The sequence below is a fragment of the Xenopus laevis genome, chromosome 8L (assembly GCF_017654675.1).
Source record: "Xenopus laevis strain J_2021 chromosome 8L, Xenopus_laevis_v10.1, whole genome shotgun sequence".
Classification (NCBI taxonomy): domain Eukaryota; kingdom Metazoa; phylum Chordata; class Amphibia; order Anura; family Pipidae; genus Xenopus; species Xenopus laevis.
The window spans coordinates 8,893,324-8,965,412 of NC_054385.1; the positions used below are offsets into that span (position 1 = coordinate 8,893,324).

At 41.0% G+C, this 72,089-nt stretch overlaps 1 protein-coding gene across 1 annotated transcript; it reads right to left on the bottom strand.

Moving 5' to 3' along the window:
* Window positions 1-8,959: 8,959 nt before the first annotated feature.
* fubp3.L (far upstream element binding protein 3 L homeolog) lies at window positions 8,960-54,235 on the bottom strand. Its single transcript, XM_041572459.1, has 18 exons — window positions 54,003-54,235; window positions 43,707-43,812; window positions 35,282-35,315; window positions 30,469-30,518; window positions 29,921-29,992; window positions 29,447-29,504; window positions 26,715-26,877; window positions 25,189-25,287; window positions 23,935-24,039; window positions 23,684-23,786; window positions 23,073-23,173; window positions 22,252-22,393; window positions 17,965-18,125; window positions 17,730-17,803; window positions 15,730-15,806; window positions 12,737-12,808; window positions 12,470-12,597; window positions 8,960-10,639 (listed from the first exon to the last, which is right to left on the bottom strand). The coding sequence occupies exons 1-18, from the start codon at window positions 54,087-54,089 to the stop codon at window positions 10,631-10,633; spliced, it is 1,641 nt and encodes a 546-aa protein (XP_041428393.1). The 5' UTR covers window positions 54,090-54,235; the 3' UTR covers window positions 8,960-10,630.
* Window positions 54,236-72,089: the final 17,854 nt, after the last annotated feature.

Sequence of the window (72,089 nt, forward strand, 5' to 3'; positions counted from 1 at the left end):
AACACACAGCAGATAAATACAGTGACAATTCCATGTATAATACCCAGAAACACACAGCAGATAAATACAGTGCCAATTCCATGTATAATACCCCAGAACACACAGCAGGATAAATACAGTGCCAATTCCATGTATAATACCCCAGAACACACAGCAGATAAATACAGTGCCAATTCCATGTATAATACCCCAGAACAGACAGCAGAATAAATACAGTACCAATTCCATATATAATACCCCAGAACACACTACAGGATAAATACAGGGCCAATTCCATGTATAATACCCCAGAACACACAGCAGGATAAATACAGAGCCAATTCCATGTATAATACCCCAGAACACACAGCAGGATAAATACAGTGCCAATTCCATGTATAATACCCCAGAACACACAGCAGATAAATACAATCAAAACCGAATTAACATCCTCCAAAGCTTTAACAGCTAACAAGTTTTTTTAATACCGGTCATGATGTTGGGGAAAGGGGGTTAACACATTTTGCCCAACAAAGGTGAGTCTAACATCACAAAGACTGAAATTGCCTGTCATATGGGTTTCAATGAACAGGCAGTACTGTAGAACATTAACGAGTATATATACGTACATTCCCTTTGCAACCATTTGTTCATCTATACTGGGAACAAGTGACAGAGGGAAAGTGACAGGGGTCCGTTGTACTCTCTAATACATAAAGGGGCTAGCGCTGGGAACCACTTCATATGACTTAAGAAGCATGACATTAAAATGATTCCTAATGGAGCTGTGTAACTCAGGCCTGCTGTGTATAATTCTCCCTCATGCCCCGTTCTGTCACATCCCAGGCTGAGCTACCCCCCCCCCCCCGTAGCAGAATAAGGCCTTTTGTTAATCCTAGAAAATACAATTTTAGTAGAGATGGGTCTCTCTCTCCCTTCTCTTTGAACTTTGAAAGAAAGTCTCCAATATCCTCACCCCATGTAAGAAGAAGGGCTTCGCTTCCCCTTTAAACATCTGCTTAGGAAATCCACCCTCCAGGGCAAATTCTGTAAACACAGCAAGTCATTAAAAAGATATTAGTTGAACTGGGAAGGTCCATCAGACTGTATTGATCAGGGCTAGGCAGAGAGAGAGAGTCTGTGCAGGACAACGCAGAAGAAGATTTGGGAGCGGCGCAGTTTAGTGCTAATTAAATAGAAAACGCAGCAATTTATTCAAATGATGATGGATTTGGAAGGCCGACAATCCAAACAAGGTCAATTATTGTGTTTGTTTTTAAAAATAGATTTGCATGTGCTGTTTATGGACACGCATCAACAATTGTGGAAAGGGGCCGCGCATGGGCAATTTATAAGAAGGATTTGGAAATGATTGGAGTCTATAAAAATGAATCGCCAATGCTGTCCTCTCTAGTTGGGATCCATAAAACTAGGGGATGCACTATTTCGGATCCTTCATGAAAAGATTCAACCAAACACTGAATCCGGATGGGAAGGGAAAAAGGGAAAAAACATTTTTTATTTCCTTTTTTTTTGACAAAAACTTGTGCAATTTTGCTTCCCATCCCTAATTTGCATATGTAAATTAGGATTCAGATTCGGTTGAGATGAATCCTAATCCTGCTGGAAAAGTCTAAATCCCAAACCGAATCCTGGATTCAGTGAATCCCTACATAAAACAGTCCAGCAGAAAGAGGCGGCCGATCCTCTACCTTCGTGCACCAGGTGTCGTTACTCTAATTTACTAAGGGTGTGCGAGAGCCATAGTTGAACTATCCCTACATAAAACACACATTTATTAGGAACCCCTATTTCACCTTGTTCAGAGAGGAGATCTGAGAACAAATTTGATCTATATAAAATGAATCTCTAACCCAACTTATGGTCCTGCATGGTATAGGACCTTTTTTTTTTTACCCGTGAGTAACATTCAAATAGGAATAAAAGTTGGAGCCCAACACAAGCTGTAACTGACTATTGGTAGCCCCTATATGGACAGCCAGTCTACAATTGGCTCTGTTTAGCAGTACAGATGTTTTTTTTTATGTAACCAAACTTGACCTCAAACCAGGAATTCAAATTTAAGCACCTGCTTTGAAGCCATCAAAGGGGATGGTGAGTCTTTGGTTGGGGACCACTGCATCTACAGTACATGGGATCCATCAAACATTTAGTTATCTTGAATTAATTATATACGGATCCATAAAAAAACTCATTTTAAGAATGTCATGCAAGTCAGACACAGGTTAAGGTGGCCATACACGGGCAGATAAAGCTGCCGATATCGGTCGTTTGGACCGATTTGACAGCTTATCTGCCCGTGTATGGGGGCTTCCGACGGGTCTTCCCGATCGATATCTGGCCACGATATAGATCCGGAAGGTTGGATTTTTACCCGACCGACCCGTCGGAGCCGCTTGGTGCATCGTAATTCGATCGTTCGGCCATACGTCCGAACGTTCGAATTACCCCCGATATAGCCATGCCGTTAGTGGCATATCGGGGAAAGATCCGCTCGTTTGGCGATGTCGCCAAACGAGCGGATCTTTGAGTCTATGGCCACCTTTAGGCTGGCAAAACACCTTTTCCCAGTGGGGGGTGAGCCAGACCCTGCCTATGGCCATTCCCGCCCTTCACATCGGCGCACAGCAACTTCTATATTCCTCTGGCCACCTGCCGCCATTCATTTACTTGCACTTTCCCTCTGTTGACATCAAACATGGCGGGTCAGGCAATGCTATACACGTAATGATCGAAGAATTTGGCGGCACACTAGCAGTCGCAATCAAGGTGAAAAATGTATTTAGCCCTCCAAAATGTAAGGCAGGCGATGTTTGGGACCCCTTTTTTAATACACGTAATGATGACGCGGCGGATTAGGCTTGAGGGTCTTCTTGTTGACCAGTGCCTCACTACAACTACTACTACATCGTTCTGTTCGGTGAACATATAGAGTCCATAAAAAAATGAATACAGCATCCTGATATTGTCCAGTTTGGTGGAAGATGCATCTAGTTGGGATCCATCAAATCTATATTAATCAGGTACCCCTATATTGCCCTGTTCATTGAGGGATCCATCTATTAGACAGGAAACCACAAAGTGTCCAGTTTAGAGTTAGATCCATCTAGTACAAATTAGACAGCAATCTAAACGAGATCAAAAAAGGAATTAAAAACGAGATCCCTAGAAGTGTCCAATATACCGTTGGATCCATCTAGAACAAATTAGATCCCAACTAGATCCCAAACGTTGTTTGGTAAAGGATCTATGCTAGGTTGAAATTCAAGCTTCAAATATTTTACTTATATTTAAAAAACAACAACAAAAAAAGTCTTTCTTGCATTAGTAGAAGCCATAAAGAAGCAAGATATTAGTGTAGTGTTAAATGTTTAGCCCCAATGTGTCCGTTCCGAGCTCCAGCATTGGCTCACTAGTACAAAAGGAAAAAGGTAATGTTGATGAGGCTTTTCTAATGGAAAAAAGGGACTTAGGAGAGCCCCCCCCAACCCATCCGAGACAAAAGATCTGCAAATGTTTTCAATGGATTTACTCAATGAAGGGTACATTTTCCAAAGTCTTTTAAAAAAAAAAAAAATCTAAGAGTAAATGCTGAATGTTTGGCTGAAAAGCGGAGCTGGGGAAAATGAGGGTTTGTTTGCTGGGATCAAATTTAATTAGCTTAGTACAACCCTTAGAAGACAAAGGAGTCTCAATCTGTACCCAATCTAAAGCTCGTTTTGTAAGGCAGGCCTTCTGCAAAAAGTCAAAAGAGGGACATGGAAAGAAAGGGGGAAAAAAAAGATACTCAGGATCCAAGGGAGAAGGGCGGGGGGCTGCAGGTGACTGGCACGCGTGAAAACAAGAGTCTCCTATTTGGCACAAGGCTCTATTGAAAGAAAAATTGAAACAAATGGAGTTTCCCTCAGGTTCTCCCTATTTAAAGCATCTGATGGAGAATGGGTTGAAGAGGCTGAAAAGGGGGAAACGCACTGATAAAGCAAACAGAAGCCATTAAGAAGGCACGGGAGCAAAAGGCTGGAACACTGCTGGGGCAGGATTTGCTTATGGGATTGTGCCCAAATGGTACCTGAAAAAGCAAGGGAGATCTCATATATTGTTATAGAGGCTCCAGAATGCTCTAAATATGATGTAGAGCTTCTAATTGCTACACTGATCACACTATAATCTTAAATCGAATATAAGCTTTCATATTGCAGACATACAGATGGACGGAAATCCTTATCAAGCGAGAGACGGGGCTGTTTCTTCTTCTTCTTACAGATGCTGCCACCAGACTTTATGGGAATTTTCTAACTATATATGTATGAAATCTATTTGTTTCCGCCCCCCCAACGACATGACAATTAGGCATTATTACGCCGTCTTTAGACACAGTTCATTATGCCTTTATAGTACATTGCAAGGCTATGTATATCAATGAAAGGGAAACTCTTTCATCCCAGGGCTAAAGTCCCTGCTAATGATTAGTTCACCATCTGAAAGCACAAGCAAAAGATTTAATGGGCCATAAACGATAAATTAGCTCCGTACAATAGAGAATATTGCAACATACTGTTCCTCATCTCTACAGCTGTTACAGTAGCACTGACAACTGTTTCCATGAAGGCCACAAAAAGTTGAACCAAAAAAACAAAACAACTCCCTCTGCTATGAAAATATTGCCAGACCTATGTAATGATATAAGATGTTATTTCCGCATGTAGTTTGTGACCAGCCTTGGTGTCCAAAATATATACAATGTAGTGTGCTTGCTGGTAGGCACCACATCTTTTTTTTAATTTTGGGCTCCCTTGACCATTTATGGAGCCTTGGCCTCATCGAACTACTATCTTGGGCTCTACTATGATCCCATTAGCTTGGACAGAACCATTGGGCCATGAAACATTTTTGATATGGCTTCACTAAACTGGGGAATGAGCAACGTTTCTCTTAATTAACAAATTTATATAGGAGCTTGACCATTGAGAAGGTTGAGGTTGAGGAGTAAAACACGCATAAGACAGAAGGAGAACGCCAAAGGGAAGTAGAAGAAACAACCATATTCTCCTGGTTTTTGGTTTCAGACAGTCCAAGACATATTGTAACTGGTCTGATGGAGTGAAATCTAAACTAAAGGGTGATCTCATAACAGCCTGACTTTGGGTCACTCCCTGTAGGGTTTAGGCATTGTTTTGGTGATTACGATGACGACGATGATACACTCACGTGTGCACAGTCCCCACATGTCCAGGCTCTGGTGCACAGAAGCTTAATATCTCTAAATGAATGGGAGCTACAAGGAACCCTGCAGATCCCAGTGTATCCAGCAGTGCCCCTGACAAGTGACTTGACAATCAGGACAAAAGGAAGGGACGAAATAATCTTCTGAGGGCAGACACCTGCAGTATGGCACAGCTTGGATTAAACAGAGTTCGACAATGGACTAATCACAAGGGCTCCTCTAATGAGAGTCCAATAGGATTTCCATCCAGGGTCTTAGAGAGAAAACTACAGCTAAGATTCAAGTAGAATCTACATGAAAGAGCTTGAAAGGGAACCCAACCCTATGTCAACAAGCAAGCTTTGTGGGGTGTAACTAGAGGTCAATGTCCTAGGCCGTACGGTGGAGTTGCAGCAGGTAGAATGGGGAAAGAAGCAACTTCAGATATCAGGGGGGTTGGATGTAATTATAAAGAGTAAACATGATAGTGTGTATTGCCCAACTAAAGACAACCATGTCATTATAAAATAATGAAAAAACATATATAAGGTTGTACAACACTTTACGATGGTGACGCCTTTTCCCTTCACGTTAGGCACAACGGCTCTGGGAAGCATCTAATGCTAGCGCCACGGAGGCGCCAAATGCCATTCTAATGGCTGCAAGTAGATATAAGTAAAGCATACTGGGGTTTAGTAACATCCAGTCTCCACCCCGCCCTTTGATAAAAGCTCGAGTCCTAATAAGTGATTTCTATAATTCATAGTATGGGAATACCACAGGGGAAACATTGCTTAACTGTACTTACAGATATATTTAAGAGATTGCATCCGCCTGCATATTCTTAGGCATTTATGACTTTGGCACAATTTGCAATGCTCAGTCTTCAATTACAGGACACCTCAGAGTTCATTATCGCTCAATTACTCCCTCTCAACCATGCCAAATGTGATTCTGGCACAGAGCTTGGAAGATAAATTAGAAGCAAAAGCTTGCTGTAATTCTCCACTCTCAATTCCCATTCCAATACTCCGCATTAAAGGCCTGTCTCAGCAACTCCAGTCTGTCAGGGGCTCTCTCGTCATCCAGCACTCGCCTTAGAGACGGGTATCGCCTATGTTGTTTTTATTCTTTAATATCCAGATATCAATCAGAGTCTGGTCCTACAACCTGCAAGATAATGATATGATTAGATAATGTCTAAATATCGCGCTCAAATTGATTTCCGATAATAAAGATAATGGACAATAATGAAGGCCTCGTGTCAGGCCTTTTTCCCCCGAATAAGCTTTGGAAGGTGCTTTTTTAAAGACAAGAAAACCCAAACAAGAGGAGGGGAGGGGGTTTTGGCTTATTGTAGAAGTGATTCAAAGGACGTAGACTTCTGCAAGAAATAAATACAGGTGAAAGAGTTGGCTTAGAAGAATAGGTGGTCAACTCTTGGCTTGCTTAGAGTGGTCTCAAAAGCTTACACCAACAAGTCATGTTTTCTCAATATCGACCAAGCAGCACATGAAGTTAATGATAATATTAGGCCATTGCTATTGTTATCAATCAACTTACTCACCGACTGTTGGCGAGGAACCACTACGTTGACTCTTGTAGTCCGTAGAACATTCCCGAGCCTATAGAGCTCAAACTGAAATGTAGAACTACTGAAAATCTCCCCAGAGTCTACTGACTAATGACAGAGGACAGCCATGGATCCCAAGTGATTAATGAATTAAAAAGGTGACATCATAGCTGCGGCCTATGATCTCATTCCAATTACCAAAAATTAAAGTCATTAGCAAACACAGGCCAAGAGATTAAGTAGATCCTTTGCACCGACGGCTTTTTATACGTTTCCAAGCTCAACGTTTTCAACGTCAAAGAGGCCAACGACTGCAGGGGGGACCAGTACATGTGAAGTGACACCAATCAAGCAGAGTAAGGATTGGAAAGCATATGTAGCCAGCTTTAATAGCGGACGTAGAGTCCCCCTTTACTTACCTGGAGTCCTGGTACATGGAATACAGGACAACCCACAACCAACCGCCGAATATGGCAAAATATACTGCTAACATGGGTCCTTGCTGGATTAAAGTGGACCTGGAACCCAGACATAAAAAGCTGTATAATAAAAATCCTTTTCAAATTGAACATGAAATCCACATTATTTTTTTCACTAAAACATCTATACCTGTTATAAACGCATTTAAAAAAAATCTCAGCTGTCCATCAAATATTGCCTCTATGCCTTAGGCATAAATGTGGGGCCAGTAATTACTTTCCCTTCTGCACTTTATAGATGTCACTACACTCCCCAACATTCCCCCTCCTTCCTGAACATCTAATTTTGTAGCCAATGCATGTGCATCAGGTCCTCCATTCTGGTGCATAAAAAAGATTTTGGGAAAAAATGCGAAGTTTTCTTTAATAGGTGTTTACAAAATAGCTGCTGCCTGCTTGCTGTGATTGTGAATTCCAAAACTCAAAGAAACAAGATTAAAATAATTTATATAGTGTAAGCAAAGTTTATTTGGCTCGACTAACATCATATTATAGGATTTGGAATTATTTCTGAGGATGAGAGGTCCCCTTTAATGATTAGGTATCTGCTCAATGTTCCCCTTCTGAAGATATGGAGGAACACACAAACAGAATGGGAATTCCTGCTACGGAAATGTAGTGTGCTGGACACTGGGACCGAGCCAAACTTGGGTCCAGATGAGGGGCGCCATATATGAAAAGCTGGCCACACTTTCAGCCCCTTTAGCAGCGTATCTGCCCATGTATGAGCCCTCCCTGACTTATATCTGGCCAAGAATACATTAGATTAGAAAGCTGATGTAGCCTTCTCCCGATGGCCTGTATTGCGATCGTTGGCGCAAAGGAAAAATTACCAGATCAGCACAATATGGCCCAGTATATAAGGGAGAAAGGCAAAGAACTGCTCAATTGGAGACCTTGTTATCGGGTGTCTGATGACCTCAACAAGTGAGCAGATCTTTAGGTTTATGGCCAGCTTAAAGGGATACAGTCATGGGAATTTTTTTTTTTTTTTTTCCCAAAACGCATCAGTTAATAGTGCTACTCTAGCAGAATTCACATGACTTGGGGCAGCTGGGAAATTGACAATATGTCTAGCCCCATGTCAGATTTCAAATTTGAATATAAAAATATCTGTTTGCTCTTTTGAGAAATGGATTTCAGTGCAAAATTCTGCTGGAGCAGCACTATTAACGGATTCATTTTGGAAAAAAAAATTTTTTCCCATGACAGTATCCCTTTTCAAGAAAATCTTCAAATTGCACTCAGGGGCCCAGCTCAGTTGCTGTTGGCTCCTTCCCCTCTATTGCGTACGTCTCAAACCTTTTTTTTTATACCACTGTGCCACATTCAAACGTGAAAAGAGTTGGGGAGCAACACAAGCATGAAAAAAGTTCCAGGGCCGGTACAAATTAATGGCTGTGATTGGCTACTGGTAGCCCCTATGTGGACAGGCAGCCTACAGTAGACTGTTTGGCTGTACATCTGTTTTTTATGCAACCAAAACTTGCCTCCAAGTCTGGAATTCAAAAATAAGCCCCTGCTTTGAGGATATTGGGAGCAAAATCCAAGGGGTTGGTGAGCAATATGTTAAAGAGCCACTGGTTGGGGGCCACTGCTCTATTGCTTTGCCCTCGGTGTGGCTAAATATAGCAGCTTAGATGCGCCTGTAAGGAAACTTTTAAAAAAAAAAAAAAAAAAAATGGAGAATTCAGACTAGGGAGATTTTGATCCACAAGAAGTCTTGCAGCATTTTTATTATATAGAGTGTAAAATGCAATTGTCAGATGAACAATATCTCTCTGTAACATACTCAATATCATCCAATCGTGATTTTAATAGTTAAACATTTTTTAGGCATAGAAGAAAATAATAAGTCATAATTTTCCCTCCCACCCCCGAAAAAAAGAACAAACAATATGGAGAGGAAAACCCCCCCCCCCCCAAAAAACGGAATGTTCCCGTGGATTAAATTTAAAAACACTCAAAAAATTAGCTTGAATTCCGTTTCTCATTAAAAAAAAAAAAATCTGTACAAGGAAAAAAAAACTACAAACATTCAAAATCATTTCCCTTTTATTAAATCAAAAAAAAACTTTTTTTTAGCACATACTGCGGTTAATAGCTTTTATTTATCATCTATGGTAAATCTGACAATTAGATAAGAAAATATTTAAAACAAAGACAAAAAGGAAAAAAAACAAAAACAAAACCCTGGAGTTAAAAAATAGTTATTACGATTCTTTTTTTTTTTTTAAACTTCATACTGTTAAATGTTCCACAGTGTTTGCATTAAAGATTCTAACAGTTTGATTTATTCATATTAAAAATAATAGTATTTATATTTCTGACAGCACAAAAAAAAAAAAAAAATTTCGTTTTTCCTGTTATTATATAGCTTGGATGTCTGATATACAGAGGCAACAGAATAACTGATAAACATCGCTTTATAAAATGCACCCAATGCCCTGCCAGAGAGAGATCTGACGCACTCCGCAATGGGTTAATCGCCTCTCTGGCAGGTAAAGGGTTAACAATCATTGTTTTTTTTATATTAACCCTTCAAAACCCTAGGTATTATACAAAGCCTACAAAATATCACCCTGCTCCCCGTCCCATTTTTATCCCCCCACCCGACACAATACTTGTCTCAAGAAATAGTTTCAAATATTCGTATGAAACAGGATTTGTTAACACGGATTTTCGTTGAAAAAAAAAAAAAAAAAAAAATGCAATAAAATCAAATACAGTCATAATACCAGAAAAAAAAATTAGACGTAAAACACTTAATGAATTTACAGTTAAGAATATTTAAATACACTTTTTTAAAAAAAAATTTTTTAGGAGCTGTGTACATAATTCTTTAAATTAATTTTTATCATTGTGATAAGACCTCCAAACTGTATTGTCCAAGAAGACAAAAATGCTACACAAAATAATATAAGCCCAGAAAAAAAAACAAAAAAAAACTTGAGACAAATATGTTGCAATATCAGCACCGTGGGGGAAGCAGGGGGTTACGAAGTGAAGATTTTTTTTCTATTTTTTTTTTTTTTAAATTAATTCCGTTTCAAAAAAAAAAAAAAAAAAAAAAAAGAATTCATGTTAACACTTTTTTTCAAGGGTAGGAAAAACAAAAAAACAAAAAATTATCCCAAAATAAAAGACGCCGAGTACAATGATCTCTTTAGTATATTATAGAATCCTGATGCTTAGCAAAGTTCAGTAAAGATTTAACCCTAGGACTAGTGTTTTATAAACATACGTCTTCGTCAAAACATCTAGAGACCTGTTACAAATTAAGGTTCTTCTTCTGCATTGATTCCGAGGAAAACGAAGGAAAAATTTTTTTTAAAAAAACAACCAAAAAATCTTGCAATCAACTGGACAATTGTTCTACTGCTCCTGAAACAAAAAAGGAATTTGGTTAATGGAGTGGCCAAGAAACAGAAACTGGAGGGTCATGCAAATTGCCAATATCAAACTGCCATTCGGTAAAATATCTCTGCACCAAAACTGCTCAGTGTGTTCCATAAACACGGGGAGGCCTATTTATTAAAGGGATACTGTCATGGGAAAAATTTTTTTCCAAAATGAATCAGTTAATAGTGCTGCTCCAGCAGAATTCTGCACTGAAATCCATTTCTCAAAAGAGCAAACAGATTTTTTTATATTCAATTTTGAAATCTGACATGGGGCTAGACATATTGTAGATTTCCCAGCTGCCCCAAGTCATGTGACTTGTGCTCTGATAAACTTCAATCACTCTTTACTGCTGTACTGCAAGTTGGAGTGATATCACCCCCCTCCCTTTCCCCCCCAGCAGCCAAACAAAAGAACAATGGGAAGGTAACCAGATAGCTCCCTAACACAAGATAACAGCTCTCAATAGTAAAAATCCATGTCCCACTGAGACACACTGTTACATTGAGAAGGAAAAACAGCAGCCTGCCAGAAAGCATTTCTCTCCTAAAGTGCAGGCACAAGTCACATGACTTGGGGCAACTGGGAAATTGACAAAATGTCTAGCCCCATGTCAGATTTCAAAATTGAATATAAAAAAATCTGTTTGCTCTTTTGAGAAATGGATTTCAGTGCAGAATTCTGCTGGAGCAATACTATTAACTGATTCATTTTGAAAAAAATTTTTTCCCATGACAGTATCCCTTTAAGGTCGACTTTTAAATTCATGTGAATTATTTTTTTTTAATTCGAATATACTCACAATTCGACTGGAAGGTTATTTCTGAAAAAATTAGAATGTCTAATATTCGAATGTTTCCGACCAGAAAATTTGATTCGTATGAAAGTTTTTCTCCAGAGAAAAAAAACCTCGAATGTCAGGAAGGCTATTAACATCTCCAAATGCTCAACGAACCTTTGACTTGTACATGAACTTGGCAGGCAAATTTGAATTTGGACTTTTTCCCATGGTCGAGGTGTGTTAAATTTACATTCGAACAGGGGGATTAAAATTAGAATGCGTGAATTTTGAAACTCGAAAATTCAAATTCGAATTTAGTATTCGACCCTTGATTAAATCTGCCCCTGAAAGTTCGGCAGTTATAAAAATCAGAACTGAAATGCTATGGAAACAGTTCTGAATCCGAGGTTTCACCGAGGTTCAACAATCTTGCTCGGTTACTTAAAAATGCGAGAAAACCCCTTTATAGCCTTCATTTTTAGGGAATCTATTAAAAAAAAAAAAAAAAAAAAAAGAAGAAAATCGAAAACGCAACATTTCTGATCTTACCAGGCTTTAGATACCAAACTGGAGTTGGTTTTCAGTTTCAGAAACCTGAATTGAATTTATTTGCCCCACGAATCTTAAATTATGGCAAAAAGTCAAATTTGAATGATGGTAAATCTGCCCTAAGTGAATGGAAAGGCTACACAAGAACATCATAACGTGGGGAACTTTTTCCCCCTACCAATTATTTGGAATATCTGTAAGTAAATGTGTTCATTGATACCCATTTCCCCCATTTGGAGTAACATCAGTCAGGATTATAGTCTAAGTATGGAGTAGAAATTTCTGGGAAATAGAAAAGCCTGGTAAAATTCTTCAGAAATTAGCAGACCGATCCAAAATAAGCATTTTTTTGGAAAGATTTTTAAAGTCCTAGTAATGGGCTGTAAATATAGTTTGACAAGATCGGAGGGGTGAACGATAAGAAGAAGAGAGATGGAAGTAACGTGTCCCCCTTTAGACGCCCAACCTTAAAGCTCACTCACCTGGTTGTGGGATTGAGTCTGCCCCAGTGACTGGCCATAATAAGCGGCCTGTTGCCTATAATACTCCGCCCATGCCATTGTATAGTCTGGTTGTGAACTTGCCTGGGAAGGGGCGTTGGCAGCCTGGTCTGAAGAAGGCAGGAAAGAACCGTTATTCACAAGTAACCCCACAACTTGGCGCTAAGTAAGGTGCATCTGACAAAGAGAAGTGGGCAAAACCTTGGCTATGGACTAGCAATAGCCGTGCAACTTGATAGTAAGACTTACTCTGCTTCTTGTAATACTCTTCCCAGGCCTTGCTGTAATCGGGCTGTGCATTTTGCTGCTGGCTTTGCTGACCTGCCAATAGAAAGATAGTTTTACCCCAACAGCTTGGCCCAGTTCCTCAAACATGGATATTTTGGTAAGCTGGAATGAATAAAGGGGCTGGTGTTTACTGGCCTTCTTGGGGTAGTCGGTAAGGGCAGGGACCTGATGTGGGCTGTGCCTTCTGATGTTCCCTAACTAGTGGGTCTGAATGGTGCACAAGTTCGGGTGTGTGTGTAGAACATCTCATGCTTCCTCCAAACCAATCTGATTGCTTTCAGTGTTCCACCTGCAACCGGCTGAAAAAAAGCTAATCGCTGATTGGTTGCTGCCCAGGTGCAAATCTGCCCAATGTTTATAAATGAGCCCCAGTGTTCTGCGCTGTAAATGACCCCTACAATGACATGGTGCTGACCCAGAGTCACTGCCACTACCTATAACTTATTGATATTACTAATTTAACATACAAAACTAGTTTCGCAGAGTTTTTAATGTTTAATAAAGGACGTCTGTGTTCAAAAGTTACTGCTTGGTTAAGCCAAACAATATTCAACCATGCTTTATTCAAACTGAAGCAGCAGTCCCTGATAAAGGACAGCCCAGTCACGTGACTCAATTATTTTGGACATTAAGGGTCAGGGGGTACACAGGCAGATTCGGGGAGATTAGTCGCCTGGTGACAAATCTGCTCTTCTTCGGGGCAACTAATCTCCTCGAACTGCCTTCGGCCGGCTAGAATCTAAATCACCGGTGGGATGGCACTCCGTGGGCTTTGTTTTCCCGAAGTCGCCTGAAGTATCCTAGTGAGGCAACTTCGGAAAATGAACCGCCATCCCACTGGCGATTTAGATTCTAGCCTGTGGGGAGGCAGTTTGGGGAGATAAGTCGCCCCGAAGAAGAGGAGATTTGTCACCGGGTGACTAAATCTCCCCGAATCTACCTGTGTGCCCTGATTCGGCCATGATTTTTATGATGTAGTTTTTATTTCTAAATGACACTGTTTACACTGCAAATAATTCACTCTACAATATAAAAATTCCTTCATGAACCATTGTTCTGTTGTTAGGCTGCTGGGGGGGAGGGAGGGGCGATATCACAGTACAGCAGTAAAGAGTGATTGAAGTTTATCAGAGCACAAGTCACATGACTTGGGGCAGCTGGGAAACTGACAATATGTCTAGCCCCATGTCAGATTTCAAAATGAAATATAAAAAAATCTGTTTGCTCTTTTGAGAAACGGATTTCAGTGCAGAATTCTGCTGGAGCAGCACTATTAACTGATGCGTTTGGGAAAAAAAAAAAAACTTTTCCCATGACAGTATCCCTAAATGTTAAGCGGCTCAGCAGAACCCAAAGAGCTAAGAGTTAAAAGGACCAGTAACAGCACAAAACAATCCTTTAGTATGCTACGAAAAAAAGACGCCAGCGCGTATTAAAAATGTAAAAATCGTTAAGTCTCTTAAGAAATAACTAAGCGAAACTCCTCTTCAGAAACCGTGACGATCCATCGTGCGGCGCTCGATTTCTCCTCCCTGGCTATCTCCTATAAGGAAGGCAGTGAGGAGAAATGGAGCGCCGCACGATCGATCGCCTTTTCTGAAGTCTTGATAAAGACTTAGCGACGTTAAAATTGAATATGTGTTGGTGTTTTTTTTTTCGTAGCATACGAAAGAATTTTAAAAATTTATTTTTTGCCGTTACTGGTCCCTTAAGCATGCTGATAAGGAATGACGGCTGGATAGGGCGCGCCAGGACTTGACCAATGCACCCAGTCAGACCGCTGTCCCCTTAGTGAATAGCTGTAGGGTCACACAAAGTGCCCACCTGCTAATTCACACAAAGGAAAAAAACAGACCTACATGAATGGCCTTTCTTCTGAGAGTCATTGAGGGACACGCCAATTAATGGACTGCAAGCCGGCATGTTTTACCTCATTGGACACTTTATTTAGGCGCTGAAAGGGAGGGAGGTGTAGAGGAGGCAATAAAATCAAAATGTTTAGATCACTCATTATGATGGGAGTGGGCGGAGGATGGATTCGCTGAATTTGTTTCCCATTTGGCCTGCGAGTGCTTACAGACACTCTTTCTTTCGCTGGTTGCATACAATTAGATCTATTTAACAATAATGAGGGGGACTGCATTGTGCCTTTCACTGCAAGCCAAGAAAAAGGCACCTAGTCCCTCACAAAGACCATATGTCTCTAACCTGGGCCATTATATCCTTTTCATTCTAGGACAGTGATATATAACCTCTGTGATCTAACTACAACTCCCAGTAACCACCCAAAGCCCAGGGAGAGGTGTAGTCCATTTAAAGTCGGTTACATAAAAAAAAAATAAAATAAAAAAATATTTCTAACTTATAGAGGCACATTTATCAAGGGTCGAATTTCGAATTCGCATGAATTAGGTTTTAACCAAAATTCTAAGATTTATTAAAAAATGGAATAGGTAAAATTGGGATGAATTTTACCGACCTGAAAACTCGAATCAAGTTTTCAGAAAGAAACTCTGTCAGGAAGGCTGCAAAACTGGTCGCTGAACCTCCCCCATTGACTTAAACATGAATTCGGCAGGTTTCAAGTGGCGAATAGTTGAATTCGAATTCTTACAGGGACAGACTTTGAGAAATCTCAAAAATCTAATTCGATTTTTTTTTTTTTTTTTTTTTTTTTTTTTTTTTAAAAGATTTGATTTTGGATAATTTCTAGACGAATGACAGTTCTGACTATAAAAGAAAAAAATGTGAATTTTCAATCAGACCCTTAATATATCTGCCCCATAATTTTAGTATCTGCCCTCAATAAAGGGGTAGGCTGCAATATTGTTCATTACCTTAGATTAGGATCAATTAAATGGACCAAAGATTGAGAGCAGTACAGGGAAATGGCTTGAAAAAGCCAGCAGGGCCATTTATACTTTTAATGAAAAAAGAAAGTGTTTTCTACTCACCTTGGAGCTGCTGTGCAGTTTGCTGCCATGCCTGGTAAGTGCTACCCCAACCCGGTGTTACAAAAGCTTGAGGACCACTGTATAAGGAGAGGGAAAGAAATCAGTCAGAACTGGTAACTGCAACGTGAGTCTCTTGAACTTCTTTTCAGCGCCCATGAGGCGACTGGAAAACAACTAGGGATGCACCGAATCCACTATTTTGGATTTGCCCGAATCCTTCGCAAAAGATTCGGCTGAATACCAAACCAAATTCGAATTTGTATATGCAAATTAGGGGTGGGAAGGGGAAAACATTTTACGTCCTTGTTTTGTGACAAAGTCATGGGGTTTCCCTCCCCACGCTTAATTTGCATATGCAAATTAGGATTCGGTTGGGCAGAAGGATTTGGGTGAATCCAAATCCTGTTGAAAAAGGCCGAATCCCAAACCAAATCCTGTATTCGGTGCATCCCTAAGAATGACCAACAATGTGTGAGATGCATCTTACCTACACTACCAGGTGAGTTCCAACAGTGGGGCAGATTCACTAAAGGGCGAATTTGCACCAGCGACCGCTTCGTGCCACTGTGCCAGGCACAAATTTATTACCACTACGCTAATTCACTGAAGTTTTGTCTCAGCAGCCGAACACTGGTGAATTCTCGCTAGCATCACTTCGGCTGTGCGAGCATTTCACAGCAAATTTTCTTTAGCATTCATCTGTGCCTAGCGAAACGTCTTAAGGTGGCCATACACGGGCCGATAAAAGCTGCCGACAGACCAAGTCGGCAGCTTATTGGCCCGTGTATGGGGGGCCCCCGACGGGCTTCCCCGATCGAGATCTGGCCGAAAGTCGGCCAGATCTCGATCGGATGGGGTTAAAATCCCGTCGGATCGCGGCCGCATCTGTTCGTTGATGCGGTCCCGCGATCCGACCGCCCGTTTGGCGAACGCTAGGATCCGATCGTTGGGCCCTAGGGCCCACGATCGGATCAGCCCGATATTGCCCACCTCAAGGTGGGCATATCGGAGGGAGATCCGCTCGTTTGGCGACATCGCCAAACGAGCGGATCTATCCGTGTATGGCCACCTTTACTCTTAGGTTAATTTGAATAGGGCGGGTACCCAAAAGTCGTAAGGACGTCTTTATTAGTAATGTTAGTGCAAATGTTTGAAGTGGCCACTTTTTCCAAACATGTCCAGTGAGTCATAATAAAGACAGAAGAGATCCGCTAATGCCTTAAGCTGGCCATAGACCCAAAGATCCGATCATACGAATACTCGATTCGTATATTTTTCAGACCATGTGTGGAGTGTCCTGACATTTTTCTTTCCACGTAGATCGGTCGATCGGCCAGGTTAAAATATTTGTTAGCTACGGATAAGATCTCTGTATGTATTGCCGATATGATTATTTTCAGTGGGAGACTGTTAGCAGCTTTGTTGGACATAACTTACGTACGATTGCGGTCAGGGGCAGAACATCGAACATAGTTTGGACTTTTGAAGGCAATGCCGCTTTAAAAAGAAAAGTTGCCAGTGTTTTTTTTAGAACTTTAATGCATTTTGAGCAGACATGATATGATGTCACCGACGTAAGATTGAGGAGGATGTAGCTTTGTTTTATCATTTCTCCTGGTCTGTGGTGGTGAAGTAAACTCTGGCGAAAGAGGTTATGTTCTGTAAAATTTGCGGAGTTACGAATGGCGATACAGTGCTAAGGAACGCCAACGTCGGTCTCTCTCACCTGTTAGTAAATTGGCCATGTCCCTGCAGATGGGATTTCTGGCGGATTTTCCATGCGTCAGCCACTTCGCCCCTTAGTGAATCTGCACCAATATTCCAGTTGCAACTTCCAGCTCTATCAGGTCTTTCCCCAACAATAATTCTGCCTAGCTTGTATGCAATAATGTTCCACTTGTTAGCCATAATGTTACTGTTCTGTTTAAATATGATTTATGTTTACCCCGAGACGTTGCAAAGCAATAAACACGTTCTATGATGAGACGAGAACAACTTACTTTTGATGAGGTGTAGCATGAGCCTGACTGAAAGCACTCTGACCGAAGCTGCTGGGGCCACCTATTGTAGGACCCTAGGGGAAAAAAAACAAAACAAAAAAATAAGTCTCCCATAGCAACCGACAAGCAGATAACATATAATGATCACCTTGGTTGCCACAGGTTACTAGACCCGGGGCAAATTTTGTAACATATTCAATGGAAACCAGAATTCCCAACCCCCCGAATAACTTACCCCAACTTTCTCATCAATGAGATGCCTAGCCAGCTCGATCTGTTGGGGGACACCCCGGATGGTAAATATCCGGACACCCGGGTCTGTGATGGGAGGGGGGTTTCTCTGCAGCTCCACGTGAGCCCCTGACTGCTGGTTTATATTTTTGATATTTTCACCGCCTGTTGGACAAGGGGAAGGAAGAGCGCGAGTGAGAATCTTCGGGCAAGGTTAGTAAGCAGAGAAAATATTGAAGTGCAGACTAATACACGAGATGTGACATACAGAGGTCAATGTAAACAGCAATTAGTAGAGTTCATAGCAAGAATAATTGATTTGAGCGTGACCTCTCGTCAATACCTCTTCTCCTCCCACCGTAGCACAAAACAACAAGGCCCAACACTGGGAGATACTATAGGGATGAAACAGCAGGGGGCAGATTCTTATGTAGGAAATCAAGGGCCCCTGCTTCCTAACCAACATGTCTTAATAGGCACAATGCTATTAGCTGTACAGGTATGGGACCTATTATCCAGAAAGCTTGGGACCTGGGGTTTTCCAGATAATGTATCTTTCCATAATTTGGAACTGTATACCTTAAGTCTACTAGAAAATCCATATCCAAAGAAAATCCAACATTAAATAAACCCAATAGGCTGGTTTTGCTTCCAGTTAGGATTAATTTTATCTTAGTTTGGATCAAGTACAAGCTACTGTTTTATTATTACAGGAATGAGACCCGTTATCCAGAATGTTCAGGAGCTGGGGTCTTCCAGATAATGGATCTTTCCATAATTTGGAACTTTATACCTTAAATCTACTAGAAAATCCATATAAACATTAAATAAACCCAATAGGCTGATTTTGCTTTCAGTTAGAATTAATTATATCTTAGTTTGGATCAACTACAAGCTACTGTTTTATTATTACAGAGGGAAAAAAATTAATCATTTTTAAAAATTTTAATTATTTCGTGGGAGACATCCTTTCCGTAATACAGAGCTTTCAGGAAAACGGGTTTCCGAATAACGGGATCCCTGTACTGGGTTGTATTTAGTTCCTACTAAATGAGCTTTTTATTGGTCCTATTAAGCGATAAACGACACAAAAGTGCTAGCTATCGTTTACTTATAAATTAACTTTTAGTAGGATGTAGAGAGGGATATTCTGAGACAATTTGCAATTGGTTTTCATTTTTTATTATTTGTGGTTTTTGACTTATTTAGCTTTTTGTTCAGCAGCTCTGCAGTTTGCAGTGTCAGCAGTCTGGTTGCTATGGTCCAAATAGGTTGCCAACTTTTCTGGATAATAATACTATATTCTTGTAACATACCAGCCATGTGGCAACCTTAGGTCCAAATTAATTACCCTAGCAACCATGCATTGATTTGAATGAGAATATGTAATATTTATAGGGGAGGATCGGAACAGAAAAATGAGTAATAAAAAGTAACAACAACAATAAATTTGTAGCTTTTGTTTTAAGAGGGGGTCAGTGACCCCCTTTTGAAAGTTAGAAAGAGTCAGGAGGAGAAGGCAAATAATTCATAAACTATAAATAATGAAGACCAATTGAAAAGTTGCTTAGAATTGGCCATTCTATAACATACTAAAAGTTAACCTGAAGGAGAACCTCTTCCCGAGCAATGTCCTGCAGAAAAGAGAAACAACGACAGGAAAAAAAAAAAATTTAATTGGCTAATTTTAGCTACAAAACCTGGGAAAGTCTATTATCTAAGCCCCTTGGTGTTTTATCATTGCATCATAGTGGACTCATATGCAATATTATCCAGTAAGATTTCAGTTTTCATTATTTTAACTGCTGATTGGTTGCGGTTATCCTACACTATCCGCAGAAAGGAAAGCAATGTTCAACTTCTGCTCATCCTGTGACCATCAATTCTGAGCGGCACAAAAGAGCTCGGCCGCAGCTACTCCAGCCAATTAAAGGAGAACGGCACACAGCGGGGGGGGACCATGTCCTTACAAAAGAGCCTCTAATTACTTGCCCTATTCACTGCCAAATGGACCTGCAAAGCAATTGACTGAAAAATTCCATGTCAGTTCAGCTCGGGGAGTAAAACAGATATTAAAACGGTTTATAAGGGTGATCAAAGCTGAAGGGCTGTCTGAAGTTGCCAGTGGAGAGATCTTAAAGGATTGGGCATGAATTAAAGAATGTAAAGCAGAGACAAGTTAAAGGTATCTTATTTAGTGAAGAGAGTCTATAACAATCCCCCATTTGTGTTATTATTTCAGACGCCGAATAATGGGGTGGTTAGGGGTAAAATTGCCTCCTCCCCGTTATTCCCCCTGCCAAGAACAATTGTGGATACCATGGGCCCCCCAGCTGGGTGGCAAATCGTAAAGCAATTAATCAAAGCAGCTAAAAGGCAGATTGGACAGGCAGGGACATTGAACCCCCATCTGACAGTGACAACACTGTTTATCATGGAAATGTGAATGGGAAAGGGAAAGGTGACAGGGGGAGGGGTCGCTCCAGAGCAAGCCTGGCTCAAAAACTCTTGCTAACCTAGCCGCTTCAGGGTTAACCTCGTTTTAAGGCTGAACGAGTAATAATAAGTACCATGTGAAAAGCTGGCTGCCACAGCACTAGTGCCTCCGTCATGGTTTGAAGATGCAAAGAGTTTGTTTTCCTGTTATTGGGGGCTGTCAAAAGACTTTACAGGGCTGTTCCATGCATGTACACTAGAGGCATCCTTAAAGGAAAACGATTGTGAAAATGAATTTAATATCAGCTTCATCATACTGAAATAAGACACTTTCTAAATACAATCAATAAAATAGTCTGCATTGTTTCTGCAATATTCAAGTTTATCTTCACTGTCTTTTCTCTTCATTCTCTCTGCATGCAGCAGTTGGGTGTCACATAATCATTGACAGTTATGGTAAGGAAGGACACACAGGCAGATTCAGGGAGATTAGTCGCCCGGCGACAAATCTCTTCTTCGGGGGGACTAATCTCCCCCAACTGCCTGCTGGCGGGAAGGCATGATTAGTTTTCTGAAGTCGCCCAAAGTTTCCGCATGAGGCAACTTCGGAAAACGAATCACGCCGAGTGCCTTCCCGCCGGCGGTTTACATTTTAGCTGGCAGAAAGGCAGTTCGGGGAAATTAGTCGCCCCGAAGAAGAGGAGATTTGTCGCCGGGCGAATAAACTCCCTGAATCAGCCGGTGTGCCCTGACCCTTAGACCCAATATATCTTAAAGGGGGGCACCTTTTGCCTAGAAGACAAATTAGAGCTCACTCTATTAAAATCAACAAACCTGTCTCTCTACATGCCGGATTTGTGCGAGAGGCAGTTATTTTGTTAGATTTTGTTTATACTGGAATCAGTTATTTGAGTGAGCTCTAATACATCTGCTAGGAAAGGGAACCCCTCCTATAAGATATATTGGATCATTCATCTGACACCCAACTGCTGCATGAAGACACAATGAAGAGAAACAGATTCTGAGAGAGGAATAGTGAAGATAAACTTGATTATTTCAGAAACAGAATATTTAATTCTATTTAGAAAGTTTCTTATTTCACTATGCTGAAGCTTATATGAAATGTTCATTTTCGCGATCGTTCCCCTTTAATTCCTTGTTGCTGTACAATGGAAAAGGAAGTCCTTCCAGTCTTTTGCAATGCTCCTAGGCATGACATGGACTATGGCGGTGAACAAGATTCATTAAAGGGGTGGTTAACTTTTAAGGTAACCTTTATTAGGTTATAGAACGGTCAATTCAAAGCAACTTCTCAATTGGTCTCCATTATTTATTTATTATAGTTTTATAGTTATTTGGCTTTTTCTTCTGACTCTTTGCAGATTTCAAATGGGCATCGCTGACTCCCTTCTAAAAAACAAATGCTCTGTAAGGCTACAAATGTATTGTTAGTTACTTGTTATTCTTGATCCTTCTATTCAGGACCTCTCCTATTCATATTGCAGTCTCTTATTCAAATCAATGCATGGTTGCTAGGGGACTTTGGATCCTAGCAACAAGATGGCTGAAATAAAACTAGAGAGCTGCTAAATAAACAGCTAAATAACTCAAAAACCCCAAATAGTAGAGAATGAAAACCAATTGCAAATTGTCTCAGAATCTCACTCTCTACATAATACTAAAAGTTATCTTAAAGGTGAACAACCCCTTTAAGAATACCTAGCATATGGCACATATTGGGTATATAATTAATAGTAAAAGAAATCCAGCAATTACACTGAGCATAGGTTGACAGAAAAAGGGGTGCAGTGAGAATAGCTCAGGATTAATACATCAATGCCCAAAGTGCTCTAACCTTTGCCAATCACCAGTCCGCATTTGTCAGCTGGCACAGTGTATGTGATTTCTTGCATGCTTCCTGGCGTACTGATGCTCCAATCACCGCGACTCCGCCCCCTTCCCCGTGCCAGTGAGAGACCTCCAAATCCGTCACGTTCCTGCAGCATGAGAAGATAAGACAATTCTGATCCAATACTTCATTTGGGAACCCCCCAAGTAAATGGATTATGAATGGCAAACTGGACCAACTTAAAGTGAGTTAAATATCAGAATTTATGGCCTGTGTTTTAAAGGGATAATGTCATGGGAAAATATGTTTTGTTTTTTTTTTAAATAGTGCTGCTCCAACTGCAGTGAAATCTGTTTCTCAAAATAATTTATTTTTTTATATTTAATTTTGAAATCAGACATGGGGCTAGACATATTGTCAATTTCACAGCTGCCCCTAGTAATGTGACTTGTGCTCTGATAAACTTCAGTCACTCTTTACTGCAAGTTGGAGTGATATCAGCCCCCTCCCCCCCAGCAGCCTAACAGCAGAACAATGGGAAGTTAACGAGATAGCATCTCCCTAACACAAGATAACAGCTGCCTGGTAGATCTGATAACAGCAATAGTAAAATCCAGGTCCCACTGAGACACATTCAGTTACATTGAGTAGGAGAAACAACAGCCTGCCAGAAAGCAGTTCCATCCTAAAGCACATGACCAGGCAAAATGACCTGAGATTTCCAATCTGGGTGAAATGCGTCACAAATAGGTAAAGGGTCATTGTCATTAAGAATCAGTGGTATGGATAGTTCTATAGAGATACTGATTGCTACTATGGATACTCACCTGTGCTGTAAGAATAAGTTCGTTGATGATATGAGCAGCATGCTGACACCGGTCAGGGAGGCCCATTATCTGTGCCGCTCGCTCAGGGCTGATCCCATCATCTGCAAGAGGAAAAACACAGGGCATATCATCTAAATGTTTAAGCATGAGAGCAAAGACTACCACAGGCCAAGATACACAAGAAGAGCAACCACCAAATCATATCTGACGCAGACATGGTATTCCTGGCGTTCTAGTATATACGTTATAATAAAGAGGAATCATTCAGGGTGAAAACCTCTCCTTATATAAAGTAAGTTGCTGTCTGGAATAATATTTGCAGATATTGGATAAACACATATGATTAAAGGAGAACTAAAGCAGTAGCTAGAAATGCTGTACATTATGTTTTGTGCTACTGGGGCATCTTTGGAGACACAGATCTTTACTGCTAAAGGGATGTGGTTGCCTTAGGCTGGTACAGAAGCACAAAACAACATTTCTAGCTACTACTTTAGTTTTACTTTCCTTGTCCTTTAATAAGGTGTTTAGGAAACAACAGCTGTCCAGATGTCATGGAAGGGATTGATATGGCATGACAGATAAACGGCAGATAAGTGAAGGCCACGAACCTGGCTTGAACTGAATCCTCACTCCAGCGTCATTCTGAATCTTTTTGATCATTTCACCATTTCTTCCGATTATGATTCCCACAGCGAACCTAGGCACAGACACCTGTTGGAAAACACAAACTGCGCTTAAAGGGGAAGCTTCCTGAAAACAGAACCGATAGTTTCCTTGCAAACTAGAGAGACAGTTTTTTATCACTAGTGTCACCGTTTTACTCCTGTCTGTGGAAGAGAAGGGGATGCAAGTAACCTACCTCTACGCTACCTCCACCAATCCTCGAGCTGAAATCGCTGCGGATGCCTCTGAAGTCAGCCTGGTCTTTTTCTCGGATGATCTCCAGGACCAGATCTCTTGCTTGCTGGAGGAGAAAACAACAGAAAGTGTACTTTAAAAAGGTATAGTGGCACAATAACATTAAAGTGATACGGTCAAGGGAAAACTGGTTTTTTTTTTGTTTTTTTTTTTAATGTAGTTAATAGTAGTTAATAGTGCTGCTGGAGCCTAATTCTGCATTGAAATCAGTTTTTAAAAAAGCAAACAGATTTTTTTCTATTTAATTTTGAAATCGGACATGGGGCTAGACTGGTAGATCTAAGAACAACACTTAATAGTAAAATCCAGGTCCCACTGAGACACATTCAATTACATTGAGTAGGAGAAACAGCCTGCCAGAAAGCAGTTCCATCAGAAAGCACATGACCAGGCAAAATAACCTGAGATGCACCAACACACCAATATTACAACTAAAAAAAAAAAACTTAGTTTCAGGAATGACATTTTATATTGTAGAGTGAATTATTTGCAGTGTAAACAGTGTCATTTAGAAATTAAAATCATGACACAATCCCTTTAATCCTGGAGACAGGAGCGTAAAATGGGTCATGTGTTCTCAAAGAATGTTAAAGGGGTTGTTCACCTTTAAAGTAACTTTTTGTATGACGTAGAGAGTGATATTTGTGGTTTTTGAATTATTTAGCTTTTTATTCAGCAGCTCTCTAGTTTGCAGCAATACGGGTCCAAATTACCAGGCACTGATTTGAATAAGAGACTGGAATATGAATAGACATGAGTAATAAAAAGTAGCACTAACAATACATTTTTAGCCTTTCAGAGCTTTTGTTTTCTAGATGGGGTCAGTGACATCCATTTAAAAGAGTCAGCAGAAGAAGGCAAATAATTCAAAAAGAAAAAACAAAGACCAATTTAAAAGTTGCTTATAATTGGCCATTCTATAGCATACTAAAAGCTAACAATGGTTAACTACCCCCTTTAAGGCTCATTTCCCAGTGAGTGGATCCTCCACTTCCACTTGCCATTTAAATTAAAGGCAAACCATCACTTCCGGTGTAAATGGGGCAGATTTTGGGCTGAAGATGCACACAAGCATGTATTCAGTGTGCACAGGGGACAGATGCTATGGGTTCATATCAAGCCCCCCAGCAGCTGTGGTGTCTACTCCCCCTACTAATACACTCATATTAATCACGAAAAGGCTGAGCCTTCTTACCTGCACTTTGAAAGGGTCACCCGTTATCCTCAGAGGCTTGTCTGCTCCCGTTGGTAAAGGCCCATCTTGGATCATGATCATTTTAACCCCAGTCCTCTCCTGTAAATAACAACATTGCAATAATGCAGAATCGTCTTGCCCACATAGAAAAATCCACTTCTGTAGTTCAATGTCAGATAATAGCTGCAAAATCTGGTGGTGAAGATGGGGGGGGGGGTGCATGTGGAGATGGAATCCAATCAGCACATGTTCAACAGTCGATGCACACTAAAGGGGCAGATTTATCAAGGGTCGGATTGAAAATTCAAATTTGCATTTACCAGTTTTATGGTCAAAACGGTCGAATTCGACTATGGAGTTATTCAAAAAATTTGAATTCAATCTTTGAGATTTATCCTACACTGGCACTTTAAGAACTCAAAGTCAACTATTTGCCACCTAAAACCTGCCAAATTGCTGTTCAATTCAATGGGAGACGTCCAGGGATCAATTTTGAGTTGTTTGCAGCCTTCCTGACATTCGAGTTTTTAAAATCCGAGTTTCGATTCGAGTTTTGGTGTCTATTCTATTCACCAAAGTCTATTCCTGGTGGAAGATTGCCTTCTCTTCAAATACTTGGTTTGAACCGCTCCCTTGCTGAAGACTTGGTGAGTTACTATTTTATGTTGGACTACAACATGTTGTATATTAGTCTATGCACACTTGTCAATTGGATTGGAGAGGGATTGCTTAACTCTAAACCTGAGTCTGGCTTAAGCTCTATGGTAGCAGGTCAGGTATTTGTGCACCCACTGCACTTTAAGATCTGTAATATACATGCGCATAGTACAGGAAACCTGCACCAGGTAAAAAAAAAAAACATCTATTTTGTAGAGCATTCTATAGGTTTTCCCACCTGCTGTGTGGGTATTTTCGGTGTACTCTGGGTTCCCTCCATACTCCAAATTCGATTTAACTGGCCCTAGGGTGCTCGGCTCGAGCAGAGACCAATGTGAATGAGGGATAACCTCTGTAAAGTGCTGCTGTATAATGCTATGTTATATAAAGAACAATAAATGTTTTTTTTTTTTTTAAGAGCACAGACTAATGAAACCGTAATGCACCAAGGCCAGACATTTAAAACATGGAGGTTGCATATTAGCTAAGCATGCTTATCTGACAAACCCACATCCTGAGCAAACTTTGAACTCATTTACTACCTTTCACTTTCTACTGCAGAAAAATACAAAGAAGAAAAAAAAAGTTACAATTAAATTAAAAAGTGCTTAAAATAAGAAAGAAAAACACAGTGGAGTTGAAAGAATTAAGTGCTAATTATAAGCAGCTCAAACTCTGGAAATTAACATCCTACAAAGCCTGCGGCACACTGAGCGTAATTACACGCTACTACCTGCTGCAGAGCAAAACTATTAGCAAAATGAAGTGGATGGGGCTGGCGGGGCGGAAAAGGGGCAGAGATGATGGGCCAGACTTAGATATAAAAGCCCTTGGGTTTAACTCCTTCAGAGACGTAGGAATGAACGTACCTGCAGCTGCTTGATGGTTTCCCCTCCTTTGCCGATGACCAGGCCCACTTTTGAAGCAGGGATGAGGATCTCTTGGACTGTGCTGTTGCTGTCCATGTCATTGTGAAACCCTGGCCCATTCCGACAACGATCCACAATCTGACCCAGGAGCCTCTTCGCCTGACTGCAGAGAGTTATTCAGAATTACCAACTATATCAGAATTATAAGTAATATATAGACAGTGCTGCTTATTGTGTGCCCAGGACATTCCTGTATATTGCAGCAGCCTCTTATGCATAAATATAAACATGCAGAGAAGGAATGTTCTAGGCCCACAATCAGCTATACTCTCATACTGTACTGTCTAAGGGAATCAATATGGCACCTCCTCCCATATGTATAAATACAAATATACAGAGAAGGAATGTTCTGGGCACACAATAAGCTATACTCTCATACTGTACTGTCTAAGGGAATCAATATGGCACCTCCTCCCATATGTATAAATACAAATATACAGAGAAGGAATGTTCTGGGCACACAATAAGCTATACCCTCATACTGTACTGTCTAAGGGAATCAATATGGCACCTCCTCCCATATGTATAAATACAAATATACAGAGAAGGAATGTTCTGGGCACACAATAAGCTATACCCTCATAATGTACTGTCTAAGGGAATCAATATGGCACCTCCTCCCATATGTATAAATACAAATATACAGAGAAGGAATGTTCTGGGCACACAATAAGCTATACCCTCATACTGTACTGTCTAAGGGAATCAATATGGCACCTCCTCCTCCCATATGTATAAATACAAATATACAGAGAAGGAATGTTCTGGGCACACAATAAGCTATACCCTCATACTGTACTGTCTAAGGGAATCAATATGGCATCTCCCTCCTCCCATATGTATAAATACAAATATACCGAGAAGGAATGTTCTGGGCACACAATAAGCTATACCCTCATACTGTACTGTCTAATGGAATCAATATGGCACCTTCTCCCATATGTATAAATACAAATATACAGAGAAGGAATGTTCTGGGCACACAATAAGCTATACCCTCATACTGTACTGTCTAAGGGAAACAATATGGCACCTCCTCCTCCCATATGTATAAATACAAATATACAGAGAAGGAATGTTCTGGGCACACAATAAGCTATACCCTCATACTGTACTGTCTAAGGGAATCAATATGGCACCTCCTCCTCCCATATGTATAAATACAAATATACAGAGAAGGAATGTTCTGGGCACACAATAAGCTATACCCTCATACTGTACTGTCTAAGGGAATCAATATGGCACCTCCTCCCATATGTATGAATACAAATATACAGAGAAGGAATGTTCTGGGCACACAATAAGCTATACCCTCATACTGTACTGTCTAAGGGAATCAATATGGCACCTCCTCCCATATGTATGAATACAAATATACAGAGAAGGAATGTTCTGGGCACACAATAAGCTATACCCTCATACTGTACTGTCTAAGGGAAACAATATGGCACCTCCCTCTTACCATATTTATACATATACAGAGACTTCTCTGGGCACACAAATAGCTTTACATATACTCTACTGTCTAAGGGGATTTATAAGAGTTCTCCAACTAAATATACAAATATAAATAGACAATCTGCATACATATTGCCTCATATTGTCCTAGTTATAAAGAGAACATGAACACTTTCAGCCTAAGATCTGCTTTCCTACCACTAAACATCCCTGCAGATTGCTCTTGAGCAGCAGCAAGAAAGCCGGGCTAATGGATATATATAGAAAACAAAACAGAAACCCTATGGCTTTAATGTAATATGCAGTTGCCAATAAAATGTTTTCCATCTCAGTGCTCACAGCAGCTCTGCCTAAGTGAGGGGGGCTCCGGAACTCCTTAACAGCTACAGAGACTGGCTAGAGTGCAGCAAAACCATCTTCAGGCAGAGAGGGGACTAGGAGGCTGGCCGGCCAATACCAGCTCCTGCCAGAAAGCGTTTGATGAGGGTGATGGTAAAACTGCCTCCCTCTCTGCATGCTGCGATACCTTCATGGACTTTTGTGGTCGATCACAGAGCGAAAACATGCAGTCATTTTTAAAAGAGGCGGGGAAGAAACCATGGGAACAGGGGGCTGATTTGAGTAAGATTAAACTTAGCACCATTCACTTTACCATATAAAATTTCATTCCTAACCCAAGTAGTATATTTTTTTAGATGTAATATTGGTGTGTAGGTGCATCTCAGGTCGTTTTGCCTGGTCATGTGCTTTCAGAAAAAGCCAGTGCTGCACTATGGAACTGTTTGACAGACTATTGTTTCTCCTACTAAATGTAACTGAAGTCGCAGTGAGACATGGATTTTTACTATTGACTGCTGTTCTTCGAACTACCAGGGAGCGGTTATCTGGTTAGCTTCCCATTGTTTTGCTGATTGGGGGAAAGGGAGAAAGGTGATGTCACTCCAACTTGCAGTGCAGCAGTAAAGAGTGACTGAAGTTTATCAGAGTACAAGTCACATGACTTGGGGCAGCTGGGAAACTAACAATATGTCCAGCCCCATGTCAGATTTCAAAATTAAATATAAAAAAAATGTGCTTGCTCTTTTAAAAAAATGGATTTCAGCGCAGAAGTCTGCTGGTGGAGCACAAAAAAAAAACATGTTTTCCCATGACAGTGTCCCTTTAAGAATGGCGACGGGTGGAGAATGTTTTCTCTGCATATATGTAGAACTTACTCTATGCTTTCCGGTGTCCCGGTCAGGACACAAGGTCTGTCTGGCATACCTCCGCTGTCTGGAAGGCAGGAGAAAATAAAAAAAACGTAAGGACAACATTAAGTTGCAGCTCATGACTGAAGTGTTTAATAAATTAGAATAATAGATTGAAAGTTGTTGCACTACTTGGGGGCAGACTGTGAAGGAGTGGTCAAAATGTATTGGTATTGCTTCCAACAAAAGCATTGTAGACATGTTTTATAATACTGATCCTTCCCCCAATTTGATTGTTCTCCACAAATATCTAAGCCAATGGGCATAGACGGGAATATACTGAAATAATTGGGGGGCCAAGGCATATACCAACAGGCACTCCACTGGGGGACTTGCCTAAGCCAATGGGCATTTACTCCCAGTGGGGAAATGGCCTATTAAATAGTCAGGAAACATAAAATTAACAGGAACCACCATTTATAAAATTGTTTTCCTGCCTACCTGGAGCTATCTGTATCTTGCAACCAGATTCTGTCTGGATCCGCGAGATCTGCTCTCCACCTCGTCCAATAACTGGAAGAAAACAAACAACATTTTAATCCGTTCATTACTGGTACATATGAACCCTGGGGAAAAGGAAACACTTCCTAGAGCTATCCTATTGCCCACTGCAATATATGGGTCAGAAAGACAGATACCATAAAAGCTAATGAAGAGTAGCAACAACAAATCTAGGGCTTGTTTCAAGTCAGTCCAATAGAAGTACCTTTTGCAGGATCTGGCTGAATCAAACCTAAACACTTATCAGGCGACTTTAAACTTTACAATATTTTGGTCAGAGATGATGGAATATTTCATAGAATGCAAAACTACATTCAATTGGTATATAGTATAATTGAAATAGATGAATATATGAATAAAGCATCTACAGGGAAAGGAAGCCTCTACTGTTACAAGCAGTGAGATAGACCCTATAACTTCTGTTAAAAGTACCAGTTAACATTGATTTAAGTCTTTTAGTCTGGGGCTGGAAACCAAAAGGAACTTACTGAATCCCACCATCTTGTCAGGCACTTTATATTCTTCGGTCATCACAGCCCTAGAGAAAAGAAAAAAAAGAATACTTAAAACAAATCCATAAGGTATAAAAACTAAATCACGCTTTCAGGCTAACAGGCCCATAGGTCCTTTCAGCTTTGTAAACTATAGATCCTGGGGTACCTAGGGCACAAATAAGGACTCGCCCCAAATCTCCCCCTAACTGGCCTTCAGACTGGGCCCCCTTAGCTCATAACAAGGTTACAGATATATAGAAACATTGGGGTAACAGTCACCCTGCTATAGTTCCAGGTGTACCCAGGACACAAATAAGCACTCACCCCAAATCTCCCCCTAACTGACCTTCAGCTGGGCCCCCTTAGCTCATAACAAGGTTACAGATATATAGAAACATTGGGGTAACAGTCACCCTGCTATAGTTCCAGGGGTACCCAGGGTACAAATAAGCACTCACCCCAAATCTCCCCCTAACTGACCTTCAGACTGGGCCCCCTTAGCTCATAACAAGGTTACAGATATATAGAAACATTGGGGTAACAGTCACCCTGCTATAGTTCCAGGGGTACCCAGGGTACAAATAAGCACTCACCCCAAATCTCCCCCTAACTGACCTTCAGACTGGGCCCCCTTAGCTCATAACAAGGTTACAGATATATAGAAACATTGGGGTAACAGTCACCCTGCTATAGTTCCAGGGGTACCCAGGGTACAAATAAGCACTCACCCCAAATCTCCCCCTAACTGACCTTCAGACTGGGCCCCCTTAGCTCATAACAAGGTTACAGATATATAGAAACATTGGGGTAACAGTCACCCTGCTATAGTTCCAGGGGTACCCAGGGTACAAATAAGCACTCACCCCAAATCTCCCCCTAACTGACCTTCAGCTGGGCCCCCTTAGCTCATAACAAGGTTACAGATATATAGAAACATTGGGGTAACAGTCACCCTGCTATAGTTCCAGGGGTACCCAGGACACAAATAAACACTCACCCCAAATCTCCCCTAACTGACCTTCAGACTGGGCTCCCTTAGCTCATAACAAGGTTACAGATATATAGAAACATTGGGGTAACAGTCACCCTGCTATAGTTCAGGGATACCTTTAAACGAACATTGCACCCGAGGCATTTAATCTTAATTTTGTATGATTTTAAAAAGATTTAGCTTTTTGTTCCAGCTTGGGATTTCATTAGTTATCTGGTTGCCAAGTACCAATTAAAACTAGCAACCAGGCAGTGGTATAAATGGCAGCCTAAAAGAAACAGTTGTAATAATTAACTGGAAGAGGAACTATGCCTTTAATTTACTTAACGACTCTTTTTCACCGTTGTCCCTCTGACACACCCGAGGGGGAAAACACTGGTATAAAGTAAAAACAGACCATTTCCTATTAAAACACAATAACTGTGCTACAGTACTATTCTACAGCAGCTGATCTGGTTACCTTCACCCTCAAGGGATTATACAAACTCTATTTTAGGAGTAGAAAAGCATCTGGTCTCAGGAACTCCTGACATCCTAACAATGTGCTGCCTGGGAGCCACGGGGATCTACAGTATGTGATGCAAATTTGCACCAAAACATTAGTTGTGCCAGTGCTTACGTGTAGTTTTCTGCAATAAATCAGAATCATGGACCAGATCCCTCCAGCTCTCCGGTGTAATAGGAATGTGTAACTAAAGCTGGTCATAGATACAAAGAGAAGGTCGTACGAATCTTGGTTTGGTACCATTTTCGTACGATTGCAGTCTTTGAATTAATGGGCACAACATCCAATGGGTGACGGTCACTACTATTTGTCGGATAAATCTTGTTTACGATTCTAGTTTTTGAATTAATGGGCACAACATCCAATGGGAGACTGTCACTACTATTTGTCGCATAAATCTTTTGTACGATTGTAGTTTTTGAATTAATGGGCACAACATCCAATGGGTGACAGCCACTACTATTTGTCGGATAAATCTTATTTACGATTGTAGTTTTTGAATTAATGGGCACAACATCCAATCGGTGACAGCCACTACTATTTGTCGGATAAATCTTGTTTATGACTCTAGTTTTTGAATTAATGGGCACAACATCCAATGGGAGACTGTCACTACTATTTGTCGGCTATATCTTTCATACGATTGTAGTCTTTGAATTAATGGGCACAACATCCAATGGGTGACGTGACAGTCACTACTATTTGTCGGACAAATCTTGTTTACGATTGTAGTTTTTGAATTAATGGGCACAACATCCAATGGGAGACTGTCACTACTATTTGTTGGATAAATCTTGTTTACGATTGTAGTTTTTGAATTAATGGGCACAACATCCAATGGGAGACTGTGACTACTATTTGTCGGATATATCTTTCTTACGATTGTAGTCGTTAAATTAATGGCCACTACATTGCCCGATTTTTTCTTTTTACAACTTTATTTAATCTGAATGGTTAGTGGTAGGTTGGAAGATTGCAAGGATTGAGGGTTTGTGGGACATAAGGAAATATCTGCACATCTATGGCCAGCTGAAGTCTGTTTTATAGTATAGGGTCACTTATGAGAGTCAAAGTTCTGTACAAACTGTGGCGTGCCCTGTGCAAAGTGCTTTTAGACCTTGCAGGACATTGGCAACCACTCAAACTGATTTTGGACAAAAGCCTTTGTTCCAACTGGGTTTGTAGGAATACAGCAGTTCATGGAATCCACCAAACAGCCACACTGTATTTCGGGTAGTGAACCCCTTCTATACACACCACCAGGTTGACTCCTCGTGGCACTGAATGTGCAGGGTCACCTTTGCATAATGATTAGGTCATTATTTTGATATTGGATATTAACAGTCCCTTGTAAACTGCCCATTGTGTTTAAAGAAAATGACTATTACATCAGGCCCAACGTGGCCTTTTGATCTCATCTGGGACATATAAAATGCCCTTAATAAATCACGTTATTGACCAATCTCCACTTGTTCTAATTTCTCCAAGGCTTTTACTCAGCCTCCAAGGCATTTACTCAGTGCCTCCTACCCCTTCAACAGGAGGGGTCCAGCCTAAAAAGCAACTAGGGTGTAATTTGGGGAGAATACTTGCACTTCTGTACACTCCTGAAAGCTTAACATGAAGGTTAAACAGAGTGGGACTAGGTGGTAACTAACTGGTTTGCTGTTCTATAAACTGTTTAAGTTATGGTTGATACAGCGATGTTTTCCTGCATCTGTAACATAGTTTATGACCTAAGAGGGCCCCAAACCGTTTCACCTCCAAGGGGGACTTGTACTGAAAAAGTCTGACGACATCTACAGGGATGGGGCCCCTTACCAGAATGCTCGGGAGCTGGGGTCTTCAGGGATAATAGATCTTTCCACAATTTGGATCTTCACACCTCGTCTACTTGAAAATCATTTAAACATCAAATAAACCCAATATGCTGATTTTGCTTCCAATAATTATATCTTCGTTTGGATCAAGTATAAGCTACTGTTCTATTAGAGAGAAAATTTTTAATTATTTAGATAAAACAGTCTATGGGAGACCATAATTCATAATTCTGAGATTTCTGGATTACAGGTTAGCGGATAACCAATCCCATACCTGTACTATTTTATTACTAACGAGGAAAAGGGAAATCATTTTCTTCTTAAACTTGGATTATTTGTATAGAATAGAGTTTATGGGAGAAGGCCTTTCCATAATTCAGAAGTTTTCTGGATAACAGATCATAAACCTGCACTTCTGTAGACAGAGACAATATGACCTGTGTTTATTATTATGTGCTTTTATTATCCTGCCTCTCGCTACAGTGATCTGATTGGCTGCCACTCTAAATGAAATAAATCTGTAACGTTTGGATTTCAACAGATACTGAATACTTCACAAAGGTTGTGTCCAAATCCCGTGAGACTAATATGCATTTTAAATTTTTTTTTCAAAAAGCCTTAAAGACACAAACGTTTAAGGTAGTCTCTGCATTGACTGGTAGTCTGCAAGTAGCCCGACTACATCTCGGAGTAAAGTGCAGGCTGTAATCTGGGTGGGGGACTTAAAAAGTGAACACCAATAGCAGGGTCAGGTAGTAGGTTTGGGGTGAAGCTGGTAGGGTTCAGTGCATTCCTAGTATAGGTACAGGACCTGTTATATGGAAACCCATTATCCAGAAAGCACCAAATTATGGAAAAGGCCTCTCCTCTAGACTCCATTTTATCCAAATTCTTAAAAACTATTTCCTTTTTCTCTGTTATAATAAAACAGTCGCTTGTACTTGATCCCAACTAAAATATAATTAATCCTTATTGGAAGCAAAACCAGCCTATTGGGTTTATTTAATGTGCGCATGATTTTCTAGTAGACTTATGGTACAAATTATGGAAAATTCATTATCCGGAAAACCAGGTCCCGAGCATTCTGGATAACAGGTCCTGTAAGCAAGCAAACAGCAGACCTATTGAGAGGCCATTGTGGTAAATTGCCCATCGAGGCCCTCTCCTATTCATGTGTATAGCTCTTCATTCAATCCACTGCCTGGTTGCTATGGCCAGCAAGACCCTAGGAACCAGATGTTAAAATAATAAAATGAAGCAGAGAAAAAGAAAAAGTTAATTTCAAATACACAAAACTGCTACCAAATTAGATATTTTGAAAGAGAACGTCTCCTTTAAAAGGACACAAACAACAACCCCAAAGAAAAATGGCACATGCTCGGAGTTTCAGACCTGGACATGCCTCATACTAGTCATACAAGAGTACAGATGGCAGATCAATAAACAATTAGATTGCGATCAATACATAATAAAACGAGGCATGCCGCTTACCTTTGATGTACAAGGGCCCCTAACTGGTTACCAACTGTGGAAGAGAAGGGAAAAAAAAATGAAAAGTATTATTTTTGGATAAAGCAACTTGCTGGAAAAACACATTTTCCATTTAAAGGGTAGCGGGTAAGGGGGGGGTTGAGACGTTTAGGATCACTGGCTGAAATAAATGTTCTACGGGATATGGACACTTTGTGATCAGTATTCTATAAACTGCACAGAGCAGCTGGGAGAAAGCAGTGACATTGATCGCATGCTCTCATGCAAGGGAAGGGGGGGGACCTACATCTACAGTGACCCTTCCATCCTGAATCCTGGCCTATTTGGGAATATATAAAAAACAGAGGAAAATCTTTAAATCCTCCCCACTGGCCACCAAATTAAACATGATGTAAAGATGAAGCAGATTGCTGTACACATTAATAGAGGCAGGCAGTAACGCTGAAGACATATGTCGGCTTTCACATCGCCGATCGATCGGCCCGGGACGCAATTTGCTTTTCCAAATAAAGAGGCTGAGACGCGTCCTCTGAGAGTTTGTTTGGAGTATTTCTGGTCACGCCGGGGGGTGGAAACGTGGCCCTTATTTATAGGGCTGGAAAACGATTTGCAGTCGTGCCGTTATATATGCTTGATAAACTCAAACAGGTGCCAGTGAACTCTCACACTTATGTATTGCTCATAAGCAAGATGCTTCCAACCAGGAAAACATTAAATCTTCAGAATCGAGAGCATTTCCTATGTAGTCATGTGACTTATTCAATTAAGTCAACTTTTAGTTAGAGTAGGACTACACGGACATTTTCGGCGCGATCCAACAAAACCCTGCGACAAATCGAATACGACAAGAATAAGGTAAGCGAAAGCATTGGCGGATGAAGTTGCAGCGTTGATCCGACGCAACACGACTGTCGGACGCAGCGACTTCATCCGACTATGCATTCCCTTATCTTATTTTTGTAGCAGCGCGTCGGATCACACCGAAAACTTCCGTATACTCCTACCCTTATGTTATAAAATGGCTAATTCTAAGCAACCTTCCAATAGGCCTTCATTTTTTTTTTTTAATTATTTGCCTTCTTTGGAGTCTTACCAAATTTCAAATGGGGGTCACTGACCCAATCTGAAATACAAACACTCTGTAAGTGTGGATATTAGTACTTTTAAAGTACTCGTTGCTCTATATAGGCCCTAAGTTAATTAAAGGGTAAACAACCCTTTAAAGGGTAAGTGAACCACCTAGTGAATATAATGGTGAACCTTAGGACCCCTGGAGATCACAATGAACATGCTCACTCCAAAGGACAGTGCATTTTTTAGAGAAGCACAAGGCAGGGGTTCAAATGTTAGGGATTATATATAATGGTTGGACGCCTCCAGTAATTCCCCCCTTCCATTATGGCAAAAACAACAGCCCTGTCTTGCTTAGCATATATATTTTGGACTAGGATTACAGCTATTACAGCTATAGCCTCTATATCTTTAATTAAAAAAAAAGTTTAGGAAAAGTTTAGAAAAGACAAGTGGAAAAAAAATATACTGTACATGCAAAGTGTAGCCGGATTAATTGTCAATACACAACATAATTACAGCAACGCTGCAAATACGTATATATGCGTAATCCATCTCAAAAAACGTTTGCCCGCCATATTGAAAGCAAACTGCGTATTTCAGCGTAGTGTATTTCCAAGCCTACAGATCTCAGAGTTCAATAATACGGCGTATTGGCGTTTCTGCTCAAATACTGGTGTTGCATGGTGGATGTTGGCTTGCAAGATTTGCAATAGTGTTTCAATAAGGCTTCATTTTGTGTGTATTTCAATAATTACTTAAGATTCAGCAAGTAAAAGGGTTGTTTTTTTTAGTGTCGCAGGCTGGTTGAACATCCTAATAACATGGATTACATTAATCCTGTGCTCCCTGAATAGGATTATTTTATTATCTCAAATTCTATAGCCCGACATCTTGAAAATCCATTTAAACGCTGGTTACAATACTACAAAAATAATATATTATTCATTAGGGATGAACCAAAACCAGGATTCGGTTTGGGAATCCTTCTGCTCAGCTGAACCGAATCTGAATCCTAATTAGCATATGCAAATTAGGGCTGGGGAGGGAAATCACGTGACTTTTTGACACAAAACAAGGAAGTAAAAAAAAAAAAGAAGATTTTCTTTTCCCTTCCCATCCCATAATTTGCATATGCAAATTAGGATTCAGATTCGGCCGAATCTTTCACCAAGGATTCGGGGGATCGGCCGAATCCAAAATAGTGGATTCGCTGCATCCCTATTATTCATTGAATAGGTCTCCCCCCCCCCCCCCCCAAAAAAGTCAGTTTAAAGTTATAGCCCAGGGCTCACTGGACAAACCAGAATTTGTGATTAGAGGAGAACTAAAAAATTTCAACAAAGAATTAAGCTATAAATGTGAAATCGTGTGTGTTGGGCTTCCGTGCCAGCCTAAAGGCCCCCATACACGTGCCGATAAAAGCCGAGACAGAGCGATTTGGCAGTTTATTGGCCCGTGTGTTGGGCCATCCGATGGGCTTCCCCAATCGATATCTGGCCAATGTTGGTCGGATCACGGACTGACTCCCAATATTCTGTATATAAAACATATAACATTTATAATGTAGGACTGATGAATAGACAATTCCCGATGCAGACTGCACTGGTTTCCCTGCTGCAATGTAACCAGTCTTCTTCGGGGCGTCTAATCTCCCCAAACTGCCTTCCCGCCGGCTAAAATGTAAATCGCCGACGGGAAGACACTCGGCGTGATTCGTTTTCCGAAGTTGCCTCATGAGAAAACTTCGGGCCATCCCACGGGCGATTTACATTTTAACCGGCGGGAAGGCAGGGGAGATAAGTTGCTCCGAAGAAGAGATTTGTCGCTGGGCGACTAATTTTCCCGAATCTGCCTGTGTGCCCTGACCCTAAACCGTTACAATTGTGCAACATTTAGTGGATACATTTGTCAGCAGTATCGATGGAATATCAGCAACTATTGTATCAGTTCTATCAGCTGCCTGTAATGAAACTCAGAGATTCTGCTCAGCAGGGACAAACATAAGAAATGTAACAACTAAATGTATCCATTTAGAACAGTCAGGGGTGTAACTATATAGGAGGTACAGGAGGCCCCATAAGGCCATAAATAATGAGCAATTTCAACATATATTGGTAAAAAAGGGCAACCTCTGGATTTGGTAGGGGCCTTGTAATATCAAGTTACACCACTGGCAACAGTCACGGGGTCTGCGACCCCCCTCCCAGAGCTGCTTCAGAAGGACAAGAGGTGAAAAATGAAAAAATAAATAAAAAATATTATAAAAACATTCACAAATAGAAAATGATTAAAAACCCTTCTTTATGATCTTGATAAAGGCCCCAGCGAGGGCAGAAACATTCATCATGAGCACAATCTATTTATAGCTATATATTTTATTATCAGGGGTGCGCTGAATCCACTATTTTGGGTTCGGCTGCATACCTGAATCCTTCATGAAAGATTCAGCCGAATACCGTACTGAATCCGAATGGCGTTCGCCATCCTAATTTGAATACGCAAATGAGGATCTCGATTGCGAGATCCTGATTAAATCTTGATTTATTCCTGTTGAATGCGGTACTATATCACTTTATTTACAAGCACCCGGCTATATATATATATATATATCTATATCTATTTATTTGCCAGCACTCTGGAAAAAAGGAATTAATTTGCCTGGGTGCAGAAACAACAAAATCTCTCCAACAACTGTAGAAAGATCCGCACTCACAGGTCTTTTAGAGAAAAATAAAAAAATGTATAAGTTACACAGGACTGACGTTTTGGCCTCACCAAGGCCTTTCTTAAAGTGCTGTTTTTTTGACGTGCACCCGTGAACTTTATTAGATATAGATAGATGGATAGATAGAGATATTTTACACAGTGAGCTACTATAAAAGCAGAGGCAAGCACCAAGGCAGATCCCTCCTACTTATATATGTCTAGTTCCTGAAGAATGTATTTTGCTTTAGACAGCGGAAGCGGCTCACAATCAGGCCATACTTTGCCTTAAAACGTGCGAGGGGTTGGGACAAGCAACCAACACGGCCGAATGGAAGTGCTTCGTGCAAACTACATCTCCCAGGCATCTGTCTGCTTACCACCCAATCAGAAGCATGCAGAGGACACACAACACAGACAACGAGACCAGGAGCAAGTTTTGTTTTTCTTTCCAGCTACAGACCAGGTTGCATAGGTGCAACATGCAGAAGTCAAACCGCGGACATACACCTGCACGGGATGTGGTGTAAAGTTACTTACGATCATTCACAGGTGCCAATTATTTTTAAAAATCCGGCTGGTCTGTTAGATGGAGAAGAAAAGAAGAGAAGGGAACACACAGTGCTCTTATTTATAGTGAATCAGTGAGGCATGCGGAACCAGCACACAAGACTAGAGTCAGACTGGGCCTGTCGCATGCTCTATCCTCAGCTTGCCTGATTAAGTACAGTTCTGTAGAGGAAAGGGGATTTGCAATAATTGGGGTCACGCTTCTAAACCCTATAAAAACATGGCGCGCAAGTAGAAGTGCCACCCGGATACACCCAAAGAGGATGAGAATGTGAACTGGTGAGAAATCCATTGAGCTTCCATCATCACTGCCATGTCTACATCTCCCAAAACAAGGCCCAACCTAAAGGTGGCCATAGATATCCGCTTGTTTGGCGATGTAGTCAAACGAGCGGATCTCTCCCTGTTATGCCCACATTGAAGTGGACGATATTGGGCTGATCCGATCGTGGGCTCTAGGGTGCAACGATCGAATCATAATGGATCCGATATGGGCGGTTGGATTGTGGAACCGCATACACGCACCGATGCGGCCACTATCCAACAGGATTTTTTAACCTGCCCGATATCGATTGGGGAAGCCAGTCAGATGGCCCCACACACGGGCCAATAAGCTGCCGACTCGGTCTGTCAGCAACTTTTATCGGCCTGTGTATGGGGGACTTTAGGGCACATCATTGGATCATAAAAGATTTGGCTACATATAGGAATATTCACCCATATGGCCTACAAGCTGGACAGTGGCACTGCTTGAGGTGTTGACCCATATTTCAAGAATAAAAGCTAATTGTCTACATGTGCAGATCATGGTCAACAGCAATCACATCTAGAGTGGTGACGTTCAAGTTATTATGGAGGGAAGAAGACTTCCTTCCTTCGGGCCACCAAAGGTTCCTGTAGTGGAAAGGCAAAGACTCTTTAAAAGAGAACTAAACCTCTCACAATAAGAAGAGCCCCTTCTACCCCTCCATGCTTCCCTCAGCATAGTTCATTAGCCCTGAATGTGTCCTGAATACATTGCTCACGTATCAGTGCAGCGTAAGCACAGCAGAGCTCATGGGCGACATCTTCGGATCCTCATCTGTAAGGGAGCGACATATTGGCAAATGCAGAGTCGGAGAAGTCTTCCAGTTTGTAGCAACTGCGCATGCGGCAAAAGTGCAGTGAACTGTCGAATGAAAAGAAAGAGTACCCGAGGAAGACCGAAGATTCGGAAGATCAACGATACGTGAGCACTGTATTCGGGACACTTTCACGGCTAATGAACAATGTGTGTGTGTGTGGGGGGGGGGGGTATCAAGGGTAGTAGGTAGGAGCTTTTCTTATTGGGGTTTAGTTCTCCTTTAAATCTACGGAAGATCAAACGATAAAGCAGCTGGTATTTATAAATTTAGCTACTAGTAGTGCTAGGCATGTTAAAAGGGACTGAAAACAACTGCGTTCAACAGGAGTCTGTCTATATTGCCACTTATCTCTGGTCAGTACAGAGGGTTAGCTAGCTACTAGGGGGGCCCCTATAGGAAACAACTGGCCGGTAGTGAAGCATCACTTTAAGGGCATCAAAAAAAGTTTCCAACTGACATGCAATTGGAGATTTCAGCCAATATGGCCATTCTCTTTCCTACACATACATGCAAATATGTTCTCTCTTAAGGCATGCAAACACACACGTTGACACACAAAGCTTTGTATGTGGACAACTCCGTATTGGTCTGGACACGTGGATCATTTGTGGTCTCCACTTTTCACTGAACCAGTCCATAGGATATTGCAGCTGAGAATGGATGGCTCTCAAACACATGCAAATATGTTTTTATTGACTGTGAGCTTTAGATGAAGCGCCCAGCTCCTGGTCAACCAATGGACAGACTCTGCAAGCCACTTTTATAAGGAAGCAACATGTTATCTAGGACAACTGGAGAGAAGAGGAAACCAAGAAATGTATGGCACACTGCAGAACTGTTTTGGGGTGAGCCTGGTGATTATATTAACTTTTAGCATGGTGTAAACAGTGACTAGTAATGGGTCCACTATTTCATATAATGTCAAACTTCTCATCTGGTCTTTTATTTTTTTAATATAGTTTTTACATTATCTGCCTTCCTCTTCTGCCTCTTTCCAGCCAGATGCCGATCAGCTCTGACCCGATCGTTGGGCCCTAGGGCCCACTATCGGATCAGCTCAAAATATCGCTCGTTTGGCGAGTGGATCTCCCAGTTTATGGCTACCTTAAGCGCTTAGTAATGGTTTAAACTGTCTACAGTTACAGGTTATTTCCATTATACATAATGTAAAGCTGGCCATACATGATGAGATATGCTCGTCTGGTGACATCACCAAACGAGCGGGTCTTTCATCGATATGCCCAACGGCAGGGCTATATTGGGGTAATCCGAACATTCAGCCATAGGGCCGAACAATCAGATTACAACGAGGAACAAGGAACAGGCAGATAAATTGACAAATTGATCTAAAGGACCGATATCGGCAGCTTTATCTGCCCATGTATGGCCACCTTAAGAATACCTGCAGATAAAACAGACTTCAAATAATGTTACTTGTGTTACAACGGAATATAGGAAACGGAAGGCAACTCTTTATGGCACATTACAACAATGCAGTATAAGGTTAATATTTCAGAGAGTGTGAAACACTTCTGCTGCCTGTAATAAGTAACTAGGCTTTTTTTCCCCAAAGAAAAATCTATAATTGTGGTTTGGACAGTGTACCTGCTTAGAAGGCTGTACTTTGACTTGGAAGCATGCATAATGTCTACTGTTGTACCAGTAATACTCAGAAGTAAGAGGACAACATTATTGGACCAATCTTACAGCCCATAACAAACCAGATAGTTTGGCTATGTACCTTTATCAAGAGAAAACCAGAAACAAGAATGGCTAAAATACAGCCAGGAGTGAGACTCCATGTTACCGTGAGTTTATCTCGTCTGCCTCATGGAAGAACCTGATTTTTGGGTAACCATAGACAAGAACAAATGCATTTTATGGGTTCTGGTTTCAACAAATAGAGAACCCTACCATAAGCTGGTTACACATGGACAGATATAACCCAAGCTCATCTAAAATCAAGGATAGCAAGGCTTGCATACTTAGTACCTAAGCCCTGTAACAGGAATATTATTCAGCCACCCCTTCATAAGGCATAAAAATGGCTTTATAGTGGGTTCAAAAGCAGTTTAAAATACTGCATGGAGAAAAAAAAGGCAGTTGGGAACAAGTGATTTATGCAGAATCTGCGCATGGCAAAGGCAAGCCAAATTTCAAAATTAGACATCTTTAAATGAACAGTTCAGTGTAAAAATAACAACTGGGTAAATAGATAGATTGTTCAAAATAAGAAATGTTTCTAATATAGTTAGTTAGCCAAAAATGTAATGTATAAAGGCTGGAGTGACTGTGTGTGTAACATAATAGCCAGAACACTACTTCCTGCTTTTCAGCTCTCTTGCTTTACACTGACTGGTTACCAGGCAGTAACCAATCAGAGACTTGAGGGGGGGGGGCACACGGGTCATTAGTCAGTGACTATAAGGGGGGCCACATGGGACATAACTGTTCAGTGACTTTGCAATTGATCCTCAGCATTCAGCTCAGATCCAAAAGCAACAGATACGACCCATGTGCCCCCTGTCAAGTCACTGATTGGTTACTGGCTGGTAACCAATCAGTGGAAACCAAGAGAGCTGCAAAGCAGGAAGTAGTGTTTTAGCTATTATGTTAGACATCCAATCACTCCAGCCTTTATACATTACATTTTTGGCTAAATAACTATATTGAAGACTTTTTTTTATTTTACAATTTCTATCTTTACACTTAATTCCTTTAAAGCTTACTGGAAAATACAAAGGAGGAGAAGGAAGCATCTTTCTACACAATTCAAAGCATGAACAAAATCCCATTGCTGTGATCAAGCTGTATGGTTTCTCCCTAGATTCTATGTGGGTTTCTCCCTAGATTCTATGTGGATGCTCCCCGACTTTAATGCTCAGATTTAACCCCTTTAAACAGAGGGCTTAGTTAGAAGAGAAAATGTACTGCAACGTCTCTGTTGTACTTACCAGGATCATCCATGGGTCTCTTTTGGACTCCATAACCATACAAAGATGCGTCCACTAAGGGTCCGGAATTATTCAAGTGAGGGATTCCATCAATTTTAGCAGCTATCTGTAAAAGGCATAGTAAAAAAAAAATAAAAGTTGAGTTGCTACCACAAAATGATTATAAGGTTAAAGTAAAAACACTGCTGGGAAATTATAGCAATGCAGCATTTAAAGGGACACAGTCCATTCAAGGAAGGGGAAATAAATGAGTAGATAGCAGCAGGTAACAGTTCTTTGGGATTTAATGGTGCAGCAAATGTAGCCCCTTGCCAACAGCCTCTTTGCTTTAAAGTGAAACAAAAGCTTAAAGGAACAGTAACAAAAGTCTATTAGAGCAATGAAAATATAATGTACTGGTGTGCTGAACTGGTAAAACTGGTGTGTTTGCTTCTGAAACTCTACAAAAGTTTACATAAACAAACTGCAGTGTAGCCATGGTAGCCGCCATTCAAATTAGAAAAAGGAGAAAAGACACGGGATATACAGCAGATAACAGATAAGCTCTGTAGTATACAATGGGATTCTTCAGAACTTATTCATATAAACTATAGTAGTGCTTATCTGTTTTCTTCTGTGTATCCTGTGCTTGAATGGCTGCCCCCTTGGCTACACAGCAGCTTGTTTATATAAACTATAGTAGTACTTATCTGTTATCTACTGTGTATCCTGTGCTTGAATGGCTGCCCCCATGGTTACACAGCAGCTTGTTTATATAAACTATAGTAGTACTTATCTGCTATCTACTGTGTATCCTGTGCTTGAATGGCTGCCCCCATGGCTACACAGCAGCTTGTTTATATAAACTATAGTAGTACTTAGCTGTTATCTACTGTGTATCCTGTGCTTGAATGGCTGCCCCCATGGCTACACAGCAGCTTGTTTATATAAACTGTAGTAGTACTTAGCTGTTATCTACTGTGTATCCTGTGCTTGAATGGCTGTCCCCATGGCTACACAGCAGCTTGTTTATATAAACTATAGTAGTACTTATCTGTTATCTACTGTGTATCCTGTGCTTGAATGGCTGCCCCCATGGCTACACAGCAGCTTGTTTATATAAACTATAGTAGTACAAAAAATAAAAAATGAAAACCAATTATAAATTACCCTAGAATATCACTCTCTAAAGGTGTGGGACCTGTGTTGAAGTGGGTGATATTGGGCTGATCCGATAGTGGGCCCTAGGGCCCAACGATTGGATTATAATACATCCAATATGTGTGGTTGGATCGCGGGACCGAATACATGCACAGATGCGGCCGTGATCCGGCAGGATTTTTTAAATTTCCCAATCGAGATCTGGCCAGATATCGATCAGGGAAGTTGTCGGATGGCCCCACACACGAGCCAATGAGCTTCTAAGGCTTTGGGGGGCCTTAACACTTGATATTTAGGACATCATCTACGTCATTGGTAAATGTATTACAGTTTTTATTCGGCTTAAGCTGTGACCTGTTGGCAGCACTGATCAAATAGCCAAATGCTGACTAAGAAGAAGGGGGGCCCCGAGCAGAAACAGTTCAGCTGCTTAAGCCCTGGCTGGCTGCAATACATGACAAATAACTCCCATTATGACTCAACTGAACATTGCTACAAGTTGCCAGCAGACATTGAAGGTTTGGATCTCTGCCTGCATTTATTGTGTTAGTGCATCAGCTGTTAGCTTCATGGGACAGGCCATTCAGGAGTCGGAATTCAGACAGGAAACGGATTGAGACTGATAAATGCGGCATAAGGAGTTCCGACTCTAAATAAAAGTGAAAACTACCCCCGGCCCACGTGCTTAGAAGCCAGAGCCAACAGTTCACTGACTTGATGTACGCAAGAAGATAAAAGTCAATGTGACACGGGGATATTAGCTGCAGCGCTCAGCTCTCCCCGCGTTAATCTGAGTGTGACCTTCAGGGCCAATACAGGCCACTGTTTCTCAACCAGCCATCTAGATTATCCTCCAGATGAATTAATTCAAGCACAGATGTAATCTTATCCAAAACAATATTTAAAGGGCAACCTAACATTCAGCCACAAAGCAGATCAAATTGAAAGTATCTGCTCGGGCTTTCAGTTTGTCATTTAACGCAGGTAACTAGGACCTTAGCAAACAGATCATTTCAATTCCAAGTCTGTGAAATAAGGAACAAAACATTAATGAAGTATAATAAATTGCATAATGTCTACAATACCACTGCCCAGAGGACATAGAAAGTTTAAGAGCGAGTTTCCGCTTTTATTTTCACACAGTCTTAAGGCCCACACTAGAAACAAGATAAGCATTTCTCTCCTAAAGTGCAGGCACAAGTCACATGACTTGGGGCAGCTGGGAAATTGACAATATGTCTAGCCCCATGTCAGATTTCAAAATTGAATATAAAAAAATCTGTCTGCTCTTTTGAGAAATGGATTTGAGTGCAGAATTCTGCTGGAGCAGCACTATTAACGGATTCATATTTTTCCCATGACAGTATAGCATTAAGGTTTTAAAGACACTTTGATCGGTTTCATAAAATGTAAAAAAAAAAAAAAAAAAGCATTTTTGGGCTGCGGGAAAAAAGCTAGAAACAAGAAGGGAGCACAATTATTTCTTGTATACAAAGCAGTGAAAATAACTGAAACCTAGCACTGGTATAAATATGAGAATGAAGAATAATATTTATAATGCACAATATGCCGGCACTATATAAATAAAGGTCACAAGAGACAATAGCATACGTATATAACAAACACCGATTAATACGATGTGTTTCCGTTGGCAACGGTCCATAATACCAGCATATAAAAAAAAAAAAAATCAAATCAAAAGCTGTATACAAATCTTTGCACCTAAGACTTCAAAGTGGTTACGGAAATGATTGTATTAACACAATAAGTGCTGTCACATCTAATTGCCCATTCTTTGCTCTTAGGCAGGAATAATTAGCAGCCTTGGCAAATTGTTGCATTTACAGAAGTTCTTGGGCATAGGAGCTCGGAGTCACTGTTATGGGATTTGACATCTGAAAGCCAAAGCTCAAAACAGAAATGGAATTTGAAAAAAATAATAATAATAATCCTGGTTCAGACGATTTTCAGCAATAGCTTTTCAATGCATAGTGGTATTAACAGTGTGTGAATGAAAACCAGGCATAGAATCTTTGCCACTGACAAAATGCTCTGCTATAAAATAACTAGAGTCTCAGCCATAAAGCAGGACAGGACTGCTGCTTACAATGGGGATCAGATAAGATCTGTGCAGCCACTGGGACAGAATATTCTGTTATTCAGATAGCTAGAATCTCAGCTGCCATAAAGCAGAGCAGGACTGCTGCTTACAATCAGATACACAGTAGCAAAGGCACCACGGGGGGTTGCGGTTGATAATTAGTCTATGAAAAACATCTAAGCTGAGCAAAGAGCTATGGTACCATCTACTGATCTATATAAATGCACAGAGCAGGTGAATTCTGCTCTAATTAAGCAATGCTCACAGGCGTTCAGCACAAAAAGGAGGAATGTACAGAACAAGATAGCCAACATCTGGGCCTTTCATACACAACACTGATAACATTTTGTGCTGACTCTCACTTTGGTGGGAGAGATCATGCAGGGTTGCTCTATTTGATGCTCTTTAAAGTTTAACCTTTTCAGGCTGGTGCTCAGTAATCAATATGATCTTGGCTGAGGCGGGTGATTTAGTCTACACGAAAAACAAATAGATCTCAAGCCAACAATCGCAACAGGACAAAACAAGAACCTATTTATTAGTGTGGAATTAATGGATCCTGGCTGGAACACTGCAGCTGATTTGGACAGACAAGTACAAATAAACAAAAGTGTCTACGTGTGATAATATCTGATGTGTGAAGTAGCTATAGAAAAAGACAAATTAAGTTTTACATATGTTAGCATAATAGATATATAGATATATAGATCTGTCTCTCTCTGTCTCTCTCTGTCTCTCTCTGTCTCTCTCTGTCTCTCTCTGTCTCTCTCTGTCTCTCTCTGTCTCTCTCTGTCTCTCTCTGTCTCTCTCTGTCTCTCTCTATATAGCAAAACAAAAAAGTCTTCTACTATCTCTGTAGAGGCTATAGACTAACTAATCTTTCAGTAATTTAGATCTTTGTACCTCAAGTCCACTAGAAAATCACTTACCATTAAATAAAGCCAAAAGGCTGGTTTTGCTTCCAATTAGGATTAATTATATCTTAGTTGGGATCAAGTACAAGCGACTTTTATTATTACAAAGAAAAAGGAAATCAGTTTTAAAAATCGGAATTATTTGATTATAATGGAGTCTATTGGAGACAGCCTTTCTGTAATTCGGAGCTTTCTGGATTACAGATCTCATACATGTATGTCATAAAATTTAAAGGTGAACAACCCCTTTAACACTTGATATTTAGGAAATCATCTATGTCATTGGTTTTTATTCGGCTCAGCTGTGACCTGTTGGCAGCACTGATCACATAGCCACATGCTGACTATGAAGAAGGGGGGCCCCGAGCAGAAACAGTTCAGCTGCTTAAGCCCTGGCTGGCTGCAATACATGACAAATAACTCCCATTATGACTCAACTTAGTTGGGATAAAGTACAAGGTACTGTTTTATTATTACAGCGAAGAAGGCAATCATTTTAAAAAAATTGGATTATTTGGATAAAATGCAGTCTATGGGAGATGGCCATTCCGTAACTCTGAGCTTTCTGGATAACCGATCTCATACCTGTATCTCAAATAACCTGTGCTGCCTCCATCAGAGGTATTTCCAGGCCTCAAAGAAAACGACTAAGTATTTGGCGCTTCCGGTCACGTGTCACAGCAGCAGCAAATTCTCTACATGGACAATCCAATATATACATAAGAATTTAGTTAACAAAACGATTGGGATTCATCCAATGAAATTGGGACCACAGCTGAAACCCGTAATCGCAAACGTAATCCTCTTGCTTACTCCATGAATCTAGTAACATGCAGAAGTTGGGGCCGCATGATCTTTGCTAAAACCACAATGGGGCAGATTTACTAAAGAGCGAAAAAGTAACAGCCGTTAGGGAAAATTCACCAGAAATCCCATCTGCAGGGACATCGCCAATTAACCAACAGATGTAGAGGACAATTAGCTAGCAAAAGAGATCGTCTCTAGTGCAGTTTATCGCCCTATCGTCAAGCGAATTTTTGATCAGACGAACGATCGTTACTCCGCAAATTCGCTAAAGTGCGAATTTTACAGAACATTAGCCCTTTCACCAGTCTGTTGCTTCACGTTTTACCTGGCAAACTGATAAGATGAAGTTACAGCCTCCTCAATCTTATGTCAGTGACATCATATCCAGTATGCAGGTGTCATAGAAATTATAAAACCTATTTTTAAGAGGGCTTTTGTTAAAAAGTTGTAACTATTAAAAATTTTCGCTCAGGTGAATGATTGCGACTACGCAAATTCATCAAAGTGCGAACTTTCCACTACATTGCCCTTTTTGCCAGATTATACCTGGTGGACAGATAAGATGAAGCTACACCCTCAACATTATGTCAATTACATCATATACTGTATGCCGAAAAGTCATAAAAAGACAAATGCTGGCTTTTTTTTTTATATCTTGCCTTCAAAAGTTCTATTAAAAATTTTTGTGTTAACTTTTTTTTTCAACCATTTGAGGGGCACGCCACATTTTTTTTATGGTGGGCTCATGACTAGGACATTAGAGGATCTCTTTTGTCTTTACTTTGCTTCCTTCAAGCATTTGCACCAAAATCTCTAATAAAGACGTATGTAAGAGCAATGTGTACCCACCCTATTCAAATTGACCTAAGCGTTAGTTTCGATATAAATGCTAGTGAAAGTTCGCTATGAAATGCTTGTGCTGACAAATTAACGTTAGTGAAATGTCGCCAGCTTTCAGCTACAGAGACGCAACTTTGCATTTTAGTGAATTAGCGTAGTGGTAACGAATTTACACCTGTCGAAGTAGCGCGGATCCATTTGCCCCAACGTCTCTTTTTCTCAAGTCAGTGAATCCGCTTCATGACATAAACCACTTGTGTAGCTAAAGTGAGAAGTTAGGGTGCTAACCTATACTAAAAGGGATCCCATAAGTCAGCAATCAGTGTTTTCCCAAAATATACACTGCTGTAACTCCCCCGCCAATTCTCTCACACGCACAGACCTTCACATACTAGGCCAGAGCTAAATAAACAACAGCTCCCCAGCTGCTGTTTCACATCAACCTTCCCATCAGACACCCGTCCTCGTAGGTGAACAGCTGTTGGAACGTGAAGTTTTACAAAAGCCACCCCCCACGCTCTAGGCTCAGCTCTTCGCTTACTATTCATTTAACTTTCTACTTCATCAACCCAAGCCAGTGGCTTCTATACGCAGCAGAGGCCGTTGCTGCTGACAGATTAGATAAATGCAGCCACAAACCACAGTATGGGATGAGAAATGGTCTGACGCTGCTTGAGGTCACAGGAAGATAATAAAGCCCACAGAAGCCTTAACAAGCCTGCACCCTTCCTGGCTAAACCGCTGTATTTACAGTCATCAACTCTGCATCTCGTAGCTCCTTTCCTCTATACTATTAACCCTTCTTCCGAATATATAAAGGTTTTGCCGCGGTACAAAAAGAGAGAGCACCGCGACCCGTTCAAACCCATAGCTGGGGAATGATCTGTTATACTTAAAGGGGTGGTTCAGCTTCTAACACTTTTTTCAGTTCAGCTGGTGTCAGATAGATCACCAGAATTAAAGACCTTTTCCAATTTCTTGCTGTTTTTCTACGTGTGACAGTTTTTCTAATACTGAAGTGTAAACATTGATTTTTCACTTTCTAAAGCAGCTCTGAGAGGAGGTGTCGCCAACCCTGTAAACTGTTCTAAATTGAAACATTTAGTTGATACATTTCTTATGTTTGTCCCTGCTGAGCAGAATTTCAGCTGTTAGAATTGATACAATAGTTGCTGATACTCCAAAGATGCTGCTGAAAAATGCATCAATGTTGCAAAATTGTAACAGTTTAGAGTCTGCTAATATGTATATAATCCTTTTAAACTTTTATTTTTTTATAATTTTATCTAAAATTGTCTGTACTTAGTTGTAGTATTTAACTAGTATGTTTTAACTTTGCACAGTCTAAAAAAGTGGATCAGGATGCATTTCACTGCATGTTGTACTTGTATAACTATGCATGTGACAAATAAAGAATCTTATCTTAATACACAAGAGTCGTGGATATCCTGTAAATTATATCCTTATAAACGGTGCTTAGTGATGTCATCGGTATAATCGGAGCTTAGTGATGTCACTTCTGTCACATGACTCGCTGAAACTTGAGTATTATAATAAATAAAAGTACCCTTGTTGCAAAATATGAGTCACCTTGGAGTTCCATGGTCTTTATATGATCATGGAACTGCTCAGTATCTTATAATTTCCTTATATTTTACAATAAGGGGTACGTTATTCATAATATATTCCAGATCCCCCATACTGAGAGCAAGATAAATCCATTCTTTTAGATTTAGTCTCTCTATACTGAGTTCATATTATCCAGCAGCTTACTAGGAGGTCAGTTCTTGCCCCATCTGAGCTTACAGTCTAATTAGTTGTGGGCAGGACCATATTTCTATATAGGCATGGGGGAGCAGTACATAGGAGCTTGGGTGCCTATATAGAAACTACACTTAAAAAGAAAAAAAGATTAATGGAGAAGGAAAGGTTAAACTAAGTAAGCCTTATCAGAAAGGTCTATATAAATACACCAGTAACCCCTCAAAGTAATGCTGCTCTGAGTCCTCTGTCAAAAGAAACACTGCATTTCTTTCCTTCTATTGTGTACTCATGGGCTTCTGTATCAGACTACCTGTTTTCAGCTTAAACCTCCAGGGCTAGGGCTTGAGCATGCTCAGTTTGCTCCTCTCTCCCTCCTCTCTGCTGTAATCTGAGCCCAGAGCTATTAGTGAGCAGGGAGAGACTCAGACAGTGATGTCACACCAAGCTAATATGGCAGCTGCTATCCTAAACAAACAGTTTCTAGAGCTGTTTACTCAGGTATAGTAAAGTGTTCTACAGAATAAATATAGTCTTATAGCTTGGACTATTGTGGCTAATCTATTGGCAATAGAATGTCTCTGTAGCTTTCCTTCTCCTTTAAAGATGATTCTCCCCAGCTTGCTGTTGGCCACTTGCAACTAAAGGTGGCCATACACGGGCAGATTAAAGCTGCCGATATCGGTTTAGAACGATTCGACATCTTATCTGCCCATGTGTTGGTGCTCCCAATGGGTCCTCCTGATCAATATCAGGCCAAAAATTAGCCAGATATCGGTCAAGTTTGATTTTTTCATACGATCCAGGACCGGATCGGCTAGTTAATGCGGTCCTGCGACCCGTCGGAGCCCATTCGTAGTATTGTAATCCGATCGTTCGGCCCTGGGGCCGAACAATCTGATACATCCTATATTGCCCAGCCGTTAGTGGGCATATCGGGGTAAGATCCGCTCGTTTGGCGACCTTGCCAAACGAGCGGATCTTATAGTGTATGAATCCAGCAGCAGGGCTGAGGGGGTACCCATCGCTTTTCATGTGTAGACTATTCAGGGCATATCCAGTGTATTCACCAGTGAGCAAGAGGAGAGGGCACAGAACCTAAATAAAGCCCTGTTTGTGCAAGGATGGGTGAGAACATGAATCTAGAAACGTCCTCCCTCTCTCATGCGGAGAGGAGAATAGGCAGCAGCTTAATAGAGCTAGGGTAGAACTCTGTGAGCATTTTATCGTCGGATCAATGGATGGGACGCCCGGTAACAAAATGCACGTGATAAATCTGATGGACACGCAGGCGTTAAGATTATAATTTGACTGAATTAAAAAGTCGCAGGCAAAAACTACATTATATCCGACGAGCCAAGACTGATGTCTGATGTGGGCGCAGAAAGTAACGTCTTTGTCCGACAGTCGGACCGTGTAGTTGTTACTAGCGATGCACCGAATCCAGGATTTGGCCTTTTTCAGCAGGATTCGGCTGAATCGAATCCTAATATGCAAATCAGGGGCAGGGAGGGAAATTGCGTGACTTTTTGTCACAAAACAAGGAAGTAAAAAAAAAAAAAATGTTTGCACATTAGGATTTGGTTCGGTATTTGGCTGAATCTTTCACGAAGGATTCAGCCGAATCCAACATAGTGGATTCGGTGTTGTTACTTCCGACTTTTCATTCAGTCCAATTATATCTTGACGTGTGCGAGTCCATCAGACTTGTCGCCGGGCGTCGATCTGGCCAAAAATGCTCGTGGAGTTCTACCCCAAGTCCCGAGACCTGTAACTCGCAGAATTTATAGGCCCTGCTAGTCCCCAGCATTGCAGCAAAGCCTTGTTGTAATGGGGGGGGAGTAGGACTAGCACAGTGATCCCCAACCAGTAGCTCGTAAACTCTCCAACGTCTTGGATGTTGCTCCCAGTGGCCTCAAAGCAGGGGATTATTTTTGAATTCCAGTCTTGGAGGCAAGTTTTGGTTGTATAAAAACCAGGTACTTCCAAACAGAGCCTCAGTGTATGTTGACAATCTTCATAGGGCCTACTAAATGGCCAATCACAGAACATTTTTCATGCTAGTGTTGCTCCCCAACGCCTTTTACTTCTGAATGTTGCTAAAAGTGGGGGGATCCCTGGACTAGCAGATGACAGGAGTCGTTAGCAGACGGGGAGCATTTGTTTAATTCGGTGTCATTGCCCCCATCGAACGTACACACATTAGGGTCAATGGCAAGAGCAGCCAATGAGCTTTAAGTACATTTGGGGATGTGAAGTATCCAGGTTTATATGTTCAATATTATACACCATTGCTGAATGAAGGAAAAGGAGTGTGTGGCCAGTACCTGTAAGTGGAACAGCCCTCGAGCCATCATTTTGCAGCAGTGCAGTAAAGCTGCCCTACGTGCAGAATGATTATTTGCAGAACAGCCTTACTTTCCTACATTGCTGCACTGCCTTTTAATCTCAAAAGCAGCAGCCTAGAGAATTAGTAACAAAAAAATAATAAAAAGGGGGGGTAGAGTATTAGCTCTTGGGGACAGAGAATCTGCTGGAAGTAGTTTATAAAGTAAAGGTGGGCGAGGTTATGAGGCGCATGAGGAGACCGTGCGTATAACAAGGCCTCAGGCCTCTCTGAAAGTATCTAGTGAGGAGAACGTGTCAGTAAAGCAGGAGATGGCTCCCCCCGCCCCTCAGGCCTATACCACCCCACCCCCCTCAAGGCCTGACAGCGGCCTCACTTGGCCTCACCTGTCGGACCCGGTGCAGCGCGTCGGCGAATCCCTCGGCCTTTATCCCTACAGGAGCCGCGTTCTGTCCTTGCACCAGCTCCGCCATGGCACCCGCCGCCCACAGGAGGAGGCCGCCGCTACTCCCGACCTCACTCACTGCTCCCCGGGACCCGGAAAAGGAAGCACCGCGACAACAACCTCTAAAGCACTTCCGTCGGAAAAGAAGCCAACCCTTGCGTTGGAGAACATAGGGCGCAACCAAGATGACGTCGAAGTCAGACGAGAACGAGGCTCCGGGGGGCGGAAGTGGCCGTGAAACATGTGACTGGAGAGAGTTTAGACCTATTGGGGGAGGAGGAGAAGTTTGTGGCTGCTGATGCGTTGGCAGTGCCTTAATAGTAGCACATTGTTTTCACTATTAAACAGTTCAGAGCAACTGGGGCGTCGGGGTGGGATCATATTATAGTTGCCCTGTACTCCTGCTGCAACACATTAACATCTTTTTAGCCTTGCCACGTGTACTGGAGGGTGAGCAGGGCAGCAATAAAGATCTTTACACTATTCTAACTGCTCTGAGTCTACAGGGATCTGTTACCCTAAACTTGCTGGCTCCATGTCAAGCTGATGTTTGTATTCCATTAAACGTCAGGTTTATTTGTCCTTTAAATATAGTGTAGGTTTTATTATGAATTCAATTCCAACACTTTTTTAAAGTCAGATTGTTCCCCAGAAATAAAGACTTTTGCCAATTATTTTCAAGGTCAACTTTTTTCCAATATTGAAAAGGTGTAAAGTGTCATTTTTCACCTTCTAAAGCAGCTCTGGGAAAGGGGGGTCGCCGACCCTGTAAACTGTTCTAATTTGATAGATTTAGTTGATACATTTCTTATCTTTGCTGAGTAGAATCTCTGGGTTTCATTACAGGCAGCTGTTAGAATTGATACAATAGTTATTAATACTCCAGAGATGCTGCTGAGAAATGTATCAACTAAATGTTGCAAAATTGTAACGGTTCAGAGATTTTGTAAAGAAATTTGAAAAATGGAAAGTATTGCCAAAAATGTTATTTCCAGAGCAGCACACCTAGTTGCTATACAAAATATAGTGCATATATTAAAATTTTATCTAGATTTCTGCTTCCAAGGCAAGAATTACCATAAAACGATATTTTAGGTATTCCCCTGTACTAAGCACAATTCAGCAGGAACAGTCCCTAAGTTTGCTCATAGTCTGTACAGAGAGATCCCATAAAACTATGGCAGCATAGGTATTCCCTGTACTAAGCACAATTCAGCAGGAACAGTCTCTAAGTTTGCTCATAGTCTGTACAGAGAGATCCCATAAAACTATGGCAGCATAGGTATTCCCCTGTACTAAGCACAATTCAGCAGGAACAGTCCCCTAAGTTTGCTCATAGTCTGTACAGAGAGATCCCATAAAACTATGGCAGCATAGGTATTCCCTGTACTAAGCACAATTCAGCAGGAACAGTCCCATAATTTTGCTCATAGTCTGTACAGAGAGATACCATAAAACTATGGCAGCATAGGTATTCCCTGTACTAAGCACAATTCAGCAGGAACAGTCCCCTAAGTTTGCTCATAGTCTGTACAGAGAGATCCCATAAAACCATGGCAGCATAGGTATTCCCTGTACTAAGCACAATTCAGCAGGAACAGTCCCATAATTTTGCTCATAGTCTGTACAGAGAGATCCCATAAAACTATGGCAACATAGGTATTCCCTGTACTAAGCACAATTCAGTAGGAACAGTCCCTAAGTTTGCTCATAGTCTGTACAGAGAGATCCCATAAAACTATGACAGCATCGGTATTCCTCTGTACTAAGCACAATTCAGCAGGAACAGTCCCATAATTTTGCTCATAGTCTGTACAGAGATATACCATAGCACCATGCCAGCATTAGTATTCCCCTGTACTGAGCACAAGTGTATACTTGTCCTTTAAATAATTATTTCGCCTTTAAAAACATTATTCGTATTTTGCACACAGCAACATTCTAACATCATCTGCATTTTTGTTGGTAGTTGAATTATTCATACAATGGAATATATGATCACTGTAGGGCAGCGTATAACATATTTCATATCAAGCCCTTGTAAGAACTTTACCCAAAAACATTGCAGTTTCCTGATCATTATAACACCCAGGTGCCATAAATAACCTTTTAAATATATCATTAAATGCTAATTAGTCATTTGTGGTCAAGAATGTAGTATCACCAGTATTTATAGACCCTTGCCTGACCTCCCCAATCATCTTTGATGTCACAAAGCGTGCAGATTGGAACAGGCATGTGCATATAAATACAAGCTGCCAGAGGTGGAGGAAGTGGGGTATAGTAAGGTCGGGGTGGGCGGAAGAAGAGGAGAGCTCTGCCTGAACCTGCCTGCGACCCACAAAAGAATGTGTAGACGACGGCCTGAACCAGCAGATCTTCTGCTGCCAGGGGCGTAACTACAGAAGAAGCAGACCCTGCGGCTGCAGGGGGGCCCAGGGGGTATAGGGGGCCCCATGAGGCCCTAATTGATGAGCAATTTCAAGATTTATTGATAAAAAAGGACAATCTCTGGATATGTTGGGGGCCCTAAAATTAATTTGCTGTGGGGCCCAGTAACATCTAGTTATGCCACTGTCTGCTGCACTGACCTGATCCCCCCAATGAACTGTTAATTGTTTGCTATTACACTTCTTTGGGTAACTGTAACTGAGCTCAGGGGGGCCACAGAAGATGATTATGATTGTGGGCCAGCACAGTTTTAAATTTGTAGCCTTATAGAGCATTGATTTTTGTTTTTAGATGGGGTCAGTGACCCTCATTTAAAAGCTGAGTCAGAAGAAGAAGAAGACAAATAGTTAAAAAAACTATAAAAAAAAGAAAAAATGAAGGCCAACTGAAAAGTTGCTTAGAATTAGTCATTCTATTTGGTAATTCTCAGAATGCTGATCCCCCTAAATAAAATGGGTTGTTCACCTTTGAGTTAACTTTTATTATGATGTAGAGATTGAGATTCTGAGACAATTTGCAGCTGGTTTTCATTTTTCTTTATTATTTGTGTTTTTGAGCTTTTTAATCAGCAGCTCTCCAGCTTGCAATTTCGGCTATCTGGTTGCTACTGTCCAAATTCCCTTAGCAACCATGCCTTCATTTGAATAAGAGAAGGGTTAGGCTAGAGAGGGGGCCCTGGGACAGCAGCCTGGTGGGCCCCGGCCCCCTCTTCAGGTCCCCTGCCAATCCGCCTCCCCCTCTGGGTCCTCAGTTGAGTTGGGTCCCCCGCCCTCACATGCACTCACTTTGTATTTGCTGCGACCTGCACGATAAAGGGAGGTTTGACAGGGAGATTTGGCAGGGAGCGAATCCGGGCTGGCGTGGCCCACAAGAGACAGGGACCCACAAGAGACAGGGGGCCCACAAGAGACAGGTCCCAATGGGTTTTTTCCCAGTGCCCTGCTGGCCCTGTCCAACCCTGAATAAGAGACCGGAATATGAATAGGAGAGGCCTAAATAGAAAAATGAGTACAGTCATAAAAGTAGCAATAACAAGAGCATTTGTTTTTAGCCCCCCATTAAAAAATAATCCAAAATCAGAATAATCCAAAAACTATAAAAAAAAAGACCAATCGAAAAGTTGCTTAGAATTAGCCATTGTATAACTTACTATAATTTAACTTAAAGGCGAACCACCCCTTTAATGATCAAACACAAGGCCTGTTTATTTGTCCCAAGCAGAATGTAGGGTCAAATTGGCCCCTTGAACAGCCACCGAAGATGGAGCTCAGCAATGCTGACTAGATAGTGGCAACTGACAGTTCCCAGCCCCGGAATCCAGTTGATAGACTGCCCCCTCCCCATCTGCCAATGAATCAGCTTGTGAAAAGAGACATTGGCACCCGTTCATGGCATCTTTCCATGTAGCATCATTAGTCACGCTCTGCCAGCTTTCCTTCTCTACCAGGAATGTAATTGCTGCCATATTAAGAGTTTACTAATCAGAGAACTCAATTCTCCCACCCGCTCCCATGGCAAGAACGATCGGCTGAGTTATCGCTGACAGACGTGTAAATCTCCTTTCGCCTGAGACTGTCAGCGCAGGAAGCTTCCGTAGCAGGATTTTCCAAACACACAGCTGTGCGGTTACAGACGCAAGAAAACAAATCCCCGTTTTATTTTCATTTTTATAAATATTCATGAGCCATTACAGCTTGGTTATTATATTATACTTATTATGTTTAGTAGGGCACACAGTGGTCCTACTCAGAGAAGCAATCATGAAGCTTTGTGGGATTGCACGCACATTATCCGAGGTGTTGTCCTAAAAGAAAATTGCCATTTATAGTCTATTATGCGTAACCACACCCCGACTGTAATCACTGGCATAAAATGGCATCTTGGGCAAGGTAAAAACTAGAGCCAGTGACACCTTCAATGATACCTGAGAAAATAAATATAGAAATGTTTACAAATATTAGTTTCTATTATATAAGACCATAAGGAAAATTTAAAAATGTAGGTCCTTTAAAGGGGTTGTTCACTTTTGAGTATAATGTAGAGGGATATTCGGAGACAATTTTCAATTGGTTTTTATTTTTTATTATGTCTGTTTTTTGAGTTATTTAGCTTTTTATTCAGCAGCTCTCCAGTTTGCAGTTTAAGACATCTGCTTGCTAGGGTCCAAACTACACTAGCAATAGGGTGGGATTGGCCCGGTGGGCCCCTGCCGGGCTAGACCAACTCTCCCAATCTCCTGGCCCTACAAAATAAATTGCATGTTTGCTGCCCCTTTTGAGCATGCAAGTGGCTCCTTTTCCGCATGCTGGCGTCGCAGCAGGGGGTCCAGAGGGAGGCCCTGGACAGCGGCCCGGGACAGGAGCCCCGGGCCCCCCAGTCCAACCCTGCCTAGCAACCAGGTCCGGACTGAGAATTAAAATAGGCCCTGGCATTTCAGGTACACAGAGGCCCAATCAGCCCACATAGAGGCCCAAACAGCCCCCACCAGCCCACTAAATACTGACTTTCTGTGGCACCTTACAGCAGCCCCTCTGACATTTGCCAGAACCCACAGATTGCCAGTCCAACCCTGCCTAGCAACCATGCATTAATTTGAATAAGAGACTAGAATATGAAACAGAGAGGGCCGAATAGAAAGATGCAGCAGTAACAATACATGTTAAACCCTTTTAATTCCTGTGGTTTTAAAGGTTTTGACTGGCCTTTCTTATAACTGTGTAATGCATATTCTATGCATGTGGACTTTGTCCTGGACTGGCGTGCTTTAGTTCCCCTTTAATTTGAGCTGTTGGGATGAATTCACAACATTCTCAGCTTTTCTGTCTCTTGTGTTTTTAATAACTATGGTGAGTAATGAACCCTTAGATCCCTCGGGGCGGTGGTGGAAATGAATTCAGCTGGCTCTGTGTCTCTTCATTGTGTCTCATCCTAGTGATGAATTCTTGAAAACCCGCTTAAAACCTTCACTTCTGGTTGCCAAAGAAAGAACAGGAAATTGTAATGGAACAAAAGAAGGAAAACGATCAAAGGGGAGGCTTTTGAAGTTGGATGTGTATATCTATATGTACCATGCTATAGTGAATGGTTCATAAATCATTGTATAGTCCATTCTCTAGAACAGTAATCCCCAACCAGTTGTTGCTCTCCGACCCCTTGGATGTTGCTCCCAGTGGCCTCCAAGCAGGAGCTTATTTTTGAATTTTTGGCTTGGAGGCAAGTTTTGGTTGCATAAAAAACACGTGTATTGCCAACCAGACCCTCCTGTAGGCTGCCAGTATATACAGGGGCTACCTAATACCCAATCACGGCCCTTATTTGGTACCCCAGAAACATTTTCATACTTGTGTTGCTCCCCAACTCTTTAACATTTGAATTTGACTCACAGGTATAAAAGGTAGAGGATCCCTGCTCTACAAAGAAGGGAGTATGCCCAGGACAGATATTTGTTGAGTCGAAGATTGGAGTCAGTTAATTGGTTGATGATTGTGGACATGTTGCTCCAGTATTTTTGGCAGGCCTCCCTTGTGTGCAACTGTGAACTCATCTGATCTCCAACATCGACATATGCTGAATGTAAATCAATGAGGGGTCCAATCCCAGCAATGTAGTAGCCTGGATGCAAATTCTTTGAGGTTTATTGATTAAGAATATTTGTCACATCCTATGATAATTGCAGGATTGGTTTTTGGGTACAGGGCTGTCATCAGGGGGTATAGGGGGATATTGCAGTTAGGGGTCCCATAAGATATAATACTGTGGGTTATGGAAGGGGAATGGTTTGTAGAAAAGGTGGGTGGACAGGCCACGTGTGGGGCTTTAGTATAATGGACATGACTGGGGTAGAACAGGGGCATGTTCTGCAACCTTGGGTCCATGGGTAGCCTCAGAATTTTTTTCAGAGAGGGGCAACTAAGCTAATATTACATAGGGTAGTATAAACCTTTTCATGGCAAAGCAGAAGATGACCTAATTAAGGCTTGACTTGGGGTGAGAAGTATAAAAATGTTTTGTGTTGTTGGGAATTCAATTTACAAACAATTTCTTGGAACTAGCTGGAGAAGTCAGGGTGGGTCAACTGCCCCCTCTTACCCCTATTTGTGGACACTGCTCTTGGGTCACTTTTTTTTGTATGAGGCGCCATTCTTTTTGTTGGCAGGTAACCAGTGGGTAAATAATTTGCCCTCCTTTGCAAATTTACTGGAAATATATTTTCTGGAAACTTGTAATACCTTATTGTTCTGTCCCAACTCTGCCCACCAAATCCCCCCAGCCTGTCCCTTATGTCTTTTTTCCAGACCGGTATATATGAGGACAAAAGATGGCAACTCTAATTACTGAATGAGGCATTATTTACAGAAACTCCATGCAGGCAGCGTATTATTTTCCTGTCGGTCCACTATGGGGACCACTGCTGATCAGAAAGGGGATGTTTGTTGGGCATTATTGATCCCTAGAATAAAATGTGACAATATACAGGTATGGAGTTCATTATTCAGAAACCTGTTATCAAAAAATTCCGAATTACGGAAAGGCCATCTGCCATAGACTCCACTTTATCCAAATAATCCAATTTTTTTTAAACGATTTCCTTTTTCTCTGTAATAATACAACAGTAGCTTGTACTTGATACAAACTAAGATATAATTAATCCTTATTGGAAGGAAAAAGGTTTATTTAATGTTTACAAGATTTTCTAGTAGACTTAAAGAAACAGCAACACCAAAAAATTCAAATCATATAAAAGTAATGAAAACATAGGGGCAAATTTATTGAGGTTCAAATGGCTGCCTTCATGTCTACCCAGCAGCTTGTTTATATAAACTATAGTAGTGTTTCTGAAGCAAACATCAGTTTTACCAGTGCATGGCAACAGTACAGTATATTGTTATTCCTTTTTTGGTGTTACTGTTCCTTTAAGGTATGAAGATCCAAATTAAGGAAAGATCCATTATCCGGAAAACCACAGGTCCGGAGCATTCTGGTCTTATACCTGTACTGCCTGTAGTTCATGTTTTCATGAACTATAATTGCGCAGATCGTTTTAAAGTAGCAATAATTTTATGTTAATCTTAGCACCCCTTTTAATCCAGTAAAGTACGGTATCATTTTAATTGTACTTTCAGTTGAATTGGCTGGGGAATGGGTGGTTCTGTAGCAATGCAGTAGAACAGTTAAACTCCGATGTGTTGCCTCCAGGGAAATTCTTGCTTTCAGTTGTTTATGTTAAAAGAGAGAGAGAGAGGAAGAAAAGCTTAATTGATTAGTAATTAGTTTGTAAATGGAGCTAGTTAGTCACGGTGCAGAACACAAAGCAGTTGGATGATATATGTGACCTGTATGGTGGGTCATGTGGTGACCCCTACCTGTAGGACCTCTCTGCTCCCCACCTGGAGAGAGAGATGTTGGCCTATCACTCAATATGACGGAGAGGGTTGCTCAATTAGATAACCTCACAGGCCACCGTACGTCTCACTGCAGGTGGACAATGCTTTGTGGCTTAAGTCTCATTATATATCTGTCTCTCTCTTCCCAGGTGCAGTGATTTATAGGGATCAGTAATTGAATGGCAAGACCCTGACATAGGGATGCTGGCCTTGAGAAATGAAGTGGTAGTTCACACTACAAGTGACCTTTAACGATGAAGGCCTAGACTGTCACAGACAACAATGGGTTAAAGGGGTTGTTCACGTTTAAATCAAGTTTTAGTATGATGTAGAGCATGATATTTTGAGACAATTTCCAATTGGTTTTCATTTTGTATTAATTGTGATTTTTTTCGAGTTATTAAGGGGCCGATTCACTAACTTCGAGTGAAGGATTCGAAGTAAAAAAACTTCAAATTTTGAAGTATTTTTTGGGCTACTTCGACCATCGAATGGGCTACTTCGACCTTCGACTACGACTACGACTTCGAATCGAAGGATTCGAACTAAAAATCGTTCGACTATTCGACCATTCAATAGTCGAAGTTCTGTCTCTTTAAAAAAATCTTCGACCCCCTAGTTCGCCATCTAAAAGCTACCGAAGTCAATGTTAGCCTATGGGGAAGGTCCCCATAGGCTTGCCTAACTTTTTTTGATCGAAGGATATTCCTTCGATCGTTGGATTTAAACCCTTCGAACCGTAGGATTTAATCGTTCGATCGAAGGAATAATCCGATCGCACTATCTGCACTAAATCCTTCGACTTCGATATTCGAAGTCGAAGGATTTTAGTTCCTAGTCGAATATCGAGGCTTAATTAACCCTCGATATTCGACCCTTAGTGAATCAGCCCCTTAGCTTTTTATTCAGCAGCTCTCCAGCTTGCAATTACAGCCATCTGGTTGCTAGGGTCCGAATTACCCTAGCAGCCATTGATTTGGTTAATGGACTTGAATATAAACAGGAGAGGGCCTGAGTAGATGAGGAATAAAAAGTAGCAGTAACGATACATTTGCAGCTGTTGGTGTTTTAGATGGGGTCAGTGACCCCCTTTTGAAAGCTGGAAAGAGTCACAAGAAGTCAAATAAAAAAGACAAAATGATGACTTAAAGATGAACCAACAATTTAAGGCAATAGATCTTCATTTTTTGTATTTATTATTTTATTTGGATCTTCAGCAGCAAGAATGGATTCTTACTGTCTGGCCATCTATGTGAATGGTAACTGCATGATGGGTTTTGCAGGTTTTGAACGTGACTGTTGAGAGAGAATCCAGTTAGGGACCTGCGGAAGTCTAGACCCAACAATTATAGAGAAAGGCACTGCACCTTTGATCTAGTGTGAACAATTACTCCATCCATAATCCGATTTAGAATGGGGTGGTGCCAGGGTCGGACTGGCCCTGCGGGACACCGAGAAAAAACCCGGTGGACCCTGGCCCTCATGGTTCCCCTGCCGAGCCAGACCGCCTCTCCCAATCTCCTGGCCCCACACAACGCCCTACCTACATTCACGCATGCGTCGCAGTAGGGGGTCTGGAGAGGGACCCTGGACAGCGGCCCTGGACTGGAGTCCCGGTGGGCCCCGGGCCCCCAGTCTGACCCTGGGTGGTGCTCTGTTGGATATTCAACAACACTTATTTCTAAATATTTAGAATGAAGTCTAGAGTAGACCCACCAGCCTGCCTTTGGCAACTCTTTGGACCTGCTACCAGACCTGCAGGGTGTTTTTAGGGAAGCAAGCCAGTTCCCTCTCTCCGATCTGCATAACAAGGAAGCGAGATCACTCCGGGAGGCATATTAACCAGGGACAGAAAGTTCATGACTTACCTATGTTCCAAAGCAGGGTATCTGGAGAAAGCATGCACTTGGTAATTAGAGCTTTCCAGGTATTCTGATGTAGGACTTCCTGATGCAGGACTTCTGTAGGACAAGAAAGCAATAGTAGGGCAAGATGGAGACAGTAGGAGAAGATGGGGACAGCAGGACAATGATGAAGTTGTGGGAGAGTGACATGCAACATTTTGCCCAGTCTTTGGCCCTTAAGCTGTTGTTCCAGCACCCGTAACTGACAGCAGAAGGTCATTTAAACAATATCCGAAGGGCCATATTTTGGACAACTCTAGTTTAGGTTAATATTAAAGCCATACAAAAGTCTGGTTTGTCTCCTCCACTTTCAAAAGACTTGTCCAAATATTTTGTGAAATGGAGCATGGAGTTGTGTGAAAATCCTGTTCCCCCCCATAAGATAAAAATCATAACCACATACAGCTCCAGTCTTTCTTTATCTTCCTGAGTATAATAATTTACCTGTCTTTCGTGTCATCAGTTTCCTTTTATATTCCACAGAGTCCTTCATTTCTTCCTCTGCAAGGTTTATGCACAATCTTGTCTGCTCGTCTAGTCAACTCAGCCAAGGTAAGTGTCTTTGTTATTTTAAAGCGCTCTCTTGTCTTCTGAATTGGAATTAGGAGCCGGCAAATCAGCTAAATGAATATGAAACCCTTGAATGTATATGATTTGCTGCACAAAGCACTGAAAGCCAAAACGGTGCTGTTGTCAGGAGCTCATAATTACTGATTCTTGAGGTCAGGTTAATTTTTTTTCTATCAAACTGGATTTTTTTTGGGGAATTTAGACAAATTACAAAAAGGGGATGGCACCTTTGAGTTTGAGTTTAAAGGGATACTGTCATGGGAAAAAACATTTTTTCCAAAATGCATCAGTTAATAGTGCTACTCCAGCAGACTTCTGCACTGAAATCCATTTCTCAAAAGAGCAAACAGATTTTTTTATATCCAATTTTAAAATCTGACATGGGGCTAGACATTTTGTCAATTTCCCAGCTGCCCCTGGTCATGTGACTTGTGCCTGCACTTTAGGAGAGAAATGCTTTCTGGCAGGCTGCTGTTTTTCCTTCTCAATGTAACTGAATGTGTCTCAGTGAGACATGGGTTTTTACTATTGAGTGCTGTTCTTAGATCTACCAGGCAGCTGTTATATTGTGTTAGGGAGCTGTTATCTGGTTACCTTCCCATTGTTCTTTTGTTTGGCTGCTGGGGGGGAAAAGGGAGGGGTAGATATTACTCTAACTTGCAGTACAGCAGTAAAGAGTGATTGAAGTTTATCAGAGCACAAGTCACATGACTTGGGGCAGTTGGGAAATTGACAATATGTCTAGCCCCATGTCAGATTTCAAAATTGAATATAAAACAATCTGTTTGCTCTTTTGAGTGCAGAATTCTGCTGGAGCAGCACTATTAACTGATGCGTTTTGAAAAAAACATTTTTCGCCATGACAGTATCCCTTTAAGTCAATACAAAAGATGTTTTCATGGACAATGAAAAAGTTGAAACCTAGACAAAAAATTCAGTTTCAAGACCTCAATCGGCATCGAAATAGTGTTGACGCACAACAGTTTAGAAGCGAACGACTTTTCCAATGTGTGTCCAAAATGTTTCGCAAATTTATTTATGGAACGCGGAAATTCGCCACGACTTAGCGCTGCCGAATTTATTCACCCATTACTAAAAGTGGACATATTATGAAAATATATTACAGGTATGGGACCTATTATCCAGAATGCTCGGGACCTGGGGTTTTCTGGATAATAGGTCTTTCTGTAATTTGGATCTTCATACCTTAAGTCTACTAGAAAATCATGTAAACATTAAATAAACCCAATAGGCTGGTTTTGCTCCAATAAGGATTAATTATATCTTAGTTGGGATCAAGTACAAGCGACTGTTTTGTTATTACAGAGAAAAAGGAAATAATTTTTTAAAAATTTGGATTATTTAAGTCCTAATTCTGAGCTTTCTGGATAGTGGGTTTCTGGATAACGGATCCCATGCCTGTGATATATTTTAATCTGACCATAGGTGTAGTTAGCAATGAGTGCACAGAATCCAGGCTTTAGTTTGGCTGAATCCTACCATGTTTTGCTAGATTTGAATTCAGACGAATTCTAAGGGCAAATATTTTAAAATGTAGGATTTGAGAAAATCTGAACAATAAAAAGTGATCTTTGGAATTTGCGTTTTCTGAACTTGAATTTTCAAGGTTTATCAATAAAAAATGTTACTGTAACTGTTGGTGTTACTATTCTACAAGTACATGGTTCTGGTTTAAGCCTGAAAGCTTTTTATAGTTTTTCCGTTGCATTTTTAAAAAGGTACGGAACAATGAGATTATTCTTGCAATTGGTGTTCTTTTTTCTGGGATCAATCACCTTTAATTTCAATGCAAAGGAGTTTAGCAAAAGCTTGAAATCACAAAATTCATATATCTTCCTCTGTAGGTTCAGCAGAACGCAATCCCAACCCAAATCATGTAATTTTTAGGCTCTGAACTTTGTGCACAGATGATTTATTTTTTCTTAAAAATTTCCAATATGTTTCTTTTAAATAAAAAATAACTAGCCCTTTTTAATGTCGTTTTTAAGAGTAACCAGAGAAATACACAGTCACACACACATATGCAATTTAAATATAACCGGTGTACTATGATGATGAAAGTTGAATTCCAATTTGCCATAAAAAAGCAAGAAATGAGTCAAAGTAATATTATTGTTTTGAATTTTAATTTTATTTAAGGGAATGTAAAGAATGTAAACTCTTGGGGCAGATTTATCAAGGGTCGAAGTGAATTCGAGGGAATTTTCGAAGTAAAAAAATTAGAAATTCAAAGTAATTTTTTGGATACTTCGACCATCGAATAGGATACTACGACTTCGAATTTACTTCGACTTCGATTCGAAGTAAAAATCGTTCGACTATTCGACCATTCGATAATCGAAGTACTGTCTCTTTAAAAAAAACTTCGACTTCAATACTTTGCCAATTTAAACCTGCCGAAGTGCTATGTTAGCCTATGGGGACCTGCCAGGTTTTTGGGTTTCGAAGGAAAATCGTACGATCGCACAATAAAATTGTTAGAATCGTACGATCGTACTATGAATAAAATCCTCCGACTTCGATTCTATTTGATGGTCGAATTTCGAAGTATTTTCCACTTCGAAATTCGACCCTTGATAAATCTGCCCCTTGGTGTTATTATTTTTCTTGACAGTTTTAACAAGTTTTTAGGATTCGAATTTGGTTGGTATTCGGCCGAATCTTTTGCGAAGGATTTGGGGGTTTGGCGAATCCAAAATAGTGGATTCGGTGCATCCCTATTATAAACCGCGAGGATGGAAAAGTCCGAATTAGAAAATCCAGCATCTCTGGATTATAAATCAATGGGAGAGGTCCCAATGATTTTTTGATGTGCACTGGGTTTTATGCAATACCCTGTAGTTTTCGGAGTTTTCGGGCAAAAATCGGAAAAAATCAGAAGAAAAATCTGAAAAAAAAGATCTTTTCCCCGCAAAATCTTTGGGAAAACGTAATTTGGATCTTTATACCTTAAGTCTACTAGAAAATCTGGTTCTGCTTTCAATAAAGATTCGTTAGATCTTAGTTGGGATTAGTGACGGGCGAATAAATTTGGCAGGCTCGAATCCGCTGGCGAATTTCAGCAAAAATTCACCAGCGTCAAAAAAATTTGGACGCTCGTTGGGAAAAGTCGATCGCGTCCATAATGTCACGCGTCAACATTATTCGGACGCCCATTGACTTTAACACTACCATCAAAATTGACGCAGGCGGCGAATTTTTTTTACGTTTTACGAATTTCGCCGACTTTATCGGTGAAGCCAAACAGGACAAATTCACTAGTTGGGATCAAGTACACGCAACTGTTTTACTATTATAGAGAAAAAGGAAATCTTTTTAACAAATTTGGATTATTTGCTTGTAATACTAATACAGCTATGCGACCTGTTATCCAGAATGCTCAGGACCTGGGGGTTTCCGGATAATGGAACTTTTTGTAATTTGGATCTTCATACCTTAAGTCTACTAGAAAGTCATGTAAACATTAAATAAACCCAATAGGCTGGTTTTGCTTTGAGTAAGGATTCATTAGTTGGGATTAGTGACGGGCAAATAAATTTGCCAGGCGCGAATGCGATGCGAATTTCAGCATTTTGCCGCTGTCTAATAAATTCGCAAAGCTGCCACAAAAATTCGCTAGCACCAAAAAATTTGGACGTGCGTTGGGACGCGAGTCAACATTATTCGGATGCCCATTGACTTTAATGCCGGCATCAAAATTGACGCAGGCTGCAAAATTCACGTTTCACAAATTTCTCGCCGTTTTGAGAATTTCGCCGACTTTTCCGGTGAAGCGAAGCAGGACAAATTCGCCCATCACTAGTTGGGATCAAGTACAAGCAGCTGTTTTTATTATTACAGAGAAAAAGGAAATACTTTTTAAAAAATTTGGATTATTTGCTTATAATGGAATCTATGGGAGACAATCTTTCCGCCATTCTGAGCATTCTGGATAACGGGTTTTCAGATAACGAAAAAAAAAGGTTCTCCAAAATAATTGTTTCGATTTTCTTTCTCTGTTAATGACTGTATTCTGCCAGACAGATATTGCTGTCAGTTTATTTATATTATATTTACAAGCAATTTTGAATCCTTTATTTGTAGTTGGTGTATATTGGAAAATTACGATTTCTTTCGTTAGGCGGAATTCTTTTCGTATCCCCCTTAAATTTTGGGTTCAGCCAAAGAAAAAACGGCATTTTGTTTGATATTACCATAACAGTTGCTTCTCAGCAAGCAAAGAAGAGCTTTAAAGATAACTCCTCGTATATTACATGTATTATTGTTAACAAAGAACCAATAGCGTCGCACTAAATTATTAGGGTTTTTTTTAAGGTACCTGCTATGTATTATTATGTTTAGATGGCTATATCTTTAAATATATTTTTTATAAACACAATATATTATATATAATAATAATATAAATTTTTTTTTAAATAAATAAAACGTAATCTTATTTATTTGATTATTTATTAATCAAATTAAGACCACTATGGTCGAAACGCGTTGGGCTCACCAATTGTTCTTGCCATTTTTGTAATTTTTTTCGATTTAAGAAACTTTTTTTTTGTAAACTGAGCGTGCAATCCGCTTCTTGCTTTTTGGATGTTCGTTTTGGAGACCCACGCGGATCAGCCCCTCGCAATTGATTTGCAGGGCGCGCCCCTTCTTACTTGACATTTTCTAATTCCAAGGAAATGGCCCTGGATTTCCAATGTCAATTTTTCTTTTAATTATGAAAAAAAAATGAAAAAGAAATATCTTTATAGAAAGGATTTGGGGCGTGCGAATTCTCAGCCGGTTCTGACAAAGGCGGGGTGAGGGGAGCGAAAATGAGAAGAAATGCAAAAGCAGTTTGGATGATGGGTGTGTGTATAATGGGTGGAGGTAGCAGGGGGGACGCGTTAGCAAATTTAAAGACTCCCGAGGCAAACAACTAGATCACTCTTGCTTCCCGTTACCTCGGGGTTTTGCTCAAGGATTTATTTGTATCGTAATGGTTCAATTACTGAAAAACCCCACAGAGAAAATTATGGACGTTTGCCTGTGTTTTTCTCGCCTTGTCTGGACAACTGGAGATATTTTCTTTCTTTTTTTTTTTCTTTTTTCCCCCTCCTCTTTCTTCTTCTTCCTTTTTTTTTTCCAGGGAAGGGGGAGGTATGGAGGCTGCTTAAAAGATGTAGCGGTTTTATTTAGATTGCGAGCATGACTATTGGGAAATAGCACTCTATATTTCTTTTCCATTCGTTTGGTTCTCTGTTTGTGATAGAGCTACTTATTGATTGCTCCTCTGCTCTTACTGTTTTCTGCCCTCTCTTTTCCTTTACTGCTAATGTAAGTAGACGGGAATTCATATTTATAGACGTTTTAACTTGATTCTTTTCCCAGAATCCTTTGTCACATAGAGCCAAGCTTAGTAACCCTCGCTGGAGTTCAAGTGTGGGATTTTTGGGCGACTACTTATTTGTTCCCTGGGTACCCCTGAAACTATAACAGGATGATTGTTACCCCAATGTTTCTATATATCTGTAACCTTATGAGCTAAGGGGGTCCAGTCTGAAGGTCAGTTAGGGGGAGATTTGGGGTGAGTGTTTATTTGTACCCTGGGTACCCCTGGAACTATAGCAGGGTGACTGTTACCCCAATGTTTCTATATATCTGTAACCTTGTTATGAGCTAATGGGGCCCAGTCTGAAGGTCAGTTAGGGGGAGATTTGGGGTGAGTGTTTATTTGTACCCTGGGTACCCCTGGAACTATAGCAGGGTGACTGTTACCCCAATGTTTCTATATATCTGTAACCTTGTTATGAGCTAAGGGGGCCCAGTCTGAAGGTCAGTTAGAGGGAGATTTGGGGTGAGTCCTTATTTGTACCCTGGGTACCCCTGGAACTATAGCAGGGTGACTGTTACCCCAATGTTTCTATATATCTGTAACCTTGTTATGAGCTAAGGGGGCCCAGTCTAAAGGTCAGTTAGGGGAGATTTGGGGTGAGTGCTTATTTGTGCCCTGGGTACCCCTGGAACTATAGCAGGGTGACTGTTACCCCAATGTTTCTATATATCTGTAACCTTGTTATGAGCTAAGGGGGCCCAGTCTGAAGGTCAGTTAGAGGGAGATTTGGGGTGAGTGCTTATTTGTACCCTGGGTACCCCTGGAACTATAGCAGGGTGACTGTTACCCCAATGTTTCTATATATCTGTAACCTTGTTATGAGCTAAGGGGGCCCAGTCTGAAGGTCAGTTAGAGGGAGATTTGGGGTGAGTGCTTATTTGTACCCTGGGTACCCCTGGAACTATAGCAGGGTGACTGTTACCCCAATGTTTCTATATATCTGTAACCTTGTTATGAGCTAAGGGGGCCCAGTCTGAAGGTCAGTTAGGGGGTGATTTGGGGTGAGTGCTTATTTGTGCCCTGGGTACCCCTGGAACTATAGCAGGGTGACTGTTACCCCAATGTTTCTATATATCTGTAACCTTGTTATGAGCTAAGGGGGCCCAGTCTGAAGGTCAGTTAGAGGGAGATTTGGGGTGAGTGCTTATTTGTGCCCTGGGTACCCCTGGAACTATAGCAGGGTGACTGTTACCCCAATGTTTCTATATATCTGTAACCTTGTTATGAGCTAAGGGGGCCCAGTCTGAAGGTCAGTTAGGGGGAGATTTGGGGTGAGTGTTTATTTGTGCCCTGGGTACCCCTGGAACTATAGCAGGGTGACTGTTACCCCAAGTTTCCTCGTGAGGGAACTTTGGGCGACTTCGGAATATGAAGCGCCGCGTGTGCCATGCCACAAGTGACTTTTCATTAAAGCGGGCGCAAGACAGAAGGAAGGCGTTCGGGAGATTGGTCGCCGCAAAGACGAGGCGATTAGTCGCCAGGTGACTAAATCTCCCTGAATGGGGGAGGATTAGGACAAATCAGAGGGGAGCTAAGTGAATTGGTGGAAGCTGGTTGTGATAGGAGAGGTGGTTGAGAAGTAAATGGGAGACTTGTAGGGTGCCAAACTTTGCCAGTTTTAGCTGATATACTGACTGGAGGGAAACTGTAGACAAACCTCATAATGTCATAAAAAGGGTATGGGGTTGCCCAGTAACACCTTAAAAGGCAGTAAAATGAGTGGTCTGCTGTGTACTTGGCTGCTGTAAAATCTACCACTTTATGGGGTTAAATTTACTAAACGGCGAAAACTCACCAGTGACGGCTTCGCAGCCATTGCAACACTTCGCCAAGCGAAAATTCGCTCACACAATGCTAATTTACTAAAATGCGAAGTTGCATCAAGGGCGACGAACGCTGGTGAATTTTCGCTAGCTTTAATTCGCCAATCAAAGTGAAGATGCGCTAGCGTTCAATTATGCCTACTGCAACTTCGTTAGAGGTCTTCGCTCAGGCTAATTTGCATACTGCAGGAAATGATAAAGTTGAATGGACGTATATGTTGCAGCAAATACATTACACTACACAAGTCCAGGGAACCTGAATAAAGACAATAGAGTTGTTATAATGCCCTACACATGAGCCCACTGTATAGTTTATATTCCATATGTTAGAAAATGTATGGAGGAACCCAGTTACCCAAAATAATATTTAAGGACTTTTGCAGCCCATCACTCTGAAAAAACGAAAAGTCGCCAGAGATTTTTTTTGAACTTTTTCCACTGAAAATATGATGTAAGTAACAGAAGACTGAGGAAGATTTATGCACTTCAATGCACTTTGCCTGG

Excerpts from the sequence above, each read along its gene's own strand:
- fubp3.L (XM_041572459.1), bottom strand. The coding sequence starts at position 54,089 with ATGGCGGAGCTGGTGCAAGGACAGAACGCGGCTCCTGTAGGGATAAAG. Across the intron at positions 23,174-23,683 it reads GAGGATTCAGTTCAAGCCAG|ATGATGGGATCAGCCCTGAG; the intron begins GTTCGTGGCCTT and ends TTCCTCTTGCAG. Across the intron at positions 22,394-23,072 it reads AACTTATTCTTACAGCACAG|GAACGTGACGGATTTGGAGG; the intron begins GTGAGTATCCAT and ends CTCATGCTGCAG.